The sequence below is a fragment of the Adiantum capillus-veneris genome, chromosome 2 (genome assembly GCF_014529385.1).
Source record: "Adiantum capillus-veneris isolate H3 chromosome 2, ASM1452938v2, whole genome shotgun sequence".
NCBI classification, from domain to species: Eukaryota; Viridiplantae; Streptophyta; class Polypodiopsida; order Polypodiales; family Pteridaceae; genus Adiantum; species Adiantum capillus-veneris.
The window spans coordinates 139,641,183-139,713,271 of NC_140932.1; the positions used below are offsets into that span (position 1 = coordinate 139,641,183).

The 72,089-nt window shown below is 42.9% G+C and overlaps 1 protein-coding gene and 1 pseudogene across 1 annotated transcript; one reads left to right on the forward strand and one right to left on the reverse strand.

Moving 5' to 3' along the window:
• Nucleotides 1-11,443: 11,443 nt before the first annotated feature.
• LOC147463735 (uncharacterized) lies at nt 11,444-28,853 on the reverse strand. The gene is made up of 11 exons (XM_086490531.1): nt 28,519-28,853; nt 25,759-25,895; nt 24,652-25,651; nt 24,312-24,403; nt 14,385-14,459; nt 14,247-14,308; nt 14,096-14,165; nt 12,524-12,598; nt 12,386-12,447; nt 12,235-12,304; nt 11,444-12,164 (listed from the first exon to the last, which is right to left on the reverse strand). Exons 1-11 carry the CDS (start codon nt 28,757-28,759, stop codon nt 11,601-11,603), a joined length of 2,448 nt encoding a protein of 815 aa, XP_086346657.1. The 5' UTR covers nt 28,760-28,853; the 3' UTR covers nt 11,444-11,600.
• A 1,912-nt stretch (nt 28,854-30,765) lies between these two features.
• LOC147463736 (uncharacterized) lies at nt 30,766-45,059 on the forward strand (annotated as a pseudogene).
• Nucleotides 45,060-72,089: the final 27,030 nt, after the last annotated feature.

Sequence of the window (72,089 nt, forward strand, 5' to 3'; positions counted from 1 at the left end):
ATCATTTTTTTACAAACTTTTTCCAAGTAAAGACACAAACACCATATATGCTCCTACTTCTTGAGTCGGGATCTCTTCCAATTGAGGTTATGAGCATGGAAAGGGTTGTGGAGTACATGGTAAAGATGCATCAAAGCCCCTCACATCGACTTCCTTAAATTGCATGGGAAGGAAGCAAAAAAGTTCAAAAGATGCATAAAAGCAAGATCTTGAGCACGCAATGGATGCAAGACATAAGAAGTGGTTTGGGAGATAGGATGCATTACACTTGCTACATGATGGCTCAATTGACTTCCAAGTGAATGAAGCTTTTCTACAACACCAATGTATTATGGCTTGGGAGGAATCCGGTGGGTCATGCTTCATACACCACCACCCATATTGCCCCCTAACTACAAAACCATGTTCTTTGGCAAAAGAGGAAACTATACTCACCCTTACATGCTTGAGCCTATCCCCTTGTCACTGATACGCACTATCGCAGTCGTTCGGCTTAGCTCCCACTCCCTTTGATGCAAGACAGGGCATTGGGAAAAATCTATCTATCTATCTATCTCTCGCTTCTCTCTCTCTCTCTCTCTCTCTCTCTCTCTCTCTCTCTCTCTCTCTCTATATATATATATATATATATATATATATATATATATATATATATATATATATATATATTCTCTCTCTCTCTTAGAGAGAGAGAGAGAGGTTCATCTTGAGACACTTCTCAAACAATTTTGGAGACTTTTCATGGTTCCTTGAGGTTTCCTCCAATACCACCCAAATTTGCCATGCATAAAAAACATTTTATATAACCTCCCTCCCTCTCCCTCTCTATCTCTATCTCTATCCCACACATAAAACCCTCTCTCTTTATATAGCCTCTCTCTCTCTCTCTCAAGCTCAAGAAGAGGTAGGCGCTTAGAGAGAGAGAGAGAGAGAGAGAGAGAGAGAGAGAGAGATAGGGAGACATTTTGCAGTTTTGAAGAATATGGTGACAAATATAGAATACGATCCTTCTTGGCAAAGTGAGACAAATTAGGAGGATGCTAGAGAGAGTAATAACTATGAGATGGCACGGGATTGCTTAGATCGCTTGGCTATCTTGATGGGAGGCATCTTCGTATTGCCTGCAACTTTGGACTTGGTGCCTATGTATATTGTATATCAAGATTGGAAAAAGTGAAGGTGGGCTGCTCTGATACCTTTTAGTGTAGAAATAAATGATATAAGTACATTACATGACATACAGCTTAGAGCATGTTGTGAATATGGTGGTGAATTCATTTCAAGATTCACAACCCAATGTGTGTTGGCCAACCATCAGCGCCATTGGATAACCATGGACATGTTCAGATGATCCTGACAACAATGTGGGTTTCAGAGCTTCCTTCATCTCCCTGGTTCACATAGAATGGTGGCAGCAACCTTTGCCAAAAAGGGTACGCAGAGAGCAACCAATTGAGTGTAGCTAAGAGAAAAAATCTAATTGGCTACCAATCTGTGCGATGTGGTTCAAGTCTCGTTTCTCGAATTTTGAACCACAAATTGAGTGGCAATTTTGCTCTTTCAAGGGGGGGGGGGGGGGGGGGGGGGGGGGGGGGGGGGGGGTCACCTAACTTTGAGTAGATCCTGAGAAGTTTTTTTTTATGGCTGCCCAATCTCCACATGCCAACCGGGACGTGTGAAGGAGTACGAGCGGAAGTGCGATGCGAGAGAGAGTGCGAGAAGAAGAGCACGACGATATGGTGAACTCGCTCTACTGTAATGTGTAGAGCATAGTGAGTTCTTATTAGGTTTTTACAAAAGAATATGTGTACATACCTGGCGGCCCACCCACTTACCTGGGCGACCACATTGGGCTTTATACCCCAACAACCTCCCACTTAAAGTCCAATGTGGTACTTTAAGTGTGAGAGAAGCTACTATACAAGCTAATATACAAGAGATGTAGAGAAGTGATGTACTACCCTACACCTAACTGCTTGCGAAAATGCGCAAAGCTCTCTGAGGGAAGTCCTTTTGTAAGTAGATCAGCAGGATCTTCTGTGGTGTGAACTTTGACAAGCTGAAGTTGCTTATCCTCGAGCATTTCCCTGATAAAATGATACTTCACATCCACATGCTTTGTCTTTGAGTGATAAACTGGATTGCGAGCCAATTGTATAGCACTCTGACTATCACAATATAACACAGGCATCTCTTCTTTGATTCCCAAATCTGTTACTAGTCGATTAATCCAAATTGATTCTTTGCATGTCTCTGATGCTGCACATATTCAGCCTCTGTAGTAGACTGAGTAACACAATCTTGTAATCTAGAACGCCATGATACTGCTCCACCAGCCAATGTAAAGACATACCCTGACGTAGACCTTCGGTCGTCTAAGTCACCTGCATAATCTGAGTCTATAAAACCCTTTACACTTAGCTCCTGACTCCCATAGAATATACGCATACTCTTTGTAGCTTTCAGGTATCTCTATATTCCTTTCACTGCCTCCCAATGTTTCTTGCCTGGGTTTGACATGTATCGACTTACTACTCCCACTGCAAATGCAATGTCTGGGCGAGTAGCAATCATTGCATACATCAAACTACCCACTGCAGACGCATATGGAATCTTATCCATTTCAACCTGTTCTTCCTCAGACACAAGACAATCTTGCTTGCTAAGTTTCACATATGGTGGCAATGGAACACTCAGTGCCTTTCCCTTCTCCATATTGAAACGTTGCAAAACCTTGTCGATATACTCTGCTTGAGATAACCAAATCAACTTCTTTGATTTGTCTCTCTCAATGCGCATACCAAGTATATGACTTGCCTCACCCATGTCTTTCATGTCAAACGATTTTGCCATCTTTGACTTCAAAGCTGAAATTTCTTCCAAGTGCTTGCCAACAATCAACATGTCATCCACATACAAAAGAAGGATCAACCAACTACCATCCTTAGCCTTCTTTGTATATAGACAGTGATCGAACTCACTACGTTTATAGCCTTGAGAAAGCATAAACTTGTGGAATTTATGGTACCATGCCCTCGGTGATTGTTTTAAGCCATAAAGACTCTTTAACAACTGGCATACCCAATCTTCCTTGCCTTTCTCAACAAACCCTTCTGGCTGCTGCATGTAAATTTCCACATCTAAATCACCATGCAAGAACGCTGTCTTGACATCCATTTGGTGCAACACCAAATCTAATATGGCAACCAATGCAAGAAAGCATCTCAATGTAATCATTTTGACCACCGGAGAGAAGACTTCATCAAAGTCAATGCCTTGTTCTTGCTTAAAGCCCTTGGCAACAAGCCTTGCTTTGTACTTTGGCTGACTATCATGAGCGGTGATCTTATACTTGTAAACCCATTTACAAGGTAGAGCCTTTTTGCCCTGTGGTAATTTAACTAGCTTCCATGTCTTGTTTTTATGCAGAGCTGTCATCTCTGACTGCATAGCCAATTGCCAATTCCCGGAGTCCTTCATTTGCACTGCTTCCTTGTAACATGAAGGCTCATTGCAATCAGTCAACATGACATAGTTCATAGATGGAACAAACCTATCAGGAGGTCGCGTGACACGTCCAGATCTACGCACAATAGGTGGCTCAGGCTCAGCCACAACCTGTGGTTCCACTCTATCCTGTCCTTGCTCCTCTTGAGCCCTGACATTTTGTCTTGCACGTGAAGGTCCATCTTCTTGGAAGACAACTCTTCTAATCTCCTCAACCCTCTCTGGTTTATAATGATATTTGGATTCATTAAAGTGAACATCATTGCTGCGGACAACCTTTTTGGATTCGGGATCCTAAAGTCTGTACCCCATCTCACCAGAATTACCATAGCCTAGAAAGATGCACTTTCTACTCTTTGGCTCAAGTTTGTTCCTAAATTCCTTTGGAACGTGAGTATATGCCTCACAGCCAAAGACTCTGAGATGCTTGTATGAGGGCATTTTGCCTGACCATACCATCTCTGGCATTGAATCCTTCTGCAAAACCTTGCTAGGAGATCTATTTACAAGATGAACAGCTGTTGATACAGCTTCAGCCCAAAACCCATTTGGCAGTTGTGCATTAGACAACATACTTCTGACCTTCTCTTGTATGGTCCTATTCATCCTCTCAGCAACACCATTTTGAGGAGGATTGTAAGGAGTAGTAAGTTCACGTTTTATACCTTTTGACTCACAAAAGTCCTGAAAGGCCTTTGAAACATACTCTCCACCATTGTCAGTGCGTAAGCATTTAAGCTAATTGCCACTCTGATTCTCCACAAGTGTCACAAACGTTTTGAAAACACTAAACGCTTCATCCTTGTGCTTGAGAAAGTAAACCCATACTTTCCTCGAGTAATCATCTATAAATGTCATAAAGTAAGAAGCTCCCCCTAGAGATAGGTTAGGCATAGGTCCACACAAATCACTATGAACAAGTGCCAACTGTGTATCTCTTCTACTGCTTCTATGCTTATGTGGCTACTGTGTTTGCTTACCATACAGACAATGTTCACAGAATTCAAAATCATTAAATGAAAAGCCAGGCAAATAACCAGAACGAGACAAGATTTCCATTCCCTTCTTGGACATATGTCCTAACCGGCTATGCCACAAAGAAACGTTCGGCTGCTCGGTTACATTGATTATATTTTTAGAGACATTTGATACATAAATCATGTAAAGTCCTCCAAACTTTACTCCATGTGCTACTGTCATAGAACCCTTGGATATCTTCCACATGTTCTGTCCAAAAGTGGTGACGTAGCCAGCATCATCAAGTAAACCTGTGCTGATCAAGCTCTTTGTAATTGCGGGAACATGTCTCACATTCTTCAGCGTGAAAGAAGAGCCATTCTGAAACTTCAATTGAACATCTCCAACACCTAAGATCTCACATGTCTGCCCATTGCCTAGCCGAACATGATCTTTAGTGGTCACATAAGAGGTAAACCACTCCTTGTTTGGAGACACATGAAGTGATGCCCCTGAGTCTATAATCCAGTCACTCAATGCATTTCCATCAGATGCTGTAAGAAGAGCTGAGTCCGTTGTATTCTTCAAGAAGTAGATGTCTCATGACACTAGACTGTCATCCTCTGCAACAGTGTTTGTCACATTTATTTCTTGAATCTTCACTGAGGACTTGTTCTTCTCACCATGGTCTTCAGCTTTCTCTTTGCCTTTTTCTGCTTTCCATTCTCTGCAGTCTCGTTTCATGTGACCCTTCTTGCCACAATGGTAGCATTCTATGTCACTCTTGCCTTTAGCACTGTGAGACTTGCTACGAGACTGATTCCTCTTTCCACCTTTGTACTTTTCTTTGGTCCTTCCCCTGACAACTAAGGCTGTTCCTTTGCCTTTGTCCATTGTCTTTCTATTGGTTTCTTCAGTAAGCAGACTTCCTTCTACACCTGCTATGTTCAAACCATCTGGAGGTGCAGAATTACTCAAAGCTGTGCGAAAAGTGTCCCAACTTTCCGGCAATGTGATCGACAGGAACATAGCTCTAACAGGTTCATCAAACTTGACACCTTGAGCTGACAACTGACTGTAGATTGTGTTGAATTCATTCAGATGATTGGACATAGGTGTCCCTTCTTTCATCTTCAAGTCAACAAGCTTCTTAAGCCAGTATACCTGTGAAGCTGCACTCTGCTTCTCATAAAGATCACTCAGCTTTAACCATGCTTGATAAGCCGACATCTCGTCTGCTACATTGAAGTAAACGCTTTCTGCCAAAGTCAGCATAATGGTAGAAAGTGCCAATTCATCCATTTCGCTCCATTCATCTTCGTTCATATCTTCTGGTTTTATCCCCTTGAGCTTTATAGGTTTTATCTGCTTCTTTTGTACCAACAGGTGCCAAATCTGCTTCTTCCACAATGGGAAATTGGTTCCATCCAGCTTCTTGATATTGTAAAGAGCAGTGTCCTGTGATCCAGCCATAGCTACTCTTCACAGTAGTTTACCTACCCGGGAAAAATTTGGCAGAGTTTCCCCTGTAAACTGACCTCTGAACCAATATCAACCTGATGAACTAGTGGATGTCGCCTACAGTCTGTGTGTAGATACACCCGTGTCGTATGTGACACGCCTCCAAGAACTGTGAGCCGTCCTTCGATGTGTAGACAGCCACAAATCAACACTTTGGGAGTGTCGATATCCTCAGCATCTGCAGTCGTAGGCCGAAAACCCCAAATTTGCAGAGTCTGATCTGCACCCGCTGAGACCACGTAGTCGAAAATGACCTGCACAGAACTTTGTCGAAGCCGAACGATGACCGAGATGACCTCAGAATGAAATTCTGAGCACACCAAGGCCTACGGGCTTACCCACAAGATTTGGGGCCGTGTCTTTGCCTGTCGAATTTCACTCCAATCTGAGCTGGTGACTCTAGCCTTCTGCAGTGCTGCCCCGAGCCTCGATCTGAGCTCTGATACCAGTTAAAGGAGTACGAGCGGAAGTGCGACGCGAGAGAGAGTGCGAGAAGAAGAGCACGACGATATGGTGAACTCGCTCTACTGTAATGTGTAGAGCATAGTGAGTTCTTATTAGGTTTTTACAAAAGAATATGTGTACATACGTGGCGGCCCGCCCACTTACCTGGGCGACCACATTGGGCTTTATACCCCAACAACGTGCACCCCTCTCTCTCACTCTTCTGCCATGCCATTTGAGCCCAGCCTATGTACCGACCTTGGTCCTAATTTGCAAAAGTAGTTCCATGGAGGGGGGGAGAGGGGGAGAGAGAGAGAGAGAGAGAGAGAGAGAGAGAGAGAGAGAAGGGGAGAGAAGGAAAGATTTTATAATGTCTATGTGAGGCTGAAGTCGGCCTATGAGACAAAAAGAGAGAGAGAGAGAGAGAGAGAGAGAGAGAGAGAGAGAGAGAGAGAGATTTAAAATTATCATCCTCAAAGATCAAATATGACCTATGGGACCAATGTTACATGTTATCAAGGCAGAAACGTTGGGGATACTTACTGTGAAACATTCTAGGATGCTTTTCTACCTGATTCATCCTTTAAGAAGATCGGTTTCAAGCAGCAAATCGAGAGCCATTCTGTTGTGGACTGTCTCAAGAGATACAAGACTATTGCTTGTTACAAAAATTCAAGTCCATAGAGCGGTTGATGGGACATGCTAAGCAAGGCTTTGCTACGCATTCGTTATCCATCAAATGAACCTTCAACAAGTCATAGCAGAAGCAAACGACAGAGAGATACACGACCTCGACTGACAGGAGAGGGAGAGTAAAAAAAGCTTTAAAAACGCGAGCTTTTTTCTAAACTTGGTTATTAAGAAATATCTTAAAAAAACTCACTTCATTCCAATCCCCCGCTACAATTACTCAATACCCTTACTAAAACATTTGTACCATAATAGAGTGTGAAGAGAAATCACATTAAGTAATGAAATGTTTTCAGTAACAAAACATAGCCTTGATATATGCATAATACGTATGCGAAATTGCAACCTAAAAATTCTGAAACAAGCATTTGTTAATGTTGTTTGATAGTACCTATTACATGAACAAGTCTAACTGGATAGCCAACAATTTCTAGCCATTTAAATTGTTTAGGATACTAGTGCACAAAATGGTCTATTAAATGGATTTGACCAGCATCTAGGGACTCTGTCGTGACACATAATTAGAGAAACGGGCACCTGTGTTAGTCCTAGAGACTTATATTCTCCACATGTGGAAGATGTCTCATATAATGATGTCAAGAAACATGACATTTATCAAGTACGAGATGTACTTGTGTGTGGAGATAACTGGAAACACTCAGTGACATGAGTGAGAGGGATCCTCATAAACCTTGCTCCACATTGCTAAACCGAACCCCATCAGTTCCTAGACCATGTTGCACACCTTTTGAATAACAACATGTGCCAAACAAAACCCTACCTTGTAGGCCTATAACCATTTCAATAGGGCATGAACCTTCATTTTGATGAGAATGAACACAAGTGGCAAAGATGGTACTTGGTACACTACCTTCCCAAAATCTTGTGCTCATACATAGCCTTGTCATGTATGTGAAGAGCGAAGTGGATGAAAGCATTCTAGACTATGCATCCCACTTGTAATGCTCAATCAAAGCATACTCAAAAAGGAAACAAAACCAAATTATATGCTTACTCGGAAGCCAAAGGAATTTTTCAAACCTCAAAGATACCTTACCACCAGTCTAGACTCAAAAGGCCCAGTATTTATTTGGCTTGTTAAACACTAAAGTAGAGATTAGTGAAAATAAACAAATATTTAACTGAGATCCCTTAGTGTTTCCTTGGAAATTTGAACCCCTTGGTTAGATTTTACAAAGAAACTACCTAAACTATTAGGTAGTTGAGACCATCATAGGCTACTGGGCTACCCATTGTGATTATAAGTAGCTTGCTCAAGTGAACTTAGCTACTATCCCTTTGCACTTGAGAATTGATATCCTTGAAAGTACAAGTGTGAAGAGGCCAATCAAAGACCATCAACACTTATGGAGTGATTTGGCATTAGTTGGGTGATACCCTTGAAAATACCACTCCTATAGACATCATTAATGCTATAGACTAAGCAAGAGATCCTCTCAATCTGGAACCTTATTCACAACTGGATCTTTGAAACCATCATATCTTCCCATTGAAATAAGAGTAAATTTTGCCAATACCAAAAGAAGGTAGTCGTACTAGATATTCTTTGGTTTTTGAAACAAGAAATTACCTGCTTTAAGGCTCTCTTAGCAGATTCATGTTATCACATGAACTAGTTGCTCGATAGCAAGACCATGCGTATCTACTATAGATGGGAATCATCATCTATAGTACATGCACCTTGCGCATATAACCAATGGTAAATAGTACCTATCAATGCATTGGAATGCAATGAGCACAAGCAAAGATAGTAGCCTCAATTCCTAGTGAGTAGAAGAGCACAGCTATGGGTAAGCTATGGGTAACTCTGTAACAACTTCAACAAGAGAATCATCAATAAAATCATTCGAAACAAACAAGATCTTACCTAAAAAAACGTGAAAGTCCAATGCATGTGGAAATCACATCGAGTGGAATCCATTGTGACCATTTGGTAGATAATGATATCCTTAACAGAGTAGTTGGTGTTATAGCGGAAGTGTAAATAGTGAAGTGGAATTAATTTCCCCTTTTTGCCAAGCCATGCATGCAAACCTTAAGTTCCTTGCACAATCTATATCGGCATGGATACATCACAATTTGAGGTTGCCGTAAATAGGCCCATTGAGTATGGACCTACTGACTGGTCAAGTTTATGAGAGTAAAGAATTCAAGTCTGAAGCTTAAAAGAGATGTACCACATCAAAAGTCCATGAAGAAAGTGAAGCAAGTCTCATCAAAACGATAACCGATAATGTCTTCAAAGAAGATTGTACTCTAGTAGGAGTTTTAAGGCTTTGTCAGCGAGTAGAAAATAGTGTGGATATCTCTCGTAGTCTTTCATGGGTGTTTTCCATTATTTTTGCATGTTTCTCATGGTCATGGATAATCTCCATACGAGCAATCCATTAGCATGTTCCTAAAAACACAAAAATTAAATTGATTAAATGTGGGTAAGTAAAGTTAGATTAACTTGCAACCTAAAACAAGCAGAGCCAAAACCCATTCTATATTCAAAGAAAGACCATCTAACATTTGTCAACGTAACAAGGAATTATAGATAGTGGGTCAATCAAAGCCTATAGAATCTAAAGCCCGCGTTTTGGTCCACCCAGTTACCTAAGCGGCCCTTGTGTTTAGGACGTATGTGTTGCTATATTAAATTTAATACATATACACAAAAGAACATAATATTCAAAAGACAACTGGCTTTAGATATTTGGACAATGATTTATACAAAAATGACTCATTCCTTAATTCATTTTGTATAATATAATCAGAATGAAGAATCATTATAACGATCCTATACAAAAGCAATGAGTTGTGGAGGCCATCCAGGTTGAAATCAGCAAGGATCTTTAAAGTTAAGACAACAACAACTAAGCTAAAATATTTTAAGTAAAGATAGCATTCTTACCTGCATCCATATAAACAAGACAACACATTTGTTAGCTTTGAATACATATTATAGATGTCAAAGAGCTTATCAAATGTTATCATTGTCTTACTTTTAAAAAATTAACTTAAACTACTATCCAAAAAAGTTTTATTTGTAATTAGATTAAAAGTATATAATAATGTAAAGCATCGAAAGGCCATCACCCCTTCTGACGCAAGTGGCTATACTTGTCTTTAATCTCTCTTCTTTCTCAATGTACTACTATCCAAAAAAGCTTTATTTGTAATTAGATTTAAAGTATATAATAATGTAAAGCATCGGAAGGCCATACCCCTTCTGACGCAAGTGGCTATACTTGTCTTTAAACTCTCTTCTTTCTCAATGTTAGAGATTGGCTATTTTAACTTTAAATTAATTTGTTTCTACCTTTTTCTTGGAAGAGGGGAATTAAATAAGCATTGTCGTATGGATATGTGAGAGATAATTGACATTTGTTTTCCTATTTCAATAAAGAGGGACATTCAGTAGTGGGTAGTGGGTCACACACCCCCCCTCATTCTCTTGTGTAAGCCATTGTGACTTGTCACCCTAACCCGCTCAACGCATCTAGTGGTTAAGGGTGAGATCTATCTTTAGAACATAAAGGGAAAATATGGCTTTGCACCATATAAAGAATGCTATACTCGCATGATTGGATATTTTTTGACATCCAAGGCTTTTTGACAAAGCTATGAGAGCAATTGAGATACCACTGTTTTGTTGATCTCAAACGCTCTGCTATGAACTTGGAGAAAATGGAAAAAATATGAAGCTTACAAGCATTGGATGTGCATACAACTAGGTGGATAGATTTCAACATGCAAAAGGAGACAAAACATTGGAATGCATTACAATGAAGAATGATGGTTGGAAGCTACCAATAAGTAGCTCCGAGGTTGAGGAGAGTGGAAGTTTTGGCCAGTTGATGTACTCGGCAGTAATTCAATTGAAATTATATACTCTTTTGACAAACCTTCTATTCATCCCACATTTGATTTTCCACTGCATGGTCGATCTGGCAGGGAGACCAACATGTAGCCAATGACTTTGCGTGCATATCGGCTTGAAAAAAACAATAATGGTCTGTTGTGTGCCAACATGTCATTGCTCAATGTCGAGCTGCTCTGCGAGGGGAGACCAACATTTTCTCCCCTTCTACTCGTAAAGATGTCTTCATCCATTGTTATAATGCTTTGCAGTTTTCTCAGATCCAAAGACGATTGTGTGTGTGTGGGGTTGGGGGGGGTGCGGGGGGGGTGCGGGGCTTCATCAGAAGAAAATGCAGTCAGATGGGGCGAGTGACTCTTGATAGCCATACTTAAACAGCCCTTACTCGGATGGTTAACAAAATCCTAGTGAGGCTATGATCACATTCTTGATGCTCAGTTACAAGAAGATGCAGGCTTAATAAAATGAAAGTAAGTTCCTTGATGTGCTTCAAGGATGATGTGATTACAAGTAGCAGTTATCAATTGGGGGATATGTAGCCCATAAATGGAAAAGAAATTATATACAAAATGTACATAATAGCAATGATGGGCAGTCAAGCACCCAAGCCAAGTGACTTGGGCCTCTTTATAGCTTGCAGAGGTTGGGCAATGCCTTGACCGTCTTTGCCTAACCCATTTCCGTCTACGTACCCCATCTTTGCCAGCATGCGTGATCCAAACCCTTTGGTGTGTGCTTCAAACTGTCCTATACAAAATGAGCCTTTGCTATCTTTTCCTGCCACCTTTTCTCCCATGCCCAAACTAAGGGCATCCTGCCCATCTTCCAAAGAAAGATCGTTTGTGAGAATGTCTGCAACTCCCATGACCAGATCCTCACTCTCGGACCTTATCATTCCACTAGAGACGAAAGACAAGGGCCGACTTCCATAACTTTCTGCTCTCTTAGCACTTCTTCTGGGTTGCTTCTTACTCGAAGAATGCATTTTCTGCATGTGTTCCTGCCTTAGAACGGAGCCCCCTTTCATGCTCTGAAAGGCTAGATGAGTCACCCGCCTGGCTTTTGACGCCAAGCGCCTTTTCTCTCCTTCTCCCTTGTGGAAGACGCCCGTATCTAGCAGTTCAGCAGAAGCATCTTCATCCTTGTCAAACCTTAAAATCTGTGAATGAGGGCAAACGATCAGCTACAATATTAACCTAGCATTAGGATCGTTTTTTTAAGATGCTAACCTGTTCCAGACGGACTTTGTCAGCGCCTGAGGGAAGAGAAGTTTGCGCTGTACGTGTTACCATTACAAACCTGCATGCATATACCATCCACAACAATTTTAGTGATACATCCCTATAAAGTTAAGGCAGATAAAATAATAGTTATGCTAACCTCCTCCTTCCAGTACCCTGACTCCCACCTTTCAGGCGATAAAGAGAGGCTAATTTTTGGACCTGAACAATATGTTGCATGTTAGACAAAGACAAAGAAGAAACAGCCCAAGGCTGCAGCATTGGCATTCAGATATACCTGCAAACAATCAGTCTTGCCCATGGGTTCAAAGGCAAACATATCCACCTTGTTGATCACAATACTCTCTAGTTGCTGCAAAAACCCAATCTCTCTCTCTCTCTCTCTCTCTCTCTCTCTCTCTCTCTCTCTCTCTCTCTCTCTCTCTGTGCAGCCCTCCACCCTCGCACTCGCGCTACCTGCAGCCTCTCCACCCTCTCCCTCGTGCTGCCTGCAGCCCTCCACCCTCGCGCTCGCGCTGTCTGCAGATCACCTTGCACGCCACCCCGCGCTCGCACTGCCTGCTGCCCGCCTCACACGCCGCCTGCTGCCCACGCCTCGCGCTGCCCCCTCACGCCGCCTGCACCCTCTGTCTGCTTGCTGCCCACCCCACCCCTGCTCTGTTTCACAGCTGTCCAGCCTCTTCAGCCGCGCACGCGCGCACGCACACACTTTGCTTCATGAGGGCACCACCACATTAAAGCAACCCCCCCTCCCCAAAACGCCAACAAGCCAAAGAGCGCCGCGAAGGAGGCGGCCACCAAGCTTGAGGATAAGGTGACGCCCTACATTGTGGACACCCTCAATGTCATCGCCAACCGACTATACAAGCTTGAGAAAGAGGTCAAAGGATTGACCAAGGAGAAGGAAGCATGGAAGAAGGAGAAAGAGAAGTGGAAGGAGAACAGAGAGAAGGAGAAAGAGGAATGAAAGGAAGAAAAGGAAGAGCTGAAGGAGCAAATCGAACTCCTCCGTGCCTCTTATCACTTCCCTCACCCCCGAAGAAGGAGACATCAAAGCGGAAGCCAAGGAAGCTCTCAAGGAGGAGATCACCAAAGCTCTCACGGCGAGCATCAACGACAAATTGGAGGCCACCAAGGATGGGTCAGTCAAAGTAGTCAAGAAGAATATCAAAAAAGAGGCGAGAGATGAAGCCCAAATAGATGATACACTCATCATACACACAACCATTGAGGAAGAGAAGATGCGACAAGACTGCCGCCTCAATGTACGAGTGACAAGCATCAAAGACGAGGAGGGGTCCAAACCCAAGAGCGACGGGAAATCCCTATGCATGAAGCTCGAGTACAAGGAAGATGAAGAGCTATCCTTCTCCAAAGCTTGGAGAGCCAACAAAGACCTACAGAAAAGAGCTCTCAATCCTCCAATTCCCCTCCGAGGAGTCCCAAACCTCATTCATCCGAAAGAGGGCCATCTTGGGAGGGCTAGAAGGGCCACCTATCTACCTTCACGACAACCTCACAAAAATGCAACAAGACCACCGGCGTGCATGCATGCCTAGAGACAAAAAAACTTGCAAAGAAGGGAAGGAGGCGATATACAGCCCCCCGGCCCCAAGCTCGCTCAGTCGCCTTTTTGCACCTTCCCCCAGCTCGCTTGCTTCATCTTCCCCACCCCATTTCGACCCTCTTCACTAGGAAGAGGTTCCGCGTGCCCCCCCCCCCCCCCCCCCCCCCCCCCCCCCCCCCCCCCCCCGAGTTCCCCTCCGCCTCCTTCCTCCTCTGTGAATGAGGGCAAACGATCAGCTACAATATTAACCTAGCATTAGGATCGTTTTTTTAAGATGCTAACCTGTTCCAGACGGACTTTGTCAGCGCCTGAGGGAAGAGAAGTTTGCGCTGTACGTGTTACCATTACAAACCTGCATGCATATACCATCCACAACAATTTTAGTGATACATCCCTATAAAGTTAAGGCAGATAAAATAATAGTTATGCTAACCTCCTCCTTCCAGTACCCTGACTCCCACCTTTCAGGCGATAAAGAGAGGCTAATTTTTGGACCTGAACAATATGTTGCATGTTAGACAAAGACAAAGAAGAAACAGCCCAAGGCTGCAGCATTGGCATTCAGATATACCTGCAAACAATCAGTCTTGCCCATGGGTTCAAAGGCAAACATATCCACCTTGTTGATCACAATACTCTCTAGTTGCTGCAAAAACCCAATCTCTCTCTCTCTCTCTCTCTCTCTCTCTCTCTCTCTCTCTCTCTCTCTCTCTCTCTCTCTCTCTCTCTCTCTCTCTCTCTCTCTGTGCAGCCCTCCACCCTCGCACTCGCGCTACCTGCAGCCTCTCCACCCTCTCCCTCGTGCTGCCTGCAGCCCTCCACCCTCGCGCTCGCGCTGTCTGCAGATCACCTTGCACGCCACCCCGCGCTCGCACTGCCTGCTGCCCGCCTCACACGCCGCCTGCTGCCCACGCCTCGCGCTGCCCCCTCACGCCGCCTGCACCCTCTGTCTGCTTGCTGCCCACCCCACCCCTGCTCTGTTTCACAGCTGTCCAGCCTCTTCAGCCGCGCACGCGCGCACGCACACACTTTGCTTCATGAGGGCACCACCACATTAAAGCAACCCCCCCTCCCCAAAACGCCAACAAGCCAAAGAGCGCCGCGAAGGAGGCGGCCACCAAGCTTGAGGATAAGGTGACGCCCTACATTGTGGACACCCTCAATGTCATCGCCAACCGACTATACAAGCTTGAGAAAGAGGTCAAAGGATTGACCAAGGAGAAGGAAGCATGGAAGAAGGAGAAAGAGAAGTGGAAGGAGAACAGAGAGAAGGAGAAAGAGGAATGAAAGGAAGAAAAGGAAGAGCTGAAGGAGCAAATCGAACTCCTCCGTGCCTCTTATCACTTCCCTCACCCCCGAAGAAGGAGACATCAAAGCGGAAGCCAAGGAAGCTCTCAAGGAGGAGATCACCAAAGCTCTCACGGCGAGCATCAACGACAAATTGGAGGCCACCAAGGATGGGTCAGTCAAAGTAGTCAAGAAGAATATCAAAAAAGAGGCGAGAGATGAAGCCCAAATAGATGATACACTCATCATACACACAACCATTGAGGAAGAGAAGATGCGACAAGACTGCCGCCTCAATGTACGAGTGACAAGCATCAAAGACGAGGAGGGGTCCAAACCCAAGAGCGACGGGAAATCCCTATGCATGAAGCTCGAGTACAAGGAAGATGAAGAGCTATCCTTCTCCAAAGCTTGGAGAGCCAACAAAGACCTACAGAAAAGAGCTCTCAATCCTCCAATTCCCCTCCGAGGAGTCCCAAACCTCATTCATCCGAAAGAGGGCCATCTTGGGAGGGCTAGAAGGGCCACCTATCTACCTTCACGACAACCTCACAAAAATGCAACAAGACCACCGGCGTGCATGCATGCCTAGAGACAAAAAAACTTGCAAAGAAGGGAAGGAGGCGATATACAGCCCCCCGGCCCCAAGCTCGCTCAGTCGCCTTTTTGCACCTTCCCCCAGCTCGCTTGCTTCATCTTCCCCACCCCATTTCGACCCTCTTCACTAGGAAGAGGTTCCGCGTGCCCCCCCCCCCCCCCCCCCCCCCCCCCCCCCCCCCCCCGAGTTCCCCTCCGCCTCCTTCCTCCTCACCCTTCTTCCTCTGACGCTCCCCTACCCCCCACTCCTCCTTCTCCAACTACTCCCCTTGCTTCCACCTCTCCTACCGCTCTTGCCCCGCAGCCGTCCCAAGGGGCAGGACCATCCTCAACTGCTAGGAGATCTCTTGGCAGCACCCTAAGGCTTGATTATTTTACGGACTTAGGATAAGTTAGTTAAAAGTATTCTTAAATGATTTGCGCTGGACCAAATGGCCGGACAAGTGCGGACAGGTAATGCCAGAGCATTGCTGGCACGGCAATGCGCTAGGGAGCAGCTAACGTTTTCATTTGTTGCATCTATGTGTACAGTTGTGCACTTAATTGCACATTTCATTAACTAGCATAGGATTTTTAAAGTCAAAAGTTGAATGGTTTTAAATTTTAAAGTAAGTGTGCCACTTGGCACACTTTCCCATGCTCTCTCTCTCTCTCTCTCTCTCTCTCTCTCTCTCTCTTCATGCTAGCGCCCCCTCTTCTGGGAGGCTATAAGAGAGCAGCCCCTCCCCCTCTTGCCGGGTTGTTGGCAGAGCACTACCCCCCCTAAGTTGAACGTCCTCTACGCAGTGAAGCTCTCCATTGAAGCTTGAGAGCAGCACCTTGTGGTGTATGTGGAGCCTCTGTGCACCCATCACCTAGAACAAGGCCTCTCATGATCATAGGCAACTGTGGGAGAAGTTTCATCGCGTGAAGCAGTAGAAAACTCTTTTTCTCTCTCTACTAGCTGCTGCAAATTCTCTGTTTTCAGCCCCTAATCACCTGTATTAGGGTGAATTTCAGCAAAGCTTTAGTAGGAAATTATTCCTCTCTACCTACTATACACACACACAAAGTTTGGAGCGTTTCCATCGCGAAAAGGACTTCTGTTTCGGCATTGGAACGCGCTCAGGTAACAATTTCTGGTTATGTGCAGAAAATTACAACAAGCGTGTGTGCGTGTGTTTTGCATGTTTCCTTCGTGGGTTGACTGCAGGAATGATTATGTCCAAAGAGACATAGTTAGCGGAAGATAGACTCTCGTTTTTGAGAGCTTCCGATGAGTTTTGTGGAAGATAGACTCTTATCTACGAGAGCTTCCCAAAATCTCACAGAAGAGGAAAGATCCTCTTAGTAGTCAGGAGAACAGTTCTGCTACTCTCTCAGTCAGAAGAAGAAGAAGAAGGACAAGAAAGAATAGAGGACGGGCTTTCGCCCCGTTCCTGTGCTTGTAAAGAATTCTCCCTTAGTAATAAAGATATTCTCTTTATGGGGGGGGGACCAACCCATCTTCTGGTCCCCAATGATGTGTCAAGCTTTCTCTCCAAAGTCTCTTGAGTATATAAATTGCATTTAACAGTTAGTTTTCGCTTCCGTATTTTTGTGACAGTGGTATCAGAGCAAGGTCATCTCTCTCTTCCTTAAGGGATTGACGACTCTTGGCAGACTGCAGAAATGGGAGGACGCGAGATAGAGTTCTCTCTCCTTCAACAACAGGTGGAAGAGTTGCAAAAAGCTCTCTCCCATCCAGAAGTCCAAAAGATTCTCCATACTCTTGAGAAAGGGAAGGAGAAAATGCCGATGGGGTCGGGAGAAATCTCGCAGAACCCAAAGGCACCAGAACCAAGGAAAAATCCTTTGATTGGAACCTCCCGCATGCACGAGAGGCACAGGAAACGTCATGTGCGGTTTAACCCAAAGGTTCGAGAGCAAGATCCCCCTAATTCCCCTCAGTTCTCTTTCATGAAGGATCTGGATGACATCGTTGCTATGGAAGACATGTTTCTTGACGATCCGTCGCAGCAAGAAGTGCATTCAAGGAAAAAGACTCCTATCCATAAGGAGTCTAAGCATAGAAAGAAGGAGCACCATAAGAAGAAGCACCACAGGCAGAAAACATTCAAGTCGGGAGACAAAGATGTGAAATTCAACACTTACAATGGACGGCGTGATAATGACAAAGCTTTGGCTTTCATCCGCCAATTCGAAGTTGCATTTGCTGAAGGGAATTTTAAAGAAAGATCCAAGCTTCGCCATGTCAGTATGTACCTGAAAGGCACCGCCAGCAGTTGGTGGTTAACCCTTATCCTGGAAGATCGTAAACCCCAAGATTGGACTGCTTTCAAGAAGGAGTTCTACGCACAGTTCCTTCCTCCAGACTATGAGGAAGAGGTAAAGAAAGAATGGGATCGACTTTCACAGTTGGAGAACGAAACTGTTCCACGCTATGTGGATAGGTTTTGGGACGTTCTCTTGAAAGTCACTCCATTCAAGAAGATTGACGATTCGGAAAAGATGCGCAAGTGTTTAGCAGGATTGCATGAAGCCTTGCAAAAGGCTATGAAGCTTTACCCTCGAGGTAACTTGCAGATACTTATGGAATCAGCCCGCATAGCTGATGGAATACATGACAAGGGTACTCCTAGGAAGATGGAGCAAAGCACTTACCATGCCAAGCAGAAGGCTCTCCATGAGCAGCCTACCTCTACTTCTTCTTCTCAAAAGAAGAAAAGAACCACCTCCGATGCAGAAGCAAAGCCAAATCAGCCCAAGAAAGGGAGATATCTCTCTCCTGCTGAGTTGCGAACTTACATTAGTGAAGGAAGATGCTTCAAGTGTGGACAAGTTGGTCATATGAAGGGTGACTGTCCTACCAAACCTCCACAACCACCCTCTTCCAATGCGGTCGCAGATGTACAGGGAAATACAACCAAGGATGGAAAAGAAAGAGCTCTTCTTAAAGCATGGGGTAGCATCAACAACCAACGGGCTCTCATTTTGTTTGACCTTGGCAGTACAGACAACTTCATCTCTACCAAGCTAACTGATGACCTGAACTTGCAGCCCAACCGTTTTGGAGTTTCTATTCAAGCACAATCCGCTTTCAAAGGGCAGAACTCAAACTCTACTCCAATCATAGGGAAGTTGAATCTAAAGGTCGACGACTACAAGGATCAAGAGTCTTTCTTACTAGCTTCACTTGAAGGATGCGATGTTATCTTGGGAATGCCTTGGCACTACAAGATACATCCCATTCCTGACTATGTTCAGAAAACCTTATCCTTTGCTCATAAAGGAAAGGAGTATCTTGTACTTGCAGATGCAGGTGATTGGCGTATCCCTATCGCCAATCACATTGCCATCAAGAAAGAAATGAAAAAGTGTGTTTCAACGTACTTGATTTTTGCAAGAGAGAGAGATGTGTCTGTTTCACAACTTTCTTCCTCTTTAGAGCAAAAAAGACTTAAGTTATTAGAAAGTTACAAAGATTGTTTTGCAGATGAACTTCCAAATGAACTCCCACCTCCTCGACCTGAGGATCATACAATTGATTTGATCCCAGGAAGTTCTCCTCCAAATCAGCCCCCTTATCGAGTTAGTCTAATGCAGCAAGAGGAAATTCTCAAGCAGGTTAACGAACTTTTGGAGAAGGGCTTAATAAGGCCTAGTACTTCTCCATATTGTTCACCTGTCTTGCTAGTACAGAAAAAGGATGGCACATTCCGCATGTGCATAGACTATAGATCTCTAAACAAGATCACAATCAAGAATCGATTTCCAATCCCTCGGATTGACGATATTCTTGACAAGTTACAAGGAGCAAGTGTCTTTAGTCGTATAAACTTGAAGAGCGGTTATCATCAAATCCGCATAGCTTCTCAGGATGTGCATAAGACTTCATTTAGAACAACCTTCGGGTTGTATGAATTCTTAGTGATGCCTTTTGGACTCACTAATGCGCCAGCTACATTCAACAGAATGATGGATAGAATCTTCCACTCATATAGAAGTTTTACAGGCGTTTTCTTTGATGACGTCTTAATCTTCTCAGAGTCGGAAGACGAACACTATAAGCATCTCGCCTAAGTGTTTGAAGAATTACGCAAACACAAATTATTTGTGAATGCCAAGAAGAGTGAGTTCTTTTTAAAAGAAATCCACTATTTGGGCCATATAGTGTCTCACAATCAGGTGAGGATGGACCCTGATAAGATTCAAGCAATTGTAGAATGGCCTACGCCAACTACAGTACATGATGTACGAAGTTTCCTTGGCCTCTGTTCCTATTATCGGCGTTTCATTCGAGCTTTTGCCGCAATAGCAGGTCCCCTCCATGACCTGACAAAGAAGAGGATTCCATTCCATTGGGGGTCTGGACAAAAACAAGCTTTCGAAAAACTTAAGTATCTACTCAGTCACGGACCTGTTCTCACCGTCTCTGATCTTCGCAAACCTTTCGAGGTATACTGCGATGCATCTGGAGATTGTGTAGGAGCACTTTTGAACCAAGAGGGTCACGCGATAGCCTATGAAAGTCGGCGCCTTAAAGATGCAGAGTTGCATGTCTCCATATACAAGAAAGAGCTAATGGCAGTAATTCATGCTCTTTCCATTTGGAAACACTATCTATTAGGAGCTGATTTTATTATCAAGACAGATCATCAAAGTCTTCGCTACTTTCTCACACAGAGAAAGTTATCAGAAAAGCAGATGAGATGGGCCAACTTTCTTTCAATGTTCCATTTTCAAATTTTACACACTTCTGGAACGAAGAATGCAATTGCAGATGCTCTCTCCAGGCGTCCAAAGATCAATGCACTAACAACAATTTATCATGAGGAACTAGAATCTCTCAGCGAGATGTATCCTCAAGATCCAGACTTCGCCACAATTTGGGCAGATGTTCAAGCTGGTCACTCAAGGCCACCTTATTCCATTAGGGATAATACGCTCTATCGTCAACAAGCAATATGCATAGCTCAGCCCTTACGACAGAAGGTGATGGATGAAGCCCATAATTCTCCTTATGCCGAGCATCGGGGAATTGCTTCCACCACTAGTGCCCTCGAAAGGTATTTCTTTTGGCCAACACTCCGTGCGGACATTGAACAACATGTACGTCAGTGTTTAGTCTGCCAAAAAGTAAAATATAACAGACATAAAGTTTATAGCAAGCTTCAGCCGCTCCCTGTGCCTAACACGCCATGGGAAAGTATTGCCATGGATTTTATTACGGATCTTCCTCGATCCAAGAATAGAAATGATGCAATCTGGACTATAGTAGACAGATTCAGTAAGCAAGCACATTTTCTTCCAGTAAAGAAGACGATTAAAGCTAATCACATGGCTAGAATATTTCTAGCTCAGATTTTTAAACACCATGGATTGCCAAAGACTATTGTCAGCGATAGAGATCCCCGCATGACTAGTCTATTTTGGCAGGCATTGTTTGAAAACTTGGGAACTAAGCTTGACTTTTCATCAGCTTATCATCCTCAAACAAATGGTCAAAGCGAAATCGCTAATGCCACTATTTTAGATCTCCTCAAGTGCTATGTTTCGGAACGACAATCCGAATGGGAACGGTACTTACCAATAGTTGAGTTTGCGTATAATAATACAATACATTCCTCAACTGGTAAAGCTCCCTTCAAAATTATTTATGGGAAGCCGCTCTTACTTCCTATTATGGTTACCAAAGAAAACATCTTCGCCGCAGATGAATTTGTGCGCAATATTGATATTGCGCATCAACAAGTAAAGCAAGAGATTCTTCGTACTCAAGAGCAGCAGAAGAGAAAAGCAGACAAGCACAGAAGGAATCTCAATCTTGAAAAAGGACAATATGTCCTGCTTCGGTTTGAGAAAGCTAGATTGAAAAAGCGGGTCGGCAAAGGGAAAGTTGTCAAACTTTCCCATAGATTTTACGGCCCTTTCAAAATTACAGATAAAGTCAATGATGTGACCTTCAGATTGGATTTTCCTTCTAACTGGCGCATCCATAATGCTTTTCATGTCAGTCTCTTCCGACCATATGTTGGACCTCCTCCAGTGGCGCCAGTACAAGAAGATCCTCCAGAAGTCAAAGAGACTGAGGAAATCCTTCCACCTGAACAGATAATACACCACTCGGAGAGACAACTCAAGTCGGGAAGTCTACATCGACAGTATTTAGTCAAGTTCAAGAATTACACTCCTTTAGATGCAAAGTGGATGACTGAGTCCGATCTTAAGGATTACCCAGACATCTTGCACAGTTATGTTGACGCTCTACAGTTGAGGTCAACTGTTTAGAACCAAGAGGGATGTAACTAAGTCAAACTTTGTAAATAATTAATTTATTTACGAGAAAAGAATTATCTAATTAGTTGTGTGCACATCACAATAGATTTAGCAGTTATGGGGTCTCAGGTGCGCCCAAGTTTGGGTCAGTGCACCTCAGGGAGACCCTAGTAGAAAATACCCTAAAGCCCTAGCGATTGGGAAATCGGGTCTTCAATGAAGGGGTAGATAGTAGCCTCAGATTTCAGGCTCAGAAAGTTACGCGCGCTAGTGCAAGCACAGGAATGAGATGGGGTCCTTAGACTATTAACCCTAAGGCTTGATTATTTTACGGACTTAGGATAAGTTAGTTAAAAGTATTCTTAAATGATTTGCGCTGGACCAAATGGCCGGACAAGTGCGAACAAGTAATGCCAGAGCATTGCTGGCACGGCAATGCGCTAGGGAGCAGCTAACGTTTTCATTTGTTGCATCTATGTGTACAGTTGTGCACTTAATTGCACATTTCATTAACTAGCATAGGATTTTTAAAGTCAAAAGTTGAATGGTTTTTAAATTTTAAAGTAAGTGTGCCACTTGGCACACTTTCCCATGCAATCTCTCTCTCTCTCTCACTCCCTCTCTTCATGCTAGCACCCCTCTTCTGGGAGGCTATAAGAGAGCAGCCCCTCCCCCTCTTGCCGGGTTGTTGGCAGTGCACTACCCCCCCTAAGTTGAACGTCCTCTACGCAGTGAAGCTCTCCATTGAAGATTGACAGCAGCACCTTGTGGTGTATGTGGAGCCTCTGTGCACCCATCACCTAGAACAAGGCCTCTCATGATCATAGGCAGCTGTGGGAGAAGTTTCATCGCGTGAAGTAGTAGAAAACTCTTTTTCTCTCTCTACTAGCTGCTGCAAATTCTCTGTTTTCAGCCCCTAATCACCTGTATTAGGGTGAATTTCAACAAAGCTTTAGTAGGAAATTATTCCTCTACCTACTACACACACAAAGTTTGGAGCGTTTCCATCGCGAAAAGGACTTCCGTTTCGGCATTGGAACGCGCTCAGGTAACAATTTCTGGTTATGTGCAAAAAATTACAGCAAGCGTGTGTGCGTGTGTTTTGCATGTTTCCTTCGTGGGTTGACTGCAGGAATGATTATGTCCAAAGAGACATAGGGTAGAGGAGCTAGTAAGTGGCCGGGCCCCAAAGGAGAGCCCTCTCTACCCCCAATAAAAAAGACAAAGTTGCACCTAAGGCAAGCTCTTCTCGTGCGCGCAATGGTTAGATCACAGCTTAGGTGTTGATTTCCAATACGCGGATGGTAGGGTTCAATCCCTGCTGGCATCAACGTTTCCATGTACCCCCGAGATCGTCTTCCTACTGATGCTCCATTTTGTTACACACGAATTCAAAGATGTGCTGCGTGTTTTCACGACAGTCCGTCGTAGCTGGTGCCGTCTTTTGCTGTTGTTGCGCCCACGCGAGAGCTTCTTGCTGCCCCCTCTCTCGCTGAAAATAGTAAAGGAAAGCTCCCTCAGCACCTCCTTCAACTTCGTCGTCTCTATACTAGCTCCTCTACCCTAGTTAGCGAAAGATAGACTCTCGTTTTTGAGAGCTTCCGATGAGTTTTGTGGAAGATAGACTCTTATCTACGAGAGCTTCCCAAAATCTCACAGAAGAGGAAAGATCCTCTTAGTAGTCAGAAGAGCAGTTCTGCTACTCTCTCAGTCAAAAGAAGAAGGACAAGAAGAAAAGAGGACGGGCTTTCGCCCCGTTCCTGTGCTTGTAAAGAATTCTCCCTTATTAATAAAGATATTCTCTTTATGGGGGGGGACCAGCCCATCTTCTGGTCCCCAATGATGTGTCAAGCTTTCTCTCTTTCTCTCCAAAGTCTCTTGAGTATATAAATTGCATTTAACAGTCAGTTTTCGCTTCCATATTTTTGTGACAGTCTCCATGCTTGGTAAAAACTTAAGCGAAGTTAAGCCAGTCCTCACAAGGCGAAAGAAGGCATGGCTGCCATCTGTATTGATGAGCTTCCAGGGCAACAAAAAGCCCTGGCCTCGGCACTCCTTGAACAGGAAGAAAAGCAAAACCAACAAGATGCAGGTGGATGCACAAGGGCAGGCTTCCCATGTCAGGTGGAATCACTTATTAGAAGAAGGACCCTAAATTTGTCTTGTAAGTGTACGAAACATTGCTGAATCACTCCCCATCATTGACACTGATAATTGCAATCACCAGGGCAAAGGCACAGGGCACAACAGAGAACTTAAGTCCTCCGAGTATGCAGGAAAAAACACAATGGAGATAAACAAAATGAGCAACTGACAGCTGAGCTTGCATGTGTGCTAGCAACATGGCACTACTTACTGCATTGATTGTAGCCAGGTCAAAACCTCGAAGCAAGGCTCTTTCGTGTCGCTTTCTTGCAATCATCTCTGTTCGCTGCCATTTTTTGCTGCCTGTGGATTTCCACAACCATAGAGCCAAATTAGGCACAAGAAAGAGGACAAAAACAGTGTATGTGTGATAGAAAGACTGACAAATACACGAGCCTAATAATGATTTTTCAACGAGGGACATGCAACAAAAGAGCATGACCAGCGACAACCTTTTTTTTTAAGGGGGGGAGAGAGAAAGAGAGACCAAGTAGCACCACATACACAACAAACACAGAAGACTCTCAAAAGTTGCCATTTAGAACACATACCTGGTGCTTTCTTGCCTTTATTGGAGTTTGTACTACCATGCAACGGAAAAGCCCTTCCTGATTTCAGTTGCTTAACTTGTTTTCTTGCAGCAACCTTGCTAGATGTTTTGCCTTTGGTAGATAAACATGCCATCCCTTCTAATTCATCGCCACTACACTCAAGCTTGAGATTTTCCAAGTTAAACTCTCCAGCTTTGGAGTCCCTCTCCTCTTCGGCATCACTTGCTGACCCATTCCCAGATAGTAGTAAAGCTTCAGCATTGCACATTGAAAACTCTTCATTCCTGGAGTCATCACTTGAATAAGAACTATCTTCTGATGTGGAACATTCGCCCATATCTTCGACACGCACTTCATGGTCAGCACCTGGAGTTTGAAGCAGCCCATCTACATCCATAAAATCGCCTTCCACACCAGCTATATAATCTTCAGCAATATCATCATCAATATCGGTGCTGCTTAAATGGTCAGTTTCCTCTGAAAGATCTGACTGGCTTGATCTTTCTCGAAACTTTGGTTTGTATTTCTTTCTGGTTCTTCTCCTTCTATCAAATCTTGACAACGGCACTTCCTCCTCTTCACCATATACTTGATCATCTGATGTCTCAAACCAGTCATTGGCCCTGTCGGTGAAGATCCTGATACCTCCAATGCAAAGAAAGCCACCATCACCACTATCGGCTCTAACAGTTGGTGGGGCGTGCTGCTGCTTCCGCTGATTCCATGTTGCCTGTTGATTGAGCTCTTTCTTGCTAATGGAAACCTTTACATCATGTTTGTTGGTGCGGACTCTGCCTTCACAGTTCTGAGTCCTTTTTTGCACAATTGATTTGGAGTATACCTCGTTTGCATCCGATGAGCTGACAGCCGCTCTCTCTAAGATCTCTGAAGTGGAGCTACCTTCAAACAACGGAGGTCTCATTGGACACCGGTCAAGGATAACTGCTGCTCTTCCTTCTGAAGCAGACAATACTATTTCTGGAGCATTCAAATCCTTGACCTGAGAAAAAGAGTACAGGATTATAATATATGTCATGTTTTGTTACAGATGAAAACACAAACTTTTACGTAATTGCAAATTATAAAATGTAATTTTTCATAACTTACTTCCTGCTGTTGGAGTGCTTCAATAGTCTTCCTTGCTTCAGGGTAACTGTATGCAACAGCCCTGTTCCGTACATCAGCTTCCTGTGCCACAGATGACTTTCTCCAAGACTGGCCAGTGCCTCCACGCCTCTGGTTTCCTGCAGCAGTGCCACAATCATAATGTTGCATTTTGAAAAGGCAGTAATTGATTCATCACTAAATTTCAGCAAAGTACAAGGCTATGATACCCACAATACCTTGCAATTTCCTTAACAGTGAATCTGGGCTTATTTATCCTCGATTCATCTAAGTATATATACACATCCAATTTACATCATCAAAAGTATTGCACTTTTAAGGATGCAAATATCGAGTAGAGTTGCTCAAAAGATACGCTTGCCCACTTATGAGACATACATGTGGTCGTTTTTTTGTGACTTTTGGTAATGCGATGAGCTCAAATTGTTTTAGCTTGTGTAAGTCTGGAATTGTCAACTAGAAGAAGATCAAACGAGCCCCCACACTAACACTGAAAACACCCCCAGGCCTTGACAATGGTAACGATATGAGACAGCCTGAATCTTCAAAAATCTCGTTGACAGTCATCCACTACTGGACAACATAACCATCAGTTCCATCATGCATAGTATTGACTAAATACTACAACACCCCCACTACCATCGTCAATGCCCAATGGTGTCAAGTGCACATCTAACCCTATGTGTATGTGGACAAGCTAACTCCTACTTCTAGGGTTTAGGACAGCTTAGAAAGTGTTCAGGCACCCTTGTGAGTCTGTACACAAGACATGCATGTCCAAGCACTTTAGAGTAGTTGCATACCCTCTGATTGCACATGAGCATAGCCAACGTCTGCTAGGTGTAGGCACTCGGGAGTGTTCCCATGATAGCACCGGCCTTGGTAGTTACTACATACGAGGCACCTCTTATTAGTAGTCCATCAACTTATTCATAAGTGACATATTAGCATCATTTTATTAAGTCATGGGGCTACGACTCTACTCGACCCAGCATTAGTTAGCTATAAAGGTGACCTTGGGACTCACCATTCTCAGCATCATCAGAAAAACAGAGTACCCATGAGTACCAAGTATCTCCGCACCCCATCAGCATTCTCAAGCATCAACCCTTGCGTTTCCTAGCATCAGCCCATCAGCACCCTTGGCACCAGTGTCAGGTGTAGCGGAATTGAAATGGTGACAAGATCTAGACTTTACACTTCCACAAATCTTTACTTCTTTCCTTGCTTGAATGTGTGCTACTTAGCACGAATGTCAAGAGGGTTCCAAAACTGGAAAACCTAATCTAATGGACTCGTTTGGACATGCAAGTCCTGCGATCAGACTCACAAAATTGCCAGTACTAATCCTCCTAGGATTCTAGACACTCTTATCTAGGGATAGGTACCAAATTGGCTCTGAAAGTCGATGAAGCATGTGCATGTGACAGCCAGCAAAAGCACTAGCGTTTTGCACATATCACCATTATCGCCAGCACTTGCAGATTTTCAATCATGATCCCAGATCTACTAGCATCTTTCAACCCTCAAGCTTAGGGATTCGGCCATCAACCTCACGTCATCATTAGATCAGCCAGTACCATTGCAGAAACAAGTAAGCATCATAAGTGTTTTGCATTTTCAGCATTTAGCCTCGCAAATCTTAAGCATCTACACCAAGATCCCATCAGCATCTAGGACCATTCTATCAGCATTTGTGCAATCTAAAGCAAATAGCTCTAGCGATAGAGAGGGGGGGGGATTTGGGACCCCATCAAATGTTGTCTTCTTCTCACTCTATCACTCACAGAACCTTCACTCATGGTATCATTCTCTCCTTTCTCTCGTCTTTTGCACATCTCTCTCATGAAGTAAAACGAACCTTGAGTACGCATCTGATGGGGATTTGGGATGTTATTCTTCCTCTAGCTTGGTCTTTTGCATTGTTCGTTGGAGCATAGCTTCCTCAGTATCTACCTCCTCCTATGTCTCTACAGGCTTTGATCGGCTACCCCCCTTAGCTAGTTTTTCTTTCTTGCCTGGTGTCATGTTGTCACTAGTTGTCTTTCCTCCTCCTTATTAAGAGATCCAACATACTGTTAAGGGAAACAGAGTCACGTTGCAAGAGTGCTTGCAGCTTGCAAGAGGTGCAAGAGGGTAGAGCTTCAAGCTTGACTTAGAAGTGCCAATTCACAAGTGCTATGAGAGATGAGAAGAAGAGGTGAAGGGAATCTCTTATTTGGCTTACAAAAAGAGAGCCCTGCCGGACGTGCCCATTCCGGACACCCCCCCTTCTGACCCAGAAATTGCATATGGCTATCCCAAAGGGTTTTTTTTTACGTTGAATAATCACTCCATGCTTTGATTGGACCACATCTTTCCAACTTCCTGTCTCTCATCTCTCACTGGTCTTTTGCCCTCTGACAGTGCCCGTCATAAGCAGTGCCCGTCATAAGTAGGACATTGAAGACCAAAATAAAAATGATGCAAAACGCATATAATTTAAAAGCGGGTGGGCTGAGAGAAAAAGTATGATGTCCAAGGCGACAAGGATAGCATAGCTGGGTGCAGAAATGCTGCAGCTTAATGCTATAGCTGAAAATCACAAAACCAATGCCCTGCGATCACATGCTGATATTAAAAAAAAGAACAGATTCTCATGGCACGCAAGTCCAATGCATCCCCAAAATGAGAAGGAAAAACCCAAACTATGGATCAAGCAATTCATGGGCGCAAAATGTGATTCAGAAGAGATATACAAACCCAAAATCGGAGATAATGAAGGACTCCAATCTGACAGAGATCTGCTTTGAACAAACATGAGAGGAGGTTTGGTCGACTTGTGTCCAGATCCTCGAGAGCTCGCAGAGCCTCTGCTTCGACCTCCTCTTTTCACAGATGCAGAATGGAAATGGGTGTCCTCTTCTGAAGCCATGTCTCGCCCTCCGGCCTCTCTCACCTGCTTCCGGGCGGCGCCTCCACGGCCCTTCTTGCTGCGCGACATTCTTGAACGAAAGGTTACTGCGACGACAGAGGAATGATCTACACTATAATGGAGGTCTAATAATCGCGCGGCAGCCGGTCGTGAGGACGCGAGGCTAGTGTTTGGTGTTATTTACTTGGTGAGCTAAAGCTCCTTTTTGGCCTGCCCAAAGGGCTAAGGCCATAGGCCTAGTGATGTGTTCCTTTTTGCTAGCGAAAAATCTTATATGTATTTAGAAAAAACAAAATAAAGAATGAAAGTGTTTGATTGATGAGTGCAATGCAACATTCAAGTAAGAGTCATGAGTGGTAGTGGTGGGTTGTTGAAAAATGTGAAGGATCCAATGTGTATGAGTGGACTATAAAAAATAAAACTATTTTTGGCTTGCCTAAAGGGGTGCGAAAAGGAGGTTATTTTTAAAAATGTACAATTTTTGGATTGGTTGATGAAAAGAGAAGACACTCATCGCAAGAAACAAGACACTCATTAAACAATTGAAGAGTCGCTACCTTGTTGTATGGTAATGGTTTTCACATTAAAATATAAAATCCACATAACTTAGGATTAGGGATGAAGCACAGTGGTTCTGGCCGCCATATCCAAGTCTCTCTCAGTGTCTCAACTTATCTATATGTACCAGAGATCGGTCACACACCCATTTCTCTCTCTGCCTAAGCATTGATCAACGCCACCACCAAGTGTATTTCTATGACTTTGTTAAGTTGTATGGCTGCTTCCTGTCCTGGGCTCCCTGCATGAAGTGGGCCTCTAGAGTGAGAGTGGACGAGCAGGAACATGGTGGTGGTGAGGGGGCTTAGCAGGGAACCAATGAAGGCATCGAGCAGAGATGGCGGAGTAGGGAACATGGACTGACTCGCCGATGTGTGGGAGCCCACACAGACAAGAGAGAGGTGAGGTCACTGGACTATCAAATATTTAAAGTATGCAAAGAGCAGGGGAATGTGCTCTCTCTCTCTCTCTCTCTCTCTCTCTCTCTCTCTCTCGCACATACGCGTGCTTCTCCTTTGCTCTCCTCAGTCTCCTACATGCCATAGCTTGAGCCTCCCACCCTGTGAGCCACCTGCCCTGTGCGCCCATCTCAACCTATCTACCTCCATCTCCCTTGCTATTCGCTTTCCTCGTGTGATGTTGATGGCCGGCCTCTGCCTCTTTGCCTAGCTCTCCGGTCCACCTCTAGCTTTTTGTCTTGCTCCACCCAAATCCGATGTCTACAACCATCAGCTACACTACAAGAAAGATGATCTCGAGCTTTGCTACCAGCAGGAGATTATGTTGTGCTTTTCGCTATGCTTACTGGCACCGTTGGGTGCCCTCCTTGCTCACCATCTCTGTAGGGCTAATGGTCATTTCCATTTGATTTGCATCATGAGCTATCCTTGTAGTAGCTACAAACCCTAAGATCATGCTACATTTTTGTAAATATGTGATGCAAATGGCGCCTTTTGAGTCGTAGTCACAGCAGCAGACCGCTCTTGCTAATGTCACGATCAAGGATCTGCGCCCGACCGCCTTCAACAATGTCAACATTGTTTTTATTATATTTGAAAAGGGTCTGATGGTGAGAGGCGACAATGTTTTGATAATGTCAGTCTGTCTCGTTTTGCAGATCAATCAGCTGCGGTGCATCTTCAAATATGGAGGACAGGATGTGATTATTTCCAGCTCAGGGACATTGTATGATTGAATAGATGTATTTTCATTGCTTACAATGGAAGCATGATTTTACGGGCCTATAAAAAGGGAAAGTTCGAGAAAATTAGGGAGTTCACCATGATTTTCTCTGAGTTTTCCAATATGAGCAAGCTCAATGGGTGCAAGAACCTTCTAATCCTGCAATATGGATACATGTGGGTCTATCTAACCCTCAAGTTACTCAAGCTAGCTTTACAGACCCAACAAGCAGCCAAAAAATGCCTCAACACAACTCCTCCTGATGGTGGCATGCTTGAGCGATTTGACTCCACAAACTCAGCATGCTTTGTAAAGTGAAGTGCTCCATAGTTTAAATGATTTTGCCCTCGTTTATTGTGTCATTTTACAAGGTATTTAATGTACGCTTCACGAGTTTGGATCCATTGGAAATTGCATGCGAGAACCATTTATGTGCCCTCAGATCATGTAGAAGTTCAGCAACAAGCAGTGGAATGTTATGGCTACAACATGGTTGGATCTTTTGCAGAAGGTGCCTCTTTAACATCCATTACAAACAGGCTCTCTTTTTTCTTGTGGATTGTTTGCGATAAACAGGACGCCCATCTGCTGGGGTGATGAGACAGGGAGCTGGGTGATAAGCGGGGCAAAACGGCAGGCAAAGTTTGTGTCATTATCAGCTGGAGGTTACCATGTGTGTGGGATTTTGGAAAGGAGTGGAGCTACATCGTGCTGGGGAGGACAACTTGAAGTTCAAAATGGGTTGCCAGGTTCTGCTCGATTCACATCACTTATAGAAGGCAAGTTTCATGCTTGCGAATTGCTTACTTCCCAGCAAACGGTTTCTTGCTAGGAGCTAATCAATCCGCCCAACGACATCCCTCCTCCTATAGCATCCCGCTTCTTGGCCATGGTAGCAGGAGACCATTACACTTCTAGCATACCCTTGTTGTCCTTCATACAAGTGCCCTGCCACCAGTTGCCTGCATGCTCTGTGGGAACAATTTCCTGGTCGTGTGCAGACCTAGCACCCACCACAAAAATTATGTGCAGAACCCCATCATCATCCTGAGTCTTGCTCTCGGAGATTATGTGGTTGCAAATCTATTGACATGGAGTATGATGAGGGTGTGTGTGTCTATCGCACTTGTCAATGCAAGGAACTTGCCGATACACTGTGTGCGAGCCACAAATGGCTCCAAGCACAACACTAGACTAATCTAGCAAGTTCAAAGATGGCGATGGTGTGTCGCTCACCGCTCTACACTTGCTGTCGTGGAGGATTTCTTGCCGCGAAGAAGAGGGAGACGCCGCTACGCCGCGCTCAACCGCCTCGCCGCCGTCGTGCCGCCGCAATGCTCGATCGCTCTCTCTCTCTCTCTCTCTCTCTCTCTCTCTCTCTCTCTCTCTCTCTCTCTCTCTCTCTCTCTCTCGCATTCACACACACACAAGGAGATGAAGAAGAAGAAGATGGAGATGGAGCAAGAGCACTCTTCAATTGCACAAATGAGAGAATGAGTGAATTTTAGGTTTAGTTTACTTTTATATGAGCTCACCCCATTCACACTTGGGCGCCCATACTTAGCCAACTAATCCCTTGAATGTTCTAGTTAGAGTGTGCCTCTCATCGGCGATCACTCTTACCCTTTTTCTATTGGATCGACAAGCCCGGTACCTGACTCTACCAAATAAATAATATAGTGTCCGTCGTAGGTGATAGGAATGTGCGTGAGGGTTAACATGCCCCCCTTCCTGATGTAGATTCCTTCCTCGGAAGCTATTGAGTTGAAGCTTGTTCATTGAGGTGGAAGAGCATTTGAGATGAATGTCCTTAGCCTTCTTCAGTCACTGCAAAATCAAACAACATTGGCACAGTAATTGCATTCTCATATACAATTAAAAAGCACATGCAGTTTTAGGTAGACAAATTTATTGGTAGCATCATTTGTCAACAATAAACATTAAATTGCGATATAATCAAACACATAAACAATTGGGAAGGTGAAAAACTAAACAAGTTTGGGGTCGCTAATTTAACGGTCGAAAGGCACTAAAGATCGACTATTAATACCATGGGCAAGCTTCTCAATTTTCTCTGGTCAATTAAGTTGTTTAATCGCGAGAGCCAAGTATTTTATATTCGAGGGCTTACTAGAGGCTATACCTAGAAGACCTTGTAGTTAAGCTACGATAAAAGAAATTTCTCATGAAATCATCACCTGACTTATTTTCTTTTCTTTGACCCCCCAAAGTCTTTTCACAGTGATTCAATTTTGATGTGTGTGCTTATTTTGTATGCCTTGGGTTTTTTGCTTTTCAAGGAAAAGCGCCCACACTGGGAACCTCTAGGGCCCTAGTACCATATGCGACACATGTGAGTCAAGTACCAAATCAAGCTGAGATTTCTCTTCCAACTTAAGATTTTACATTGTGGCACTTGATTTTTATTTTTATTTTTTTGTACGTTTTCAACATTTTAATTTTGTAACTTTGGGGGGTCATATAACGCTATTACCCTCCCCAGGCTCATCACACTAGTAAACTCCCTTTATAATATTTAAGCTAAAGGTCAATAGGGATTAAGCCCACTAGAAAGCCCTAGTACATTTCACACAATGCTCCTAAATCGGATTAAGAACCTAAGTAACCATTGATTATTAGGAAGGCATTCCCCATGGTATTAAGAGAAGATCTCTAACGCCTAGCTTGGTCAAACTAGCTTAGTCGGACTGCTTGATTTTTAAACTTAGACAAGTGCTTATGACAAAAAATTACATTGAATTTAACGTTTGATACTAAGAAAATGCGTTGAATATTATGCTACCAATCACAATTAAAGCAGACAAACATGGATGCAAAAAATAAGGGGCAATGCTAATGGACAAGAAACACCTGTTTGTGTTGATAATCGAGCTTGATTTGAAGAGTGAACGGCAGAAAGATCCCATGAAGGTCCAAATCCTAACCACAGCAACACATTCATGTACACATAAGGAAACACAAAGAATACCTCTAGGAGGCACATCAGTGGGAAAAGGTACCAACACTTATTGAACACAATTAAAAAACATAAGGAACCCTAACCTAATTATTTGCACTCCCCCTAGAGAGTCAAGGGAATAGGATATTGTAGAGATTGGGGGGAAACCCTAAGGCTAAACCCCCATACTCGTCGTCGAGAAAAACAAAGTCATCATCCGTGAGACCATATGTGCCATCTGTATAATCATATAAATCTTCTTCATCATCGGAGGAACCAATCTTTACTCAGAAGGTCACTAGATGCCTATAGTCATCTTGGTCAAAAGGATAAACTTGTGCAATGGGAGATACACTCTCTACTAAGTATGGACAACTCGTGGTTAAGAGACGTATCAGCCATTCTAACGCCTCGAAATTCCTCTCACATGCTAGCGTACCTACCAAATCCCATTCACAAGCAAGCACCGGAAAGACCATGTGAAACATTTGTGAAAAGTAACGAGGGTACCTCTCACTCAAGGCAGAAGTGGATGACTCTAGCGTACTAGCCATATCTGTCCACGCAAATGGATGATGGTTAGAGTGCAAATATTACAAGGGTCGTGTTCTTGTGCATAATGTGTTTTTATGATTTTGTGTTATGGCTCTTGCTCTTGCTCTTTACTTTTTTATCTTGTTTTTGTGAGTATAAGGCTTTATATATACATTCCCTAAGATTGGAGATTAAGAGATCAGGGAGGAAGGTTGAGAGGAGAGTGAGTGAATGATGACTGTCAGCAAACACTCCCCCCTTCCTTGGGTAGATCATATCGTTTGAAATGTGCTCATCACCCTTTGAAACCAATTGTTCCAATTGGTAATAGGTGAGGATTTTTTCCAGTAGTTTTCTATTACCTTAGGTGCCTCATTGAGTTGCAAGGGTGGTAAGGTACTCTCGCAGGATCGAACTTGAAGTGGTTCATCATGTGATTCTTGAACACTAGGAGGTGTGGATTCCTTTGTAGCTTCATGGAGGTCCACTATTATAGGTGGAGGCTGTGGAGAAGCTTTTACCTCCATGGATGCATTACACGAGGAGCTAGAGGCTTCATGGGATCCCCCTCTTCCTGAGCTAGGTGGAACAAATCGTTCTTTCTTCGGTACCCAAACTAGCTCGGGAGCGGGTGTGTAACATTCTGTGATTTTTTTCTTTCCGCAATCGTCAGTTCATTTTGGAGCTACAGGATTGGGCGCACATGGGTCAGGTGACACGTAAGAACACAATCTACGTTTTGGCACCCAGATTTGATCATTTCCTTAATAGTAGCTTTGGGCTTCCAATAGTCGTTTAGGAATCCAACGCCACGTTTCCTTACATTTCTTGGGGCGAGTGGGACGTTTCTTACAAGGCTTTTGTTTTTTAGCACTAGCTATGGTCGCTAAAGAAGCTTTAGGGACCCACTTGTATGTTTTCTTCGTTATATTAGGATGAGTCTTGTCAGAAGCTATATGCATTGCTTGTAGCATATTTAAGGGTATGGGCATTTCATCCCCCTCGTGTGTTACCCAGGTCGTCCCCCTGTTTCCCCAAGTGTCTATGGGTGGACCCAATCCACATTGTCTGACTCAGTCATCCCAAGTAGTACATCTTTATAAGGAGAATCTTCCCCAACATCAGTGTCCACTTTACACGTGTAACAATACTGCAATGGGGCCGAGTGAACTATGGTGTCAGATCTATGATCAATTATAAACCTGTTTCCTAGGGGATATGCTCGACCAGTCACAAGATCCACTCAAATGACAAAATCTTGGAATTGCAAGTAGACATGGTTTTTAGACCAGTCATGCACCATTTTTGCTTCCCTCATGAAAGGACGTCCTAAGATCATCTCCGATGCCATAGTGTGTTTGGAGAAATCCATAACAATGAAGGTAATCCTTATTTTATGTCCAAAGACCTTGATCTTGAGATCTTCTAGCATCCCAATAGGTTTAACGATAGACCCATTGGCCATCTTCACTACAATGGTTGTGGTTGCAAGGTGAGGTCTTCCCATAGTTTCCCAGCAATTTTTAGTCGCAATGTTAACCCCAATGCCACCATCAAGGATTCCCTTCACAGTTAATCCCTTAGTAGTGATTGGTATGGTCGCATTGGATTCATCACCCTCAAAGTATTGTCCCAACTTGTTAACAGGTATTTCTATGACAAGGTTCTCATCTAGGTTGGGTTGTGGATCTAAGTGTTCCTCCTCTATTGGCATCTCCCCAACTCCATACATCTGTGCAAATTGTGGTAGCCCAAACTTCAGTTCTCCATTGAGGAAGGCTCGAAGAGCTGAGACTAGCTCAAGGTCTTTATATAGTTTGGACTTGATGGTGGTTCTAACTTCTTAAGACATGAAATCCATCAATTTGGCAATGTTTAACGACACCTTTTGGGTTTTAGTCCCTTGACGTGGGGAAGATGGAATCTCCATTTCTTCGATAGGATCAAGTAGTCCCTCTATAAACATTCTTTCCATCAAGAAGTGAGTACGCCCACTTTCCCATGACTTTAAGTCGCTTTCTTCTTGGATGACACTAGGTATGGCTAAGGGTCTATGGACTTGGTGAGGTTGTTGTTGCGTAGGGAACACGGTGTCTGTAATCTGGATTTGCCTAGGTGGTGGTTCTAGATCCCTTTGGGTACGTTCTACCAAAATCCTTAATTGCTTGACTCGCTCGATCTCCTCTTTAGGGTTTGGATAAGTTCCTATCTTCTTCTTGGATCCTCGCCATTGCGGCTCATGAAGATCTTCCTTGTTGGTTTCTATCTTAGTGGTCGTTTTGGTCTCCAAAGTTCACGTGAATCAGAATCCTCTTCAGCGTCATTCATATATACGGGGTCGTCACCAGTCCCTATGTTTGTCTTTGAACTGGGGTCTTACTTCGCTGCTTTTTGCGATCTCTTTCTTTGTGTTTTCTTCTTTTTCTGAGATTGGGCAATCGATGCTGTGTCTCTTTCCTCAAGAACATAATTTTGTTTTTGGAGCATCGATCGTGTGAGTACGTGTATTGGTACCACATGTGTACTTTGTGATGGCTCCTCGGTAACTTCAATCAAGTTTAATGGCATGATCTTTGGTGCATTTGGATTATTTGGACATTGGGCAATCAAATGATCTATTCCACATCGATTACACATGAGTATCGGCATTGTAGATGCGCTCGCTTGATTGGTTTGCATTAGTGTGGCGTTCTTTTGTAGCCTAATAGGACACTCGGCTACACGATGTGGACCTCCACACTCATAGCATTGAAAAGGTGGTCTCTTAGCAGTGTAATTGATATTTTGGCCTCTTGCCGCAAGAGCAGCTACTTGATATACAAGTATTGTGGACTTTCTTCAAGCATATCCATCCCATAGGCGATATTAAGGTCCATATCTTCCTCACAACCTTCCAAACAAGCAACAGATGACTCACAACCCACTTGATTCGCAGAAGTGATTCTCGGATGTGGTGGTTGTGGTCCTAGCACTGGAGGTGGTAAGGGTATTGTTTGAACAACATTTTGGGCCCTAGGGACCATGTGTTGTGCTGTTTGTTCAAGAGGTGGGGCTGGCATCAATGCAGGCACTCGAGGTGTGTCTATCCATGTTAAGGTTGGTCTATTGGCCAACGCGCGCTTAAATACTATGCAATCCTTAGCTTGATGACCATACCTTCCACAGGCATTGCAATTCCCATTAAATTTCACTCTAAAAGTAGGGCATTCACTTGTACTATGCGGTCCATAGCATACTGAGCACCATTGTTGCTCCCTTCTTGGATACATATGATTGTTCTGCAGAGCACGATTTTCTCTAAGACTCTCTTGAATAGCCTTGGTGAGATCTGCTAAAGTCATCTCAGATATCTTTGTCTCCTTAGCAATAGGCTTTAGGGATGATGCCCTGATGCTTGCGAGCTAATAGATTTAGGCTCAACAAACACTCTTTCTCCTTGAATCATTAAATTATCCTCCAATTGGATCACATTGGTGGTGATTGCTTCCCAAGTGGTGATACCTCTAATGACTAGGCCATTGTAGATATCCTCGTTGTTGGGGTATAGGCGTCTGTGCCTTGCCCGGCCGCCCAGAGTCTGGGCGCCCACTGACTTGTATACCTTATACATAGCATAAGTGTATAGGGGGCTGCTCACTCTTTTGTGTCTCCCCACCCACATCGCATGTGTGTCTCCTTCTCTCTCTCTCACTCTCCGTCTGTGGTGCTCCCCGATCCCCTTCAATTGGTATCAGAGCTATGGTGACCGCGGAGAGCACGACTGCTTTGAGAGCTTCGAGGCGATAGCTCGCTCTCTCTCGACGGTAGAGAGATTAAGAAAGCAGAAGACTTGCTGTGAGAATGCAATGGGAGCTTGTGAGATCACTTGAGAGTGATGTATGCTCTTGTGGAAGCTCAGAAAGGAGTGTGGAAGATTGTGTGTAAGTGAAGGTGCTGCCCTAAAACTGTGTGCGCAGCAACACAGTTTTCAGATTCGTTTTTCTCCTTGTAGAATGCAGATATGAGAATTTTGTCTTTGCGAATGGTTTGCATATGGTTATGGCGCATGGTTGATGCCCATTATACATGCATTTTGACGAGCACTTTCAAGTGCCGGTGAGCTCTCTTGAGAGCATTGTTTTCGCATTGATCAAGTTTCCGGATTGCAAATCTTTTGGCGTTTGCTTATGCGCGGTCACTCCGTTGATGTATGTTGAGTGTAGTTTGATGTGCATTGATTGCTCATTGTATTGAGCTTGCAGGACAATGGTTATTTTGTGTTGATAGCCATTGTGCGTCGAAACTCTGGCGAAATTTCCCAGGAGTTTTATGCGTATCATTTATGTGATCTAGGTAGAGATTGCGGGTTGCACTCAGCATTTGCGTGCGGTGTTCTCTGCAGGTGGGAGATTTGTGCGTGTGTAGGCATCGATACCGCACAGTGTGGGCTTGGTGATTAGCTCACAGATTGCAGTGTGATACTAGAGCATGCGAGGCTTGTATTGACATTGCGGGAGCTCTATTTTGGAGTGTGTCTCACAGGTTTTACATTGTGTTTCTGGCCATATCTGTAGACATAAGATCGTCTGAAGACAAGCTAGATGTAAATGTGACATCGCCGTCACAAGCATACTCAGTAACCTCCGTACTGATCTCACTAGCATCTGCCATGCCCAAATCTGCATCATGCATCTGTCGCCTCTGTTGTCTCAAACGCCTGAAACATCGACGCCTAATGTGCCCTCTATGTCCACAATGCCAACATGTCAAGTCTCTATGCCTTCGAGACTTGCGTGTGGGATCAATCTCTCCCATGGACATAGAAGTGGGACTAGACTCCCCTGTAGACATGGATGTCTCGTACATAGCATGTAAACTATGCCATAAAGCATGAGTTGTAGTCTCTCTCGAGACCTGCCAGTAAACAGACTCAACCAAATGCAAATGAATCGATACCGCACAGTGTGGGCTTGGTGATTAGCTCACAGATTGCAGTGTGACACTAGAGCATGCGAGGCTTGTATTGACATTGCGGGAGCTCTATTTTGGAGTGTGTCTCACAGGTTTTACATTGTGTTTCTGGCCATATTTGTAGACAGTTTCCAGGTGTTGTTGGTGAGGTGGTTTTGCTTTCTAGTTTGCTACATTGTGCTCATGGCAGAGACAGGTGATCGATCAGATTGTGACCTCTCACAGATGCGCGTGTTTGATGGGTTAGACTTTGCGGCATGGAGAGAGTGTATGCTTGATGCATTGACACAGTGAGGGTTGCATCGACCATTGAGTGGTGATGTAGGTAGACCTTCAAACATGTCTGACGATCAGTGGCAGGAGCTAGAGGAGATGGCACTATCTACGCTCTCTTTGCACCTTGCAGAATCTGTATATGCTCTTGTTATGTATGAGACTACTTCGAGAGCACTTTGGCGCAGATTACATGATATGTATGATAGATCTGAGTCATCACGGACTCGTGTGAGACATGTACATTCACGAGCACGCCGACAGGTGACATGTTGGTATTGTGGTCATTTTGGACACGTTAGACGACGTTGTTTTCGCCGTATGCGACATCGTAGGAGACATGGCAGTCTCAGAGATGTATGTAGTGATGCCATGGACTCAGTTGCTTTGACAGTTGAGGCAGATGTAGTGTCGGAGTATACTAGTGGCGGGGATGTCACTTTTACCTCGAGCTATGCACGAGATGCTATACACGTGGATAGTGCACTCCCTTCGTAGTGGTTGCTAGACGCAGATGCTATGTTTCATGTCACGCCTCATCGTGCATGGTTTTGTAGCTATTCTAGCGGGATGCTTGGCAGTGTACGTTTGACCGATGGATCAGTGCATGCGATAGCATGTGCAGGAGATGTGAGATTGTCATTACCGAGTGGTGCATCTTACTTGTTACGACATGTGCGCTATGTACCAGATTTGACTGTGAGTTTAATCTCGATCGGTCAGCTTAGAGATTGTGGATGTCAAATTTCGCTACGAGAGCGAGATTTTGTGATGCATTTGGGTTCGCTAGTGATTGCGAGAGGTGCCAGAAGTGGTACAGGTTACCCATTGCATGTGGATCACGCGAGAGACGGTGTTGTCTCTGTGATCACGCAGCCAGGTAGAGAGCGAAAGAGCAGGCGAGTCTCTTTTGCTTGTGGGTTGCAGGATGCTTTGCATGGAATGCAGAGTAGTGAGCTCGTTGTGCACACAGTTGGGGCACGACTTGAGCAGTCACACAGAGAGGTGACAGAGTCAGACATGCATGCTTTGCTAGTGACTGAGCAAAGCAGAGAGTCAGTTGTGCGAGATACTTCTATGCAGGATAGACACGTAGAGCGGTCTTGCTCTAGTGAGTCACGACAGGAGGACGTTGTGCAAGAGTCTATGCATACGGAGTTAGAGCATGAGAGCTCTAGTGAGTCACAGCAGATTGAGTGGTCATGTTTGCAATGGATGATTGCAGAGGAGACTAAGATGTCAGCAATTATGCAGTCATTCCTTTCTATTCTCGACAGTGAGCATGGGGATATAGTTGTGTAGGATATGTCTTTCAGCAGACATCTAGAGCAGCTGGTTTGCTCTGAGGTTGCACGACAGGTTGATGCGTCTTTTGTGGACAATCAGGAGATGCATGTGGCTGACACGCCTTGTCAGTCAGAGATGCCTATTGCCAGGGATATATATGTTGATGCATGCTCCGTAGAGCTAGCAGGGCCCGCTAGCATTGCATCGGCTAAAGGTGGTCTCATGTATGAGATGTTGATCTTGAGACCGGATATCGCAGCTGCAGTGGGAGCATTTGCAGTTGGGGTTGTCAGTTGTTTGTTGACTAATGATGGCATAGTGCACGAGGGAGATATGCAGGTATTGCGTACATACTTGCAGTACGTGTGCGGTACGTCTGGTGGTGTATGGACTTACACGGGAGCAGGACAGCCGGATGCATACGATCACAGCCAGCCAGTGGGCATCGATTGAGAGCGGTTTTCTCTCGCCTTTTGTAGTCTTTAGACTAGGTTCTCTTGCTTAAAGGCACAGTCGCCTTTAAGTGGGAGGTTGTTGGGGTATAGGCGTCTGTGCCTTGCCCGACCGCCTAGAGTCTGGGCGCCCACTGACTTGTATACCTTATACATAGCATAAGTGTATAGGGGGTTGCTCACTCTTTTGTGTCTCCCCACCCACATCGTGTGTGTGTCTCCTTCTCTCTCTCTCACTCTCCGTCTGTGGTGCTCCCCGATCCCCTTCACTCATGTCGTAACCCCCTAATGAATCTATCAAGCAATTGATTATTATTAAAGCACTCATTGGGATTACAACGAGAATTCAAATGCTTTAAGCGACTAATAAAGTCTCTCATCGACTCTCCTTCCTCTCGTTGGGCTTTCTGGAGCTGAGAGGCTACACCCCAAAGCACTCCCTCTCGTATGTATTCTTTCAAGAACAATCTCCTAAGAGTAGGGTAAATCCTTTTTTCTTCCACCCTTAGGGTTCTATACCAATCCCCTGCCTTCCCACCTAAGGTTAGGCTTAAAGCATTACTCTTATGCAGGTCATTGTGTTCTCCTAGAGAATCGCATACTTGTTCAAACACTTTGATATGCTTTCTCACATCCCCGTCTCCACTAAATTTTTGTGTGAGCTTGGCTATTTGTACTGCCTTACTTCTAGGCTCTCTATCAGGCGCGTTACGAATATTCTCAGCAATAGATCGACCAATAGCTTAGCAAATGTTGCCAAGTCACCTAAGTGAGCAGGCACCGTGGGTGAAGGCGCTCCAAAGACTACATGTGGAGTAGGTATTGGCATTGGGCTTGGCGCATAGGAAGCCCTTGGGTTCCACGTTTGGTACGGTGTTGTGCCATGTGGCGGTCCAAAGTCCATATGTGTGGCTCTAGGCATAGCAGATGTCGGATGTGACATGCTAATGCTAGCCGGTATAGTCCCATGGAAATAAGAACTTGGGTATTGTGATTGTGGAGCATAGGTAGTTGAAACAATGGGAGGGGTAGGGACTACATGAGTACGAGGACCCATGGGTGTATACGATTGGTACACACTTGTAGGTATTGTTGCAGGCATTGAGCTACCATGTAGCGGTGCTTTACTAACAAATGAGGTCCATGGCATGTTTCTTGGCATGCCCATCATTGGGGTAGGCATGGTAGCCATGGTGTCATCAAGAGAAAGATGAGCTAGACTTGGAAAGGTAAAGCTATCACTTGTGGGCTCAGATTGCACTGAGACCCCTGGAGAAACAACATATGGGGGATCCATCGGACTTACTGAGGGAGTCTCCATTTGCGATAAGGTCGGTTGTTTAGCCTTCCCTGTATCCAAGAATCTCATGAGACCCATTGAAGGCATGTTGATCCCCTTGTTCTGTCTCTCTAACTCAATGACCCTATAGATGACCTTACAAACTCTTTGTTGTTGATCCTCCACACTAGTAGCACCCATTGTGGATTGTACGACATCTAACCAACCCACGTGATAGGTGTGACCTGTGTATAGGTCGGTTAGAGTTTTCGTTTGTAGTTCGTACTCCGAGTTCTCATTTAAGAATGCTCCATCTAGGATTGAGGTGCTAGGGGTGTCCTTTGAGCTAGATGCAATGTTGCTTTCTAGGGGTTGGCCCTTACCGGTTGCTAAGTCAGGAGCACTCAATTGCTCTCTTAGCAAGGAGATTGACATAGGAGCTTTTGATTTTAACTCTTTTCGTTGCTCCGCTTTGCGTAAGCTCTCGATTTCCTTTTCCTCTTGCACTTCGGCAAGGCTTCTACCATCGGGTAATATGACCTCAGAGGGGAATAGCTCTAAAGAGTCAGGAGGTGCAGTGAATGAAATATTCACATGCACATTCTCTAAGGGCATAAGGTCTACGTTGGTCATGAATGGAGAATTTACTTCCCCATCCCCCTCATTTACATCATTAGCTCCATGTTCAGAGCGAGTGGCTCTACTAAAGGTTTCCTTCAAGCGGCTAAGCACGATCGGCATGGACCGCGGGTCCATGGCATGCATGTCTTGGCTTGAGCTATCGGGATTAGGCATTGGGAAACCCTCCATGACGTGGTAGTCAGAGGAAGAGTCACTAGCCGCTATGTTCAGGTCTTGGTTTGTACTACCTTGGGTCCCCGCCGAGGGCCCGGAACCTAAGGTAGGTTGATAAGGAGAACTCGCGTAAGTCAAAATTCTGTCTAGTTGCTCTGTCTCTAGCACACGACCAGAGCGCAAATGCATGTGCCTTTGGCACCCTTCAAGCGTCAGCGAATAACCTCGAAGGTTAACCGCTTACTTTTTTAGGCGTTCATTTTCACTTGTTTTTTTAAAAATGTTTTTTAATGATCGATTTTTTTGATTAAAGTGTGTGATAGCTCGAAACCAGCATATCACGCAGAGGGTCACAGTGTGCTTTACAGCATAACGTTCGGTCACCTGAAGCTCCGTTGCTCCAAAAAAAAAGTCAATTTTAGCTACGTGTGAAGCTAAAATACGTAATTTTAAAGGGCGACTGAGGCCTGAGCCTGAGTGTGAGCTTGGGCTTGGGTCTGGGCCGATCGCAGTCCTACCTTTTTTTTATTAAAAAAATGTTTTTATTTTTTATTTTTTTTGGGATAAGGTCGCCATGGCCTGCGCGCGAGCACACGCACACACGCTCTACCTACCTACTTACAACTAATACACCTACTGTTACACACTAACACACTTCATTAGCTCTCACAGATCTACTTCTTGCTTACTGTACTTTACATTACACAGAACTAACAACCTTAATACTAATACCTTAGCACAGAGAAAACACAGTAACCTTTCAAAACTTCATTAACAAAGAAATACACAGTACCAACACAAAATCCTTCTTCTCAACACACACACCTTCCTTCCCTACCCTTCCTACAATTGAAATTGCACCACAAAAGAAGTATAGAGTGCCATTCAAGCTTAGTGTATGGCATTCCCCGGCAACGGCGCCAAAAATGTGCGCGTCTGTCGCACTTGTCAATGCAAGGAACTTGCCGATACACTATGTGCGAGCCACAAATGGCTCCAAGCACACAACTAGACTAATCTAGCAAGCTCAAAGATGGCGATGGTGTGTCACTCACCGCTCTACGCTTGCTGTCGTGGAGGATTCCTCGCCACGAAGAAAAGGAAGACGCTGCTATGCCGCGCTTAACCGCCTCGCCGCCGTCGTGCTGCCGCAATGCTCGATCGCACACACACACACTCTCTCTCTCTCTCTCTCAATCACGCATTCACACACACACACACACAAGGAGATGATGAAGAAGAAGATGGAGATGGAGCAAGAGCACTCTTCAATTGCACAAATGAGAGAATGAGGAATTTTAGGTTTAGTTGACTTTTATATGAGCTCGCCCCATTCACACTTGGGGACCCATACTTAGCCAACTAATCCCTTGAATGTTCTAGTTAGAGTGCACCTCTCATCAGCAATCACTCTTACCCTTTTCCTATTGGACCGACAAGCCCGGTACCTGACTCTACCAAATAAATAATACAGCATCCGTCGTAGGTGATAGGAATGTGCGTGAGGGTTAACAGAGGGAAACATTTTTGAGTGGGCAGTTCCTCTCATTTAGGAAGGGCAAGTGCAATGTGTATTGAATCCGAGGCTCGCCCCCCCCCCCCAAACCTAAATGTAGTTCACAAGATTGCGCGTGCAGGTGTGTAAAGATGAGGGGGCACGGGTCGCCCCTCTATGGACAAGGTTACCACCTCTTTAGAGAGGGGCCTTGCTATGTTGATGGGCACATACTCAGAGTTCAACCTTTCTTGCCCTCGGAGGTGGTCTTAGCAAGCAACCATTTGCACCACAAATCATCTCAAAAATCTTTGTGCAGGTCTGCATTTGCTATTGACTCCTTGGAGACCAGAGAAGAGCATGAAGATCACAGAAATCCTTCCTCCCAAGCATGAAATACTCGTTGCAACAGGGATCCCTCTCTGAAGATGAAATGGGCGAGAGTGTTGACATTGTTATACATATACCACGATGTAGAGGCCTAACAGCAGCGGCAACAACTTATGTTTCCGCATTGCAAAGCTGAGATCTAGCTAGCTTTTCCACATCAGCTATTTTTGAGCTCCAATTTTGAGTTGAGTTCATGTATTGTATATTGCATCTGACAGGGAAGGCCTTGGTCTCTTCTATCCCTCTATTTATTTAAAACGTGTATGTGGCATTTTAGTAAGTGTGGAATGCTCGGTAGCAATTGTGAACCATTGGGTATAGCCTATCAATCAGTGTCCCTTAGGAACTTAGTGATGGAAAATGTACAAATTATCCTTTTGAAGTTGCTAGATGGATGTAAGGAATATAGATTAAGGATAGTATGAACCTTGTCAATGCTTACAATGGTACATTAGAGTAAGCAAATGTACAAATTTCTTTTAAATGATCCATGTTTTTGTCTTATAACACCAATTCTCTTTTTAGTTGTGCACAAATTTAAATAGTATGCATGCTTATAATCATGTTTGTGATGACGACGTCTCTCAAACACCAAGTAGAATTTGTCACTCTACTTTGGGAGAATGAAATGGACTAAGAAGTAGACATGCTTGTGGCAACTACGTCTCCCAAGCACCAAATGGATTAGTCATCCATCTTGGAAAGATATCATAGGGGAAAAAGGGACCCTCTACCCACTAGGTAAGATTGACTAATGACTAAGGCTTTATCTCTTCTACCTCATAGTCGAGGACGACTATGATTTCAAGAGAATCTAATATCTAACCAACCCCAAATGATTTTCTCATATTAAACTGATCATTTACTATGGGAGAATAAACGGGACCAAGGGTTAATATATATACATGTGCTTATAGATCTATCTCAACACGGGGCCAATGGTAAAGGGGCCCAAATGATATATGGTATATCAAAGAGTAAGGCTAACCAATGGAGCATAAAGACCTTAGGGTTAGCTTCATTGAAGACCTCCAATAGTTAGTGTAAACGTCCTTTGACCTTAGGTAAGCTAGGGCTGAGCTTGAGGTGGGAACCCGACCCAAGCTTAAGGTGCTTGAGATGCTTGACGTGCTTGATGACTAAGGTGCTTGATGATTGAGATTCTTAAGGTTCTTGATGACTGGGAAGCTTGAGGTGCTTGTCATGCTTGAGATGCTAGGGTTGTACTTGAGGTGGGAACCCGGCCCAAACTTGAGGGGCTTAAGGGCCAAGCTTGAGGTGGGAACCGGGCCCAAGGTTGAGTGACTTGAGGTACAAAATTCAACACCATTCCATACAAGGAGGGGGCGATCCCTACAAGAGGAGGGATGAGAGAGAACACACGCACACTCACACAAGGCATGCCTAGTATAAAGAAAGCAAAAGGGACACTTATCAAGTTCCTCCTCATGTTGCCCTCATGGTGTGTCTGAAGCCTATTGGTTGGCCACCCAAGGGGTCCAATGTAATTTAGAAGATTTAATTAATTGTCTTTGCATTTATCAAGTCCTCTCTCTCAAAGGGGAAAGGGGGACACTTGTCACAAGGCTACCCTTGTTACTTGATTTACCTCCCACTTGTGATCGGCTAGGCTTGGAGGGGTCCAATGAGCTTCAAGCATGAGCTACAAGGGGGGGTCGACCAAGGAAGCTAGGGGCCTGGTTAGGGGGTATACTCTCCCACACACACTCACACACACTCTCATTGTGTGAAGTCAAAGTGCAAGAGCTCTCTCTCCTTCTCCAAGCAAGTAGAGAGGTTGAGAGCCTACACCAACACTCTTGGCTATGGAATGCAAATCCAACCAAGAGCCATGCTTCAATGCTTAAGCTTGCCATCTTCTCCATCTTCATTACTATGTTATTATGTATGCTAGCAAGAAGAGTGATGATAAGTGAGGAACTAATTTTTTTTCCAATGAAATGTTTCTTCTTCCTCTTCCCTACCCTCATTACCTGCTAGCTCTCTCCACCTTCGAAGGTGTTTGAGGTCTTGGGATAGTTAAAGCTTTCCACAAAGTTCATGTTATGCTTGTGATGCATGAAGCTTTCCATCTTCATTGCATCACCTAGGTCACAAGGAACACAAAGATTGTATTGTAACAAGTCTCTCTTGATGGGAGAAATCATAATACAAATGCCTATTGGAGGGGGGACCGGCTCCACATAAGTTCGGTCCTCAACTATTGTCATGTTTTCTAAATTCTCTCTCTTGCAAAAGTATTGTTCATGCCAAGTTAACTAAATGCTATGCTTATATTGCTACCATCAATTATGTTCACCCGCTATGCTCAGAAAGTAATTTGTTTAAAGTACTCTCTGTAATTTCCACTATTCTCAAGTTAATAGGCCAATTCCATTACATTGGTATCAAAGCATTTGGTTTCTCTTTTCTTGCTTAAGAAGAGAGGTCCTTTAGTATCCTATAAATGGTTGATTTTGTTGATTATATTCGGGTAAGTGGAACTGGGATCTATTATCGGTTTTGTTGAGCCCACTATGTGGGATATGGTGCACACCTCGGGAGATTTGGACTTAATAATGGAGTCTTTTTAAACTTGCCTATGGCTTTACCATTATTGAGCCATAAGAAGTCTGAAAGGAGCTAGCCATGGGGGGCAACCCTGCTTTGCAAGCTGAAGTTACTCAAAAACTTCACACTTATGGGATTTCCCTTCCTCTTCAAGAGGAGAGAGAGCTTAGGAGGCCTCTGGAAGAGACCCCCAAAAGAAGACTCTCTCCCATACAAGAGGAGGAATCCAAAGAGCAAGAAAGTAATGAAACTTTAAGTTCCTCTGAAGATGTGGCTCCACGAAGACGGCGGTCTAGACGATTGCCAACTCCTCCCAAGAGGAAAGGATCAACACATAGTCCTTCTCCTTGTCATTTCGAAAGGGAAGAGAGGAAACAAAGGAAGAAAAGGGCTAGAAAGAGGTCACCCTCTTCTCCTTCTTCTTCACCTTCCTCCTCTTTCAACGAAATCTATGGCTATTCTCCTAGAGAATATAGGAGGGGAGGACATCGCAAATCATACCCTGCATGGAGAAGGTCACAAAAGCTAAAGAAGCTCAAGGAGGGAGGAAAGAGTATCTCTTTTCTCACCTATGATGGCACCTTTGGTGCTACCGACAAAGTGTTGGCCTTCATCGAGCAATTTGATGCGACCTTTGGAAACGAGGGCTTCACGGAGTTCTCCAAGCTACACTATGTAGCTACGCACTTCCAAAATCAGTTCGTCAATGGTGGGCTAGCCTTCGTGGCAACAGCAAAGCCCCAAAGACATGGAGAACTCTACGAGTTTCCATCATGAAGCAATTCCTTGCAAGCGATGCAAAGGACAAAGTGCTAACCGAATGGCAAAGCTTGAAGCTTCTCTCTCATGAGTCTATCCACAAGTATGTAGACAAGTTTTGGGATTTACATCTCAAGGCTACTGTCTTTCAAAAGATAGACTTTACCAAGCAAGAGCAACAGGGGACCGAAAGGAGAAATAATTGCATCTCAATAGGGGTGCAAAAGGAGACGGTCTACCAAAGAGCAATGTGCAATAAGTGCTTCTAGATTTACCTTAGCAAGGGACCAAGAGGAGAGATGGTTACATCTCAGGGGGTCCAAATTGAGTTAGTCTATAAAAGAGCAACGTGCATCTAATGGAGCTTAAAAGACCTTAGGGTTAAATTCATTAAAGACCTCCAAAAGTTAGTGTTAAAAATTCATTTGACCTTACGCAAGCTAGGGCTAACCTAGAGGTGGGAATCGTACCCAAGTATGAGGTGTTAAAACGCTTAAAGTGGTTGTGGGATCCTTGCCCAAAGCTTGAGGTGATTTTAATGCTTAAAGGACTAAGGTTTTTAAAATATTAAATTCAAAGATAAATTCTCAAGAGGCATGAACGTCCATGCTTGATTGACTAAGGCTTGAAGTATTCAATTCAAAATAAATGACTTAAGAAGCATAAAAGACACATATTTGCTTGAGTGACTAAGTCCTTGAAGTATTCAGTTCAACCAAATGACTTAATAAACATAAAAGACACATGTTCAAATGATCCTCCACATGTGGTACTCAGGATGTGCTTGAATGCTATTGGTTAGGTTTTAAAGGGTCCAATGGGAATTTAGATACATAAAAATAAATAATTAAGTTCTTTCTCTCAAAGAGGAAAAAGAGGACACATGTCCAAATGAAATAATAAAATAATATGAGAGAGAGAGAGAGAGAGAGAGAGAGAGAGAGAGAGAGAGAGAGAGGTGGACTAAGCATGAGAGGGGGGGTATACTCTCTCCCACACACACACACATTCTCTCATTGTGTGGAGTGCAAAATGCAAGAGCTCCATCTCCTTCTCCAAGTTTGTTAAGAAGTGGAGAGTCTACACCAACAGTCTTGGTTATGGAATGCAAATCCAACCAAGAGCCATGTTTCAATGCTTAAGCTTTCCGTCTTCTTCATCTTCATTACTATGCTATTATGATATGCTAAGCAAGAAGAGTGATAATAAGCGAGGAACTATTTCTTTCTCCTATCGAATGTTTCTTCTTCGTCTTCCCTACCCTCATTTCCCCCGCTAGTTCTCTCCACCTTCAAAGGTGTTTGAGGCCTTGGGATAATTAATGCTTTTTGCAAAGTTGTATTGTATCAAAGTCTCTCTTGATGGGAGAATCTATAATACAAACGCCTTTTGGAGGGGGAAGCAGCTCAAAGTAAATCCGGTCCTCATCTATGTCATGTTCTCTAATACTCTCTCTCTTGCAAAAGTATTTGATCATGCCAAGTTAATTAACTGCTATGTTTATGTTGCTACCATCAATTAAGCTCACCCTCCAAGTTCTCAAAGTAATCTCACAAAAATGCTCACTCTAATTCTCTTAATTCCGCTATTCTCAAAGTTCATAGGCCATTTCCATTACATTGGTATCAAAAGAAAAATGTATTTTTTCTATAAGATATTTAATACTTAGGTCACATTATCTATCAAGATGGTATATTTATGAATCCATCAAAGTTGGAGGTAATAAAAGCATGGCCTAATCCAAGGAATCTACATGAGCTAAGAAGCTTTATTGGTATGTGTGCATACTATAGATGCTTTCATAGCAAAATTCTCTCAATTAGCAGGACCATTGCATGACTTAACAAGGAAGAACGTTAAGCACTCATGGACTGCTAAAGAACAAAATGCTTTTGATCAGCTCAAAGAGAAACTTACCTCTCAACTAGTCCTTATGTTTCCCGATCTCTCAAAGCCATTTGAGGTCTAACGTGATGCTTGTGGTGATTGCCTTGGAGCAGTTTTGCTTCAAGAAGGGCATGCCATAGCATATGAGAGCCGAAAGGCACAATGTCGATGAACGGGTCTTGGACATATACGAAAAAGAGCTTTTAGTTGTTATACATGTCCTAGACACATGGAATCACTATCTCTTTGAGGCTACATTCATCCTACGAATGGATCACAAAGCCTCAATAACTTCATGACGCAAACCAAGAGTTTCGACAAACAAATGAGGTGGGAAAATTTTCTTTCGCAATTCTAATTTCATACTGCTCACATTGCTGGCAAGCACAATCAAGTGGTCGATGCACGTTCACAATGGCCAAGTGTAAATGTGGTATCTATAGCAACTTACAATGATCTATCTTTTATGATAGATGAGTATTCTATTGACCAAGGCTTTAAGTAGGTAATTACAACCTTTGCATTAGGAAAAAAAAAAGAACCATTCACCTTGAAGGATGGTTATCTTCCAAACGGCAATAGGCTATGTGTTACTCACCCATACAATAAGAGATTCATGTATGAATCCCATGCTTCTCCTTAATTGGGGCAAAGAAGGATTCCATAATCTACTCTTCAAGGAGTAGAAATGTATCTCTGTTGGTCTACCATGAAAAGTAAACATACTGGAGTATGTTCAAAATGCATGGTGTACCAAAAGATGAAATTCGATCGAGGGAAGAAAATTGTATTGTTTCAGTCGACAGGCTTAGCAAGAAAACACACTCTATGCTTGTCAAAAAGACTATTAAGGCACATCAAACGGTAACCCTCTCTAGATCTCAAATTTTCAAGTATCGTGGCTTGCAAACATCCATAGTGTCGGACAAAGATCCTAAAATGGCTAGTAATTTCTAGAAGGGTCTCTTTAAAAATCTAGGAAGTAGATTAAATTTCTCTATCATCCACCACAAACGGATGACCAAAGTGAAATAACTAATCTAACAATTCTTGAATCTACTAAAAGCCTATATCATGGAAGTAGATTAACGTTCTCAATGAGAGAAGTACCTACCTCTTATAGAGTATGCGTACAATGACATTGTACATACTTCTATGGGGAAAGCACCTTTCGAGGTTAAAGAGGGAAGATCCAAAAGTCCCCTACTACTTAAGGTATATGGGAAGATCTTCGCTACTGATGAATATAGCCGAGACTTACAAGAATCTTTTCCAAAGAATAAAAAGGGTTATATCCATCTTACAACAAAGGCAAAAAGGGTTGCTGCTAATAAGCACAGAATAGCCTTAGCCTTTAAGAAAAATGATTGGGTCTTGCTAAATTTTCTCAAGCCTCGTTTAAGGCATACTACGGGTAAGATTTTTATGGTCCACCAAGAGTATTATGCTAAAATAGCAAAAAGATAATATGGTTCTTTTTAACTTCTTAAGCCAATCAATGAGATGGCTTATCAATTAAAGTTGCCCAACCATTGGCTCATTCATAGTGTTAACCATGTGAATCTACTCAAGCCTTACAAAGGAGATCCACCAAAAGAACCAATAATGGAAGACCCGCCAAAGATTGAAGATCAAGAAGAGGCGTTGCAGCCCAAATCGATTCTTCGACATGAAGACAAGGTAGTAAGAAATGGTAAGATTATCCAATGATATCTTGTTAAATTTAAGAATTATCCTTTTAAAATGCTAGATGGATACAAGGAACCTGACTTAAGGATAATATGAACCTTGTCAATGCTTACAATGTTATAGTAGAGTAAGCAAATGAAAATGCATTTTAAATGAACAATGTTTTTGTCTTATAAGTATCATTTTCTTTCTTTTATTGTGCACAAAATTTAAGATGTATGCATGCTTAGGATCATGTTTGTGGTGTCGACGTCTCCCAAACACCAAGTAGAACTTGTCACTCTACTTTGGAAGTATGATATAGACTAAAGTGCAGACATGCTTGCGGCAGTTAAGTCTCCCGAGTACCTAATGGATTAGTCATTCATTCTAGAATGATGGCGTAGGGTAAAAAGGGATCCTCTACCTACTAAGAAACATGGACTAATGACTAGGCTTTATCTTCTCTACCTCATAGTCGAGGACGACTATGATTTCAAGAAAGAGGTAATGTCATAAAACATAATATCTAACTTTACCAAATGATTTCTCATATTAAACTGATCACTTAATATGGAAAGATAAAAGGGGAACAAGAGTTAGTATATATATATATGTGCTTCTAAATCTATCTCAATAGGGAATCGAAAGGAGAAATGGTTGCATCTCAATAGGTGTCCAAAAGGAGACGGTCTACCAAAGAGCAATGTGCAATAAGTGCTTCTAAATTTACCGTAGCAAGGGACCAAGAGGAGAGATGGTTACATCTCAAAAGGGGTCCAAACGGAGGTAGTCTATCAAAGAGCAACGTGCATCTAATGGATCTTAAAAGACCTTAGGGGTAGCTTCATTAAAGACCTCCAAAAGTTAGTGTTAAAAAGTCCTTTGACCTTACGCAAGCTAGGGCTAACCTCGAGGTGGGAATCGTACCCAAGCATGAGGTGCTAAGACACTTAAAGTGGTTCTGGGATCCTTGCCCAAAGCTCAAGGTGATTTTTATGCTTAAAGGATTGAGGTTTTTGAAATGTTAAATTCAAAGATAAATTCTCAAGAGACATGAACGTCCATGCTTGATTGACTAAGGCTTGAAGTATTCAATTCAAAACAAATGACTTAAGAAGCATAAACGACACATGCTTGCTTCATTGACTAATTCCTTGAAGTATTCAATTCAACCAAATGACTTAATATGCATAAAAGACAATGTTCAAATGATCCTCCACATGTGGCCCTCATGATGTGCTTGAATGCTATTGGTTAGGTTTTAAAGGGGTCCAATGACAATTTAGATACATAAAAATAAATAATTAAGTTCTTTTTCTCAAAGAGGAAAAAGAGAACACATGTCCAAATGAAATAATAAAATAATATGAGAGAGAGAGAGAGAGAGAGAGAGAGAGAGAGAGAGAGAGAGAGAGAGGTGGACCAAGCATGAGCGGGGGGGGGTATACTCTCCCCCCCACACACACACATTCTTTCATTGTGTGGCGTACAAAATGGAAGAGCTCCATCTCCTTCTCCAAGTTTGTTGAGAAGTGGAGAGTCTACACCAACACTCTTGGCTCTGGAATGCAAATCCAACCAAGAGCCATGCTTCAATGCTTAAGCTTGCCATCTTCTTCATCTTCATTACTATGCTATTATGCTATGGTAATCAAGAAGAGTGATGATAAGTGAGGAACTATTTCTTTCTCCTATGGAATGTTTCTTCTTCCTCTTCCCTACCCTCATCCCCCCCGCTAGCTCTCTCCACCCTCGAAGGTGTTTGAGGCCTTGGGACTTAGGCTTGGGATAGTTAATGCTTTCCAACTTCATAGAATCACCAAGGTCACAAGGAACACAAAGATTGTATTTTAGCAAAGTCTCTCTTGATGGGAGAATCTATAATACAAACGCCTTTTGGAGGGGGGAGCAGCTCCAAGTAAATCTGGTCCTCATCTATTGTCAGGTTCTCTAATACTCTCTCTCTTGCAAAATTATTTGATCATGCCAAGTTAATTAAGTGCTATGTTTATGTTGCTACCATCAATTAAGCTCACCCTCCAAGTTTTCAAAGTAATCTCATAAAATTGCTCACTCTAATTCTCTTACTTCCGCTATTCTCAAAGTTCATATGCCATTTCCATTACATTGGTATCAAAAGAAAAACGTATTTTTCCTAAAGGAGATTCAATATTTAGGTGGCATTTTTTATCAAGATGGTATATTTACGAATCCATCAAAGTTGGAGGTAATAAAAGCATGGCCTAATCCAAGGAATCTACATGAGCTAAGAATCTTTATTGGTATGTGTGCATACTATAGACGCTTCATAGGAAAATTCTCTCAAATAGCAGGACCATTGCATGACTTAACAAGAAAGAACGTTAAGTACTCATGGACTGGTAAAGAACAAAATGCTTTTGACAAGTTCAAAGAGAAGCTTACCTCTCAACTAGTCCTTATGTTTCTGGATCTCTCATAGCCATTTGAGGTCCAACATGATGCTTGTGGTGTTTGCCTTGGAGCAGTTTTGCTTCAAGAAGGGCATGCCATAGCATATGAGAGCCGAAGGTGCAATGTCGATGAACAGGTCTTGAGCATATACGAAAAAGAGCTTTTAGTTGTTCTACATGCCCTAGATACATATAAGCACTATCTCTTCGCGGCTCCATTCATCCTATGAGTGGATCACAAAGCATCAAGAACTTCATGACTCAAACCAAGATTTTGGACAAACAAATGAGATGGGCTTTTTTTTTTTTTTTGCAATTTAAATTTCATATTGCTCACATTGCTGGCAAGCACAATTAAGTGGTCGATGCACTTTCACAATGGCCAAGGGTAAATGTGGTGTTTATAGCAACTCACAATGATCTATCTTTTATGATAGATAAGTATGCTACTAACCAAGACTTTAAGTAGGTAATTACAGCCTTTGCATTAGGGAAGAAAAAAGAACCAATCACCTTGAAGGATGGTTATCTTCCAAACGGCAATAGGCTATGTGTTACTCACCCATACAATAAGAAAGTCATGTATGAATCCCATGCTTCTCCTTATATGGGGCAAAGAAGGATTCCATAATCTACTCTTCAAGGAGTAGAAATGTATTTTTGTTGATCTACCATGAAAAGTAAACATACAAGAGTATTTCAAATGCATGGTGTACCAAAAATTGAAATTTTATCGAGGGAAACAAATTGGATTGTTTCAGTCGATAGACTTAGCAAGAAAACACACTCTATGCCTTTCAAAAAGACTATTAAGGCACATCAAACGGTATCTCTCTCTAGATCTCAAAATTTCAAGTATCATGGCTTGCCAACATCCATAGTGTCGGACAAAGACCCTAGAATGACCAGTAATTTCTAGAAGGGCCTCTTTGAAAATATAGAAAGTGGATTAAATTTCTCGTTTGGCCTATCATCCACAATTGGATGACCAAAGTGAAATAACTAATATAACGATTCTTGAATCTACTAAAAGCCTATGTCATGGAAGTAGATCAACGTTCTCAATGAGAGAAGTACCTACCTCTTATAGAGTATTCGTACAATGACATTGTACATACTTCTATGGGGAAAGCACCTTTCGAGGTTAAAGAGGGAAGATCCAAAAGTCCCCTACTACTTAAGGTATATGGGAAGATCTTCGCTGCTGCTGATGAATATAGCCAAGACTTACAAGAATCTTTTCGAAAGAGGACAAGGGTTTGTAACTCCGCTGAAGTCCTCTTGAACCTTCCATCTGCCATTTATTCAGTATATACAGTGGATATTACCCAATGCTACAAAAATATCCCCCTAGTAGGTAAATATTGTCATAAACTCTAATATCTAACCAACCTAAATGATTTTCTCATATTAAAATGATCCTTTAATGTGGGGGGATAAAAGAGAACAAGGGTTAGGATATAGACATGTGCTTATAGATCTATCTTAACACGGGGCCAATGGTAAAGGGGCCCAAATGAGAGATGGTCCATCAAAGAGCAAGGCTAACCAATGGAGCATAAAGACGTTAGGGTTAGATTTATGGAAGACCTCCAATAGTTAGTGTTAAAAGTCCTTTGACCTAGGTAAGCTAGGGCTGTGCTTGAGGCGGGAACCCCCGGCCCAAGCTTGAGGTGCTTGACATGCATGAGGACTGAGATGCTTGAAGTGCTCGATGATTGAGATGCTTGAGGTGCTTGTCATGCTTGAGATGCTAGGGGTGTACTTGAGGTGAGAATCCAGCCCAAGCTTGAGGGGCTTAAGGGCCTCTCAAGCTTGTCGTGAGAACTAGACCCAAGGTTGAGGGGCTTGCGGTGGCACAAAAGTCAAAGTAAATCCCTACAAGGAGGGGGCGAGCCATGCAAGAAGGGGGGGTGGTTGCTTGACCACTCTCTCTCCCAAAGGGAACCCTTGCCCAAGAGGCAAGTAGGACACATGTCAAGCCCCTAGCTAGGTTACCCTCATGGTGTACCTAAAGCGTATTGGTTGGCCTTCCAAGGGGTCCGATGATAAGCTTGTGGATTTAATCAATTGTTTTAGCATTTATCAAGTCCTATCTCTCAAAGGGGAAAGGGGGAAACTTGTCCCAAGGCTACCCTTGTTGCTTGGTATGACTCTTGCTTGTGATTGGCTAGGCCTGGAGGGGTCCAATGAGCTTCAAGCATGAGCTACAAGGGGGGGTCGAACAAAGCAAGTAGGGGGCCTTCTTAAGGGGTATACTCTCCCACACACACACTCATACACAGTCTCATTGTGTGAAATGCGAAGTGCAAGATCTCCCTCTCCTTCTCCAAGCAAGTAGAGAGGTTGAGAGCCTACACCAACACTCTTGGCTATGGAATGCAAATCCAACCAAGAGCCATGCTTCAATGCTTAAGCTTGCCATCTTCTCCATCTTCATTACTATGCTATTATGTATGCTAGCAAGAAGAGTGATGATAAGTGAGGAACTAGTTCTTTCTCCTATGAAATGTTTCTTCTTCCTCTTCCCTACCCCCATTCCCTGCTAGCTCTCTCCACCTTCGAAGGGGTTTGAGGTCTTGGGACCGAGGCTTGGGATAGTTAACGCTTTCCACAAAGTTTACGTTATGCTCGTCATGCATGAAGCTTTCCATCTTCATTGCATCACCTAGGTCACAAGGTACACAAAGATTGTATTGTAACAAGTCTTATGGAGAAAACCATAATACAAATGTCTATTGAAGAGGGGACTGGCTCCACATAAATCCAGTCCTCAACTATTGTTATGTTCTCTAAATTCTCTCTCTTGCAAAAGTATTATTCATGCCAAGTTAACTAAATGCTATGTTTATGTTGCTATCATCAATTACGTTCACCCGCTATACTCACAAAGCAACTTCACAAAAGTACTCTCTCTAATTTCCGCTACTCTCAAGATAATAGGTCAATCCCATTACAAATATGGTCTCATGAATGTATTGAATTATCTCATAGACTTGGCCTTCTCTATTAATAAAGCTAAGGAAGGGCTATGTGGCTTCTACTTTGTCAAGTCAACCAAATGGATTAAAAAAGCGAGCAAGTCTTCCCCTCTTCTTATGAATCGTATTCAATTTCAAATAATCATTCAGTGGGTTATGACCACTGTTATATCTTAATTGGTAATAAGTGCTTTTGTCAAATTTGCGGCATTCCTATGCGATTCTCTTGTTCTCCGGCTATGTGTAAACTTTATTTACTATATTTTGAATATAAATGGATTATTAGCCAAGCTTCCCAAGCAGAAGGGTTATCTCTGCTTATACAATGTAATCACACCTTTAGATTTATGGATGACCTATTAAGTATCAATAACCCTAACTTTGCCCAACAGGTCTTGATATCTATCATCCTTGTCTAACAATTGATCCCACCGTTTTATAACAAGAAACTGTCAACGGCTTTGCCTTTACTAAACGTACTAATTATTTGTCAATTGAACTAAATATTGATACCTCTTCTAAGGGTAACTTCTCTACTAGGTTTTTTTGGAAACGGGATCACCTTAAGCTGTCGCTGAGTTTGTAATGAGAAAGAGCAACAGACCTTTCAAAGTTGCTATACATACTTGTTTGAGTATTCTACATTTAATTATTTACTCCTCTTCGAATGTATTTTCAGCCCTATAAGAAACTGGGGTTCTTATTAGGACGTTTCAAGCTAATGGCTTCCATATAAGAATTTCAATTTCTACCATAACAACTGCCCTAGGTAAAAAAAGAATGGCCTGGTGCAAAGTTTGATGTTGCATTACTTATTCTTTTACTGTGGAAGTAGGCCCATATCTAATGGGCCTAATATACTCATTAGTTATGGTGCCTGGGTAGGGGAGGGCACACACACACACACACACACACACACACACACACACACACACACACACACACACACACACACACACACACACACACACACACACACACACACACACACACATGCTGCTGTTAGTACATGGATTAAAACTCCTTCTGGACATAGGAGTGGCTTGTTGCCACGGCCTCGGTATAATTAACTTGGGATTAACATGAGTGTCTTGTATTGACCTAGGAAATCTCTTGTAAAAAAAAGAGGGGGGTTGTATTTACGAGGAGAAATTCGTAAAAGAAATTTGTGGGGGGTTGTGTAATATACTGTACCTAACACCTAGTGACTTAAGGAAGATAATGGGTTTTTACGAGTTGGCCTGACTCTATACAATGTGTCCTCATATGCTTGATGATGCAGTGGCTCCCTCATATAGCATCGGCTCTACAACGCATCTCCATCGCTTTTTGTCTCCCCCCCCCCCCCCCCCCCCATGAGGCGGCACTGTTGGTTCTTCCCCCTCTTGAAGACGGACCTGCCTTAACCTCTTGAGGACGAACCCACCTTGCTACTATGAATGGAATGTGGCTAATGGCAACAAAGCCTATAAAAGGTGAGCTTCCATGCTCACTTAGAATTGGTATAGGTGTGCGACTATGGTGTGTGTATGTACTAGTGAAAGGTTGTCTATACCTTAAGATTGTGAGGATTTCACTCGCAAGGGGGTGTATGTTGTTGGCTCTATGGCAAAAGGCAAAGACAAGCAAGCCATTGTGGAGCTAGCTGCTCCGACTCAATCTCAGGTGACTTTATCTCCAATATGGACTACTGTCTAAGCTGCTTGGTTGTGTTGTGATTCACATTTGATATGGTAGTAGAACTCATGCATGTTCTTAACTATACTAAGTCGATGTGATGGGAATAGTTGGCTATTTCTTTTGACCCTTAGGTGAAGATTACCCTCTCAACTATGGTTTTTGATGTTCCTTGGCTTGAAGATGGTGGACTTTTATATCTTCAAGCTCTTGATTTGAATACTTGTGTATAAAGACTGTTCTGTACTATGAATGGAATTATAGCACTTTTTTCATTGATAGTTTCTAGTGTTTTTTGTAATTTGAAAGGATTCTTTGGTGTATTGATATCAATACCAGTATACCAGTACCAGTACTAGTACTAACTAGCATTGAAATTATGAAACCAATACCATACTAGTATTGCAGCAAAGCAGTACTAGCACATTGGTACCAATATAACAATATAACAGGATAGAACTCATGCAAGTTCTTGACTATACTAAGTCAATGTATGACTGTTATAAGAATGGTTGGCTACTTCTTCTGACCCTTAGGAATGGTTGGCCACCTCCTCTGACCTAGTACCAATATACCAGTACTACAAGTAATAGTACTACCAATACCAATACTAGCACTGAAAACTAAAACCAATACCTGTATACCAGTACACAAATAATAGTATTGTAGCATAGCAGTACCAGTGCACCAATACCTATACTTCTTCTGACCCTTAGGAATGCTTGGCTATTTCTTCTAACCCAGTACCAGTATCTGTATTACCAATACCAGTACGACTAGTACCAATACTTCTTTTGACCCTTAGGAATGGTTGGCTATTTTTTATAACCCCGTACAAGTACCAATACTACCAGCACTAGTACTATCAATACTAGTACTAGTGCTACTAGTACCAGTACTAGCACTGGAAAAGTGAGACCAATAATAGTAAACCAGTACACAAATACTAGTATTGCAGCATAACAATACAATACAGTAATATCTGTACTACCAGTACATGTACTACCACCAGTACCAATACTTCTAACCCTTAGGAATGACTGGCTATCTCTTGTGACCTAGTACCAGTACTAGTATTAACACTACCGGTACGACCAGTACCAGTAGCTCTTTTGACCCTTAGGAATGGTTGGCTTTTTTCTTCTAACCCAAATGCAGTACCAATGTACTACCAGTACTAGTACTACCAGTACCAGTACTAGCACTGAAAGTCTGAGACCAATACCATACAAGTACACATCCGAGAGCGTTTCCATCAGGCATCCTAGAGTTTTACCCCCCTTTCGGAGCCATTCGTGCCATGAGAAACCTCATTTGAGCTACGGTTCGGGAGTTGAATTTTAGCCCTCCTTTGGTAGTTTTGCTACAGAGCTTCCATAGCCAGTTAACAGGTACCATTGTTGCAGTCTCTTCCATCTACAAGAGCCCACGCCTCATTCGAGAGTGCGTAGCCTCTTTCGGAGTGGCCTCATACACACACATAGAGTGGGAGTTTGACGACATTGTCTTCTTCGACTACATGTACATATACAAGTACAGGTAGACGTACATAGAGCGGCTTGGTTAGCTTCCTCTGTGCTTCTCGGCCTCAATTTTGGCTTTGGCTATGGCATCGGGATCGACTCACATGCTACAGGTTTCATTGCTTGCGATATTCAGGTTCCAGTGGGAGGCGTTTTTAATGCATACATGCATATATTGACACCTTTGAGAGTGTTTGAGCTCTTTTGAGAGCAGTTTGACTCCCCGTAGGGATATTTCTTTGCATGCACATGCCTTTGGTGCATGTTTGAGCGTCGTGACAGACTTGTACATCTTTGTGGATACTGCCATTGTACGCTTTTGTGGAGCCGTCTTTTGGCTAGTACGGTAGTCCCGACCATTTCTGAGACTTGGTTTGGATGATAGCCATTTCTGAGACTTGGCTATGTGTTTTGCTGCATAACCTATGTTGTTGAGGGTCAATAGCATGAGGTTTTTATTGAGTTGGGGTATTCTCAAATGTGGAGATACCTTCGGTTATACAGGTAGCTGGAGAATCCCTTACGAGGCCTCGCATAGGACATATATAGAGTGGTATAGGTGCTTTTGACACCGAGTTGGCAGCCTATGGTCAGTTTGACATTCTATGCGCCTCAGTTGGTCTCTATATAGTGTGATTTTGAGAGGCATTGCCCTCTTTTATGCTTTGTGAGTGACATACTTGGTCATTTTGTCTTGTATTTTGGTTGAAGAAATAGTCCCAAATAGAAAGGAGACCCTGCCGAAAATTTTTCATAATCTTTTGGTAGTTTTGTCACCATGTCTACTAGCAAAGACCGTGACATTTATGACATAAAGAAGTTTGATGGCACTAATTTTCAGCTTTGGAAGAACCAAATTTATGATGTGCTTATCCAAAAGAAGCAAAAGTTGCCTATTGCCTATGCGGCTAGAACTGAAGATATACACATGACTGAGTTTCAATGGGAGGAGCTTGATGAGCTATGCAGGCCTACGATTAGACTGCATCTTGGTGAGTCGGTGTACTTTTCATTGTTAGAATGCGAGACTGCTCATGCTTTATGGCAGGAACTATGCGACATTTACAAAAAGGATACAACTAGCAATAAGGTTTTCATGATGTAAAAACTTTTAAAACATTCATATGAAGGAGCCAGCTAGCGTTGCCAGCCATATCAATGATTTTGATTCTCTTTTTTCCCAGATTCGTGCACAGCGCATGACCATTGATGATGAGATGAAAGCAATCTTTTTGCTTTGTTCGTTGCCACCCTCTTGGGATAACTTTTGCACAGCTGTTAGTAACTCTGCTCCTAATAGTACGCTAAAATACGATGATGTTACTAGTGCACTTTTGTCAGAGGAGATGAGTCGGAAGACCATGAGTAGCTCGCATTATGGCGAAGCTCATTATGTGCAAAGGGATGATAAGCAACATAAGGCCGTTCTTTGCAACGTGAGTCCAAGAAAGAGGGCAATAGAGATGCATCAAAGGGTAGATCAAAGTCTCGTGGTCGCTGTGTTCAATGCCATTATTGTGATAAGTTTGGTCACATAAAGAAGGATTGTTATGCTTGGAAGCATGACAAAGAGAAGGGCAAAGATAAAAGAGAAGGGTTAAGATTGAAGAACTGAACATAGTTCAAGATGACGATGATGCACAAGACATTAATATGTTGACTGAAAGTAATGATGTCTTTTATGATGCATAGGAAACACTATCTTTGCAGAGTTCTATGCCAATTGAACTCCTTGTTAGTGGTGAAGTATCCCATACATGGATTCTTGATTCGGGTGCTTCGTTGCATGTCCCACCTCATAGGCATTGGTTTACTATATACGAAGAAACAATTGGGTCTGTTACGCTTGGTGCTAGTTACTCTTGTGACATTGTTGGCATAGGTGATATTGCCATGGTTATGGAAAATGGGGTGAATTTTATCATCCATAATGTGCATCATGTTCCAGCCTTGACAGGTAATCTGATTTCGGTTGGATGTCTTGATGACTTGGGCTACAAAGTCATTGTTCATCACCAGTCTTGGCGTGTTGTAGCAAAGGGTCATCTTATTATAGCCCATGGTGCTAAAGTTGGTTCACTTTATCCTCTTTATGTATCTGATAAAAACAATTTTCTTTTTGTAACCCGGCCGCCAATCGTTGCTTTGTGGCGTAGCTGGTTAGGACATATGTCAAAGAAGGGAATGGAGACGCTCTCTTGTTTGAGCTACTTACAGTCTTTGTCATTTTTTCATTTTCCCTTTTGTGAGCATTGCCAATATGGAAAGAAAACACGGACACATCGTACACATTCTTTTGACAAAGAAAGAAAACCCTTAGTGCTTGTGCATAGTGATTTATGTGGGCCTATGCCTTCTAAATCCCATGGTGGTGCGTCCTATTATGTTACATTCATTGACGATGCAACATGACATGTTTGGGTATACACCATGAAGTCTAAAGATGAGACCTTTTCTTGCTTCAAGAAGTTCTTATCCAGTGCTAAAATAGTTGAAAGCTTTGCGCTTAGACAATGGTGGAGAATATGTCTCCAAAGAGTTTGCAGACTTCTATTCAAGTAGGGGAATTAAGTGGTATTGCGGAACAAATGAATAGGACCATCCAAGAGCGGAGTATGTCTATGCTATCACATGCTAATTTACTGCAAGTGTTTTGGACTGAAGCATCATACACATCACCACATGCTTCATTACAATTTTGTGTACCTTTGGAGTTATGGTCAGGACATATGAAAAAATCTGCACATTTGACTGTGAAGCTTATGTACATGTATCCAAGGAGTTGTGTCATAAAATATAATATCTAACCAACCCAAATAATTTTCTCATATTAAAGTGATCATTTAATGTGGAAAAACAAACGGAAACAAGGGTTAGAATATAGACATGTGCTTATGGATCTGTCTCAACATGGGGCCAAGGTTAAAAGGGGTCCAAATGAGAGATGGTATGTTAAAGAGAAATGCTACCTAAAAGAGCTTAAATACCGTAGGGTTAGCTTCATTAAAGACCTCCAAAAGTTAGTGTTCAAAAGTCCTTTGACCTTAGGCAAGCAAGGGATGACCTTGAGGTGGGAATCCTACCCAAGCATGAGGTGCTTGTTGGCTTGCTAAGTGTTAGTGGGAACCTTACCCAAAAGGTGGAGGTGTTTCTCACATGCTTAAATGACTAAAGTTCTTGAAGTATTCAATTCAAAGATAACTCTCAAGAGGCATCAACGTTTCCATGCTTGATTGATTAGGTCCTTGAAGTATTCAATTCAACCAAATGACTTAATAAGCATAAAAGACACATGTTCAAATGATCCTTCACATGTGGCCCTCATGATGTGCTCGAATGCTACTGGATAGGTTTTAAAGGGTTCTAATGAGAATTTAGATACATAAAAATAAATAATTAAGTTCTTTCTCTCAAAGAGGAAAAAGAGGACACGTGTCCAAATGAAATAATAAAATAATACGAGAGAGAGAGAGAGAGAGAGAGAGAGAGAGAGAGAGAGAGAGAGAGAGAGGTGGACCAAACATGAGAGGGGGGTATACTCTTCCACACACACACACACATTCTCTCATTGTGTGGAGTGCAAAGTGCAAGAGCTCCATCTCCTTCTCCAAGCTTGTTGAGAAGTGGAGAGCCTACACCAACACTCTTGGCTATAATCCAACCAAGAGCCATGCTTCAATGCTTAAACGTGTCATCTTATTCATCTTCATTACTATGCTATTATGCTATGCTAAGCAAGAAGAGTGATGATAAGTGAGGAACTATTTCTTTCTCCTATGGATGATTCTTCTTCCTGTTCCCTACCCTCATTCCCCGCTAGCTCTCTCCACCTTTGAAGGTGTTTGAAGCCTTGGGATTGAGGCTTGGAATAGTTAATGATTTTTGCAAATTTTATGTTATGCTCATGATGCATGAAGCTTTCCATCTTCATAGCATCACCAAGGTCACAAGGAACACAATGATTGTATTGTAACAAGTCTCTCTTGATGGGAGAATCTATAATACAAATGCCTTTTGGAGGGGGGACCGGCTTCAAGTAAATTCAGTCCTCAACTATTATCATGTTCTCTGATACTCTCTCTCTCTCTCTCTCTCTCTCTCTCTCTCTCTCTCTCTCTCTCTCTCTCGCAAAAGTATTGTTCATGCCAAGTTAATTAAGTACTATGTTTATGTTGTTACCATCAATTAAGTTCACCCTCTATGTTCTCAAAATATTCTCACAAAAATGCTCACTCTAATTCCACTATTCTCAAAGTTTATAGGCCATTTCCATTACATTGGTATCAGAGCATTTGGTTTCTCTTTTCTTGCTGAAGAAGAGAGGTCCTTAAGTAGCCTATTAATGGTTGGTTTTGTTAATTATATTAGGGTAAGTGGGACAGGGATCTATTATTGATTTTGTTGAGCCCACTATGTGGGATATGGTGTACACCTCGGGAGCTTTGATCTTAATAATGGGGTCTTTTTAGACTTGCCTATGGCTTTACCATTATTGAGCCATAAGAAGCCCAAAAGGAGCTATCCCTCGGCAATTATGCTATGTTAGACCCACCCCACTACTCTCTATAATTAACCAATTCGAGCCGTGGGTGTGGATACTTAAGTGCTTATTTTCAAAGGCTAAGAGGAGTAGCAACTCAGGTTTTGAGTTGCCAAAGAATGCACTGAGTAAACACATAAGTATAATTAGCAATGACAATAACCAAGAGAGTAGAATGAACATTAATAACTTTGATTTTTCCCATGAAGGTGGTAATGATGATGCCCCCATGTTTATGAATTATCTTGTTACTAGGTTGCATCAAGCTATGGGCAACTCTACTTTGCAAACCAAAGTTACTCAACAACTTCGTGCTTATGGGATTTCCCTTCCTCTCCAAGAGGAGAGAGAGCTTTGGAGGCCTCTTGATGAGACCACCAAAACAAGACTCTCTCCCATACGAGAGGAGTAATCCAAAGAACAAGAAAGTAATGAATTCCTAAGTTCCTCTGAAGATGTGGCTCCACGAAGATGGTAGTCCAAACGATCGCCAACTCCTTCCATGAGGAAACGGTCAACACACAGTCCTTCTCCTCATCACTCCGAAAGGAAAGAGAGAAAACAAAGGAAGAAAAGGTCAAGAAAGAGGTCACCCTCTTCCCCTTCTACTTCACCTTCCTCCTCTCTCGACGGAAGTTATGGCTATTCTCCTAATGAATACAAGAGGGGAGGACATTGCAAATCATACACTGCATGGCGAAGATCACAAAAGCTCAAGAAGTTCAAAGAGGGAGGAAATATTATCTCTTTTCTCACCTATGATGGAACCTTTGGTGCCACCGACAAAGTATTTGCCTTCATCCAACAATTTGATGCGGCCTTTGAGACGAGGGCTTCACGGAGTCCTCCAAGCTATACCATGTAGCTATGCACTTCCAAAAATTGGCTCGACAATGGTGGCTAGCCTCCGTGGCAATGGTGAAGCCCCAAAGACATGAAAAACTCTATGAGTTTCCATCATGAAGCAATTCCTTGCAAGCGATGCAAAGGACAAAGTACTTACCAAATGGTGCAGTTTGAAGCTTCTCTCACATGAGTCTATTCACAAATATGTGGACAAGTTTTGGGATTTATATCTCAAGGCTACTGTCTTCCAAAAGATAGACTTTGCCGAGCAAAGGCAACAATTTTGTGCGGGATTACCTGAAGAAATGGCCGCGTATGTCAACTCTCAACGGCCTGGTTCTATCACCGAAGTAATCCACCACACCATGGTTGCTTCCCGCATCAATTTCCAACAAGGGGCTAGACGGAATGTCAAACCCATGGAAAACAAAGATAAAAATGATGCAAAGGGGAAAACCAATGCCCAAAATTCTTCCCAAGGCACTTCCTACAACAACAACAATAGGTCCAAGGAGAAGGGGCTTTACAAAAGTAAAAACAAACTCTCTCTTGAAGAGCTTGAAGCTTTTCGCAAGGACCATAAGTGTTTTAAGTGTGGGGAGCAAGGATATGGCTATCGTTCTTGCCCCAAGAAAAATGCTCGCAATGAGACTCCTAGGGCTTCCACCATCGAAGCTCCAAAAGAGGATGCTCATTGCAAAGGATCATCTCTCTCCTATGCTTGGGGAAAGGTAAGGGAGCACGAGGCCTTCATCTTGTTTGACCCTGGCTTTACTCACAACTTCATATCAACGAAGTTGGCCACCAAGTTGGATATTCAAGCTTTCGAGATGGGAGATATTGTAACGGCTGACACAACTTTCAAGGGACAACAAGCCTCCGTTACTCCATTGATTGGGAAGTTGAGGCTTCATGTCCAAAGCTATGTCGACAAAGAAGACTGTTTCATCTCTCCTCTCCAACATGAGGATGTTATCCTAGGGGCGCCATGGTTTGATCGCATAGCTGCCAACGTGAAGTTCCCTGAAAGGAGAATCTACTTCACCTATAGGGGAAAGAACATGTACATAGATGCTAATGAGTCTGGTCGTACTATACCACTTGTAAATTCACCATCTTTTGATAAGTCAATTAAAAACCTCGATTTCTTGGTACATGATTTTTGTCAAAGAATCTACTAATGACGCTAATGGTTTATCAAATAAAAATGGTAGGAATCAAGAAGAGTTAGACTTGTCTAATTTTCTAAATGGATTTTAAGATGTTTTTATCGATGATATCCCTATGGACTTACCTCCAAAACGAGGGGATGATGACCATCGAATTGAGCTCCTACCAGGAAGCTCATTGCCTAACAAGCCTCCTTATCGAGTTTTCCAAGCTCAACAAGAGGAGATCATGAGGCACGTAAAGGAATTGGTAGACAAAAGGACGGTGAGGCCTAGCTCCTCTCCCTTTTGTTCTCCAGTCCTTTTAGTGCAAAAGATGGTACATATCGTATGTGTGTGGACTATCGAGCATATCACTATCAAAAACAAATTTCTTGTGCCTCAGATAGAAGGTCTGTTTGATAAGCTACAAGGCTCTACTTAATTCAGTAGGATTGACCTTAAAAGTGGCTAGCGTCAAATAAGGATAGTGGATGAGATATCCTAAAGATCGCATTTTGTACAATGTTTGGTCTTTATGAATATCTAGTCATGCCTTTTGACTTGACCAATGCACCAACCACATTCAATTGTTTGATGGAGAAAATATTTAGACCCTACCGCAAGTTCATTGGAGTGTTTTTTGATGATATCATCATCTACTCCAAGTCCTTGGAGAAACACAAGCAACATCTCCACGTGATTTTTCAAGCAATGAGGGAGAGCAAGATTTTTCTCAACCAAAAGAAAAGCAATTTTTTCCTTCAAGAAATTCAATACTTAGGTCATATTATCTCTCAAGATGGTATTCGTATGGATCCATCAAAGTTAGAGGTAATAAAAGCATGGCCTAATCCAAGGAATCTACATGAGCTAAGAAGCTTTATAGGTATGTGTGCATACTATAGACAATTCATAGCAAAATTTTCTCAAACAACAGGACCATTACACGACTTAACAAAGAAGAACATTAAGTATTCATGGACTGCTAAGGAGAAAAAAGCTTTTGACATGCTAAAAAAGAAGCTTACCACTCAACCAGTCCTCATGCTTTTGGATCTCTCAAAGCCATTCGAGGTCCAATGTGATGCTTGTGGTGATTGCCTTGGAGTAAACTTGCTTCAAGAAGGGTATGCCATAGCATATGAGAGACGAAGGCTTAATACGGATGAACAAGTCTTGGGCATTTATGAGAAAGAGCTTTTAGCTGTTCATATGCCCTAGTTACATGGAAGCACTATCTATTGGGGACTCCATTCATTTTACAAACAGACCACCAAAGTCTCAAGTACTTCATGACGCAAACCAAGCTTTCCGACAAACAAATGATGTGGGAAAATTTTCTTTCGTAATTTTATTTTCATATTGCTCACGTTGCTGGTAATCACAATCAAGTGGCTGATGCACTTTTACGATGACCAAAAGTCAATGTGATGTCTATAGCAACTCACAATCATCTATGTTCCATGATAGATGAGTATGCTATTGACCCTGACTTCAAAGATGTAATGTCAGCCCTTGCTTTGGGGAAGAAAGAGGAACCATTCACCTTGCAGGATGGTTATCTACTCCATGGCAATAGGCTATGTGTTACCCACCCCCTTCGTGAGAAAGTCATGTATGAATCCCATGCTCCTACCTATGCGGGGCATAGAGGCATTCAACCTACTCTTCGAGGAGTAGAGACATACTTCTATTGGCCTACCATGAAAGTGGACATACAAGAGTATGTTCAAAATGTGTGGTATGCCAAAAGACTAAGTATGATAGAGGGAAGAAACATGGATTACTCCAGCCATTGCCAATCCCTAATTCACCATGGGAGAGTATATCCATGGATTTTATATTTGGGTTACCCAAGTCTATCCATGGGAAGACAGGAATATGGACAATAATCGACAGGTTTAGCAAGCAAGCACACTTTATTCCTGTCAAAAAGACTGTCAAGGAACACCAAATGGCAACCATCTTCATATCTCAGATATTCAAACACCATGGATTACCAACATCCATCGTGTCCAATAGAGATCTTAGAATGACAAGTGATTTTTGGAAAGGTCTCTTTGAAAATCTAGGTACAAGATTAAGTTTTTCTTCGGCCTACCACCCACAAACTGATGGCCAAAGTGAGATAGCCAATCTTACGATATTCAATCTACTAAAGACTTATGTTACAGAAGTAGATCAATGATCACAATGGGAGAAGTACTTACCCCTTGTAGAGTATGCGTACACTAATACTGTCCATACTAATACAGAAAAGCACCTTTTGAGATCATAGAGGGAAGACCTAAAAGTCCCTTGCTACTTAAAGTACATGGGAAGATCTTCGCTTCTGATGAGTATAGCCGTGACCTACAAGAATCTTTTCAAAAGGTTAAGGAGGCTATATCCATCTCTCAACAAAGGCAAAAAGCTGCTGCTGACAAGCACACAAGGGCCTTAACGTTCAAAGAAAATGATTGGGTCTTACTTAAGTTTTCCAAGGCTCGATTGAGGCAAACGACGGGCAAAAATCCTACGGGCCATCAAAAGTATTATGTTAACTTAGCAAAAAGATACTATGGTCCTTTTCCAATCTTGAAGCCAATCAATGACATGGCTTATCAACTCAAGATGCCCAACCATTAGCTCATACACAATGCTTTTCATGTGAGCCTACTTATGCCCTACAAAGGAGAGCCACCAATAGAACCAAATATTGAAGACCCTCCAAAAATCGAAGACCAAGAAGAGGTGCTACAACCCGAAGCTATCTTTCGGCATGAAGACAAGGTACTACGGCATGGGTAGATTATCCGACGGTATCTTGTTAAGTTAAAAAATTATCCATTTGAAGATGCTAGATGATGCAAGGAATACAGCTTAAGGATAGTATGAACCTTGTCAATGCTTACAATGTTGTACTAGAGTAAGCAAATGTAAATGCTTTCTAAATGAACAATGTTTTTGTCATATAAGACTAATCCTCTTTTTTGCACAAATTTAAATAGTATGCATGCTTATAATCATGTTTATGTGATGACGACGTCTCTCAAACACCGAGTAGAATTTGTCACTCCACTTTGGGAGTATGATATGTTACCATATACATGTGGTTGTGATGTGTGAAAACACACTAGGACCGTCGGGGCATTTTTTCCCTCTTTAGGAGGTTTTTCCCCCCGTGCATTGTATATAGGCCCATCACTCTAGGGCTATCTATCTTTCCATTGCACATTAAGTAACACACTCTCTATTGTGTGCCTTGAGCTTCCTTCATCTTCTCCAAGCTATGTATGTTTCTATGCAACCCTAATTCCAACAATTGGTATCAAAGCAGGTTGTGTCCTCCCGGGCTTATCGCCAGCAGCTCCAGCACACGCCTGCTCACTTTCTTTGATTTTTGTAGCTTTGCTGAGCGTTCGCATGTCGACAAAATTTTTGGGAGTGCTCGTAGAGCTTAGTCTACTCAGATTTTTGATTCGGGCTCATTTCGACCTCCGTTTCCACTACAAGCAGGTCTACACAGGCTGTTTCGTCATTTAGTGCAGAACTGTCAGTGTCGTTTTTTACATAACAGGTCCCATACAGTCTATTGTGGGTTGTGCTATATAGCACGTGCTAGTCTCACTCTTCTCCTCATTTCGAGTAGTTTTCACATCAGGTGCAGGCATTTACCATGGTTGACAACAACACAGATGTGTTCAAGATGTTTGTTGCTGAGGATAGATTGGATGGGGAAAATTACCCTATGTGCAACATGTTCTTGTGTCAAAGGGCATCTAGAATATTGTGCAGGGCATTGATGTACGTCACGGCTCTAAGGATGTAGGCGATGTTGAGGATGTTCCAGGTCTTGCTGCAAGGATTGCTGCTATTAGAGTTGTTTTGCCTATCGCAGAACAAGCTCTTTGGGATGTAAAGGATGCATAGCCTCATGTGTTGATTGTGTTGTCTATGAAGCGCACCATTACTCCTCACATTTGTTCAACGAAATCTGCAAAATAGGCTTGGGATATTCTAGCATGTCTTTATGCAAGCCGCAATGAGGCTAAAATTGCTTTGCTGCATAAAGAGTTGGAATCGAAGATTATGCATGAGGAAGATGATATGGACACTTTCCTTGCTTGTGTCAAGGATATCAATGAGCAACTTATTTCTGCAGGTGAAGTCATTTCAGACAGTTCCCTTGTGCAGACTGTTCTTGATGCCTTACCAGATTCTTATCAGACTTTTGCTAGTACTTGGAGACTTATGACCCAAGGAAATCCTGAAGTTGTCAAGTTTGATGCATTATGCACATTGCTGTTGCAAGAGTCACTTTCCAAAAAAACAGGACTAAGGCAGCGTGCAATTGAACAAGGTTTATTGCTTCTCAAAGAAAGGGTGGTAACATCAGTGCAACCACCTCTTATGTTTGTGCTGTGAGTGGCAAAACTTCCGTTCCTAATGCTTCTGCTGGCAGCAATTCATTGTTAGGTAAAGGCGGTGTGCCTAACCGTGCTTTGCCGTGTTCGTCTGCCAGTGTCCGGCCGCCCACATTTATCTCCTTATTCTTTCTACATACAAATAATAAGGAGCTCTCACTCACATTCTCACATGGTGCTCACACTGTGAGATTTGGGATCTCCACCCCACATCCTGTGTCATGCTCTCTCTCTCTCTCTCTCTCTCTCTCTCTCTCTCTCTCTCTCTCTCTCTCTCTCTCTCTCTCCCTCTCTCCCCTTTGCACTCTTTGCGCACGCGCACCGCATTCGCGCACTCACAATTGGTATCAGAGCTATGGTGACCGCAGAGAGCACGACGGCTTCGAGAGCTTCGAGGCGATAGCTCGCTCGCTCTTGACGGTGGAGAGATTAAGAAATCTTGGAAGCTTTGTGAGAATGCAATGGGAGCTTGTGAGCTCCGTTGAGAGTGATGTATGTTCTTGTGGAAGCTCAGAAAGGAGCATGGAAGATTGTGTGTAAGTGAAGGTGCTGCCCTAAAAACTGTGTGCGCAGCAGCACTGTTTTCAGATTCGTTTTTCTCCTTGTAGAATGCAGATCTGAGAATTCTGTAGATTGCCAATCCGTTTCGACGTGGCCTACAACTTTGCAGAAGAAACTTTTTGCAAATTCCTCACCGTTTTGCTGATATTTAGCTCAGACTGACTGTATACAGAAATTTAAATTTTCTGTTGTCGCATTGTGTGCGAGTTTGATGCACTCTTGGAAGCACGGGAGATGCTT

Bases quoted from the DNA above. Each gene is read 5' to 3' on its own strand.
- LOC147463735 (XM_086490531.1), bottom strand. From the start codon at position 28,759: ATGTCGCGCAGCAAGAAGGGCCGTGGAGGCGCCGCCCGGAAGCAGGTG. The intron at 14,166-14,246 runs GTTAGCATAACT...ATATGCATGCAG, and splicing joins CAGGGTACTGGAAGGAGGAG to GTTTGTAATGGTAACACGTA. The intron at 12,599-14,095 runs GTTAGCATCTTA...GGGTTTTTGCAG, and splicing joins ACAAAGTCCGTCTGGAACAG to CAACTAGAGAGTATTGTGAT.